This window comes from Plutella xylostella, chromosome 21, assembly GCF_932276165.1.
Source record: "Plutella xylostella chromosome 21, ilPluXylo3.1, whole genome shotgun sequence".
NCBI classification, from domain to species: domain Eukaryota; kingdom Metazoa; phylum Arthropoda; class Insecta; order Lepidoptera; family Plutellidae; genus Plutella; species Plutella xylostella.
Window position 1 is genome coordinate 769,871 of NC_064001.1, and position 72,089 is coordinate 841,959.

General features: G+C 39.3%; 2 protein-coding genes across 2 annotated transcripts; one reads left to right on the plus strand and one right to left on the minus strand.

Annotated features, from left to right (window-relative positions):
- The first annotated feature begins 1,504 nt into the window (after positions 1–1,504).
- On the plus strand, positions 1,505–50,384 carry LOC105387047 (limbic system-associated membrane protein). Its single transcript, XM_048628569.1, has 7 exons — positions 1,505–1,676; positions 9,014–9,222; positions 22,748–22,884; positions 38,508–38,718; positions 41,079–41,178; positions 47,537–47,694; positions 50,090–50,384. Exons 2-7 carry the CDS (start codon positions 9,183–9,185, stop codon positions 50,314–50,316), a joined length of 873 nt encoding a protein of 290 aa, XP_048484526.1. The 5' UTR covers positions 1,505–1,676; positions 9,014–9,182; the 3' UTR covers positions 50,317–50,384.
- Positions 50,385–67,670: 17,286 nt separating this feature from the next.
- On the minus strand, positions 67,671–70,283 carry LOC125490188. Its single transcript, XM_048628645.1, has one exon. It carries the CDS (start codon positions 70,281–70,283, stop codon positions 67,671–67,673), a length of 2,613 nt encoding a protein of 870 aa, XP_048484602.1.
- Positions 70,284–72,089: the final 1,806 nt, after the last annotated feature.

Sequence of the window (72,089 nt, forward strand, 5' to 3'; positions counted from 1 at the left end):
CTTTTTCTGAAGGCATATATTTATTTAACTAGTAGTACTGTAAAAACTTAGATATGGAAATGAGATAAATATAGGTACGTACGTAACGTTTCACAGCTAATTTAAAGTCAAAATTCAAACATAGATATTAAAGTTTCGATCTAAATTTAAAATAAGTCCCTTCAGAATTGCTTTAATTCAAACATAGGTAGTTAATTAACCTTTCGATAATACTAATTTAAAATTTTCGCGTTCATTACTTTAGAGCTTTGCTTTCAAAATTATAATTTACCCTCTAGCACCAAATTGTGCAATAATATTACTTAAACTTAAGTACTAACAAGACCACACATAAATGGCTGGACTAACTAACTTCACCCATCTAACTTATGTTAGCGACTGTCCTTTAACTTGAGAGTGCATACAGTCAAGACCTCATACACATAATCTGTAGGCTCCTTATGTCAATGCAGATATGGGCTAAAATCGTTCCGAAAAGCGACACTTATGGGAGAAGCAAAGTGTACTTATCTGGCACGAGTTAGAGTATAATTCGCATTGGTAACTGAAATTTCAGTTTCAATTCAGGTAGTCAACTTGGCGGCAATTTGCATGTTATTATTAGGTTCCAGGAACCTTTTGATGCAGTGTGGAGGTGACCTTTTAGCGACCCGTGTTTAACGTATACTGGCAGCCAATCATTTTAGAAGAACTCTCCCTATACAATACACTATTGTTTATTGCTAGTAAATACCTACAAAATTGTAAAAAAATGTTATTGTTTTATCGCTTGTTCTTTAAATTATTAACATATTCAACGTAATGTGTAATGTTATTTTATTAGTCCAATTCAGATTATGAAAACTCTTGCTGGAAGCTTATATTTTATTGCAAGTATTTGAATGATTAAAATTACGCTCCATTCGTAGAATGTAGGTACTTATTTTATGATAATTCGTCTGGAATCCAACAATGTCATAGGTATAAACGTCTCATCAAACTTTCATTACATTCGATAATTGGGAGTCCCACATTTTCAACAATTCGATGAATTAAGCGTTAATGATAAATTGCTGTTGATGTCGGAATGTCAATTACATTTCAGCTTGTTTTTTTTTTATTTCGTTCGCCGAGTAATTTACTTACGAAGAAAATTGGATTTCCACGAGAAATTCATTTTCTTTCCTGCGCGCTCTTTTATCGAAGTCACCGGATGTTAAAATTATAATGAAATTCATTTGAGTAATATTGCTGCTGCAGCAAAGTGTTTAATGAAACGTTGAGGAGTTCAGCAAGTGTGATAGCGTTTAAGTGTCACCTTTACAGTGGCATAAAATCCGAAGTTGGTTAATAATAGGGCAAGTACACACTTTGAGCGCAGTAAGCTTCGCCCAACTAGTGAGGAGAGAGTTCGGTCACATTCGGTCGCTTCAGGGGAGCGCGAGCTGTCAGTGGCCACTGCGCATGGCCGGGCCACAACGCGCAAAAGGCTAAGTAGAAAGTCACTTTAGTCTGCATGCATCCCGCATAGGACCGCGACGCGCGCGCCCGCCGCCGCCGCCGATATGTAAACATTCGAATTTCAAACCCACTGTGCTGGCCGTTGAGAAAAAAAGTGACAGTTTAAAAGTGTTCCAAGGTTTATTGTGTGCTTGTTAAAGAGGAAAACAAAAGTTTGGGTTTCGCAGTGAATTTAGGTGGGTACTTTGTTTAAACTTTTGTTCAACGTATGATTAATTATATTTGTAATACTCACTCAAAAGTCGAAGATTTTTATCGGAATAATTCAGGACAGATACTGAAGCAATTAAATTCAAATTTACAATGATTATTATTACCTATATTACTTTGAGTAATTGTTTTAAATGGTTTTCATCAATTACAAATGAAAATTGAAATAGATCGTTTCAAAAAACTTCAAATATATTGCCCTATATTCGGCAAACTTAAGTGTAGGTACGCTTACGAATAAATCATGTATTTCTGAGAGCTAAATAAGAAACCAATTAAAAGGTATAATTGGGTTCTAGGCACCGGGTTTTCTTCGAATCGTTAATCTTAATGCTTTCAGAAGTTTCGTAGAATAAATAGTACAAATTAATGGTATTCAGAACAGAATAACATTTAAATACTGCTGATACTGTGACTCTTGTTTCTTTTGTTATTTTGAAGCCGCTATTAGAGTTTATCATGCAGAAGATATTGTTGCTTTATGTTGGTTAAAATTGTTAGCTTATCCGTACTTTCAAAGTTTGTAACTTTAATTTCAATAGGTACAATTAGTTAAAAACATACGCACATTTATTATTCAAATTATTTTAATATCAGTCTAAGTTTTGAACATAGATTAGGCCTGATTCTGTTCTGCATTCTGAATAGTGGGTTCGTTTCACCGCTTTCCACATCTATACATTCGGAATTGACTTACGCAATTCCTATATATCTTGAAATCATTAAAATGTCTTCCAATAAGAGATTGCTGCTTCCTACACTTTCAGTAGCATTTGAACGGGATACGTAACGTTAAACGCCTTGATATGCAATACTAAAAGTCCCATAACTTATGAAGGGCTCAGCCGATTTCGATGAAGTATGGGTTCTTACCCATACCTTATAGAGACACATGGGTAACATTACCTATGACCCTAAAAAACTTAACAAAAATGGGCTCAGTATTTTGGGAGCCGCGCTACCACAGATAGATACACAGACACACACACACACTCACGCCTTGTACTAATGTACTCCCTTGCGGGGTAGGCAGAGGTGCATTGCTGCACCCACTTTTCGCCAGAGTGTTATGTTAGTCCCAATGTACTAGGGGGCGGGCCTATTGCCATTTTACGGGCACATCCAAGACCCGAGAACAAATATCTGTGTTTAAACAAATATCTGCCCCAGCCGGGAATCGAACCCGGGACCTTCGGCTCAGTAGTCAGGGTCACTAACCATTACGCCATTCGGTCGTCAAACATACACGTTTAACACAGACACGTTTAACTTATAACAACCCTCTTTTTCCTATGGGGGCTAAAAATAGTTTGAGGTTTTCAGGATACTTTAAGTACAATTACCGTATATCATCGACACATTAATACTCTAACAATACTTAAGTGGGTGATAGATGTACGAGTAAGTACGTTGTACGGTGGCCTGCGCCTTAAAGTATACAGGCGGAGTTTTTAAAATAGCGATCTCAAGCGCACATGCTGCTCAAGCACATCCACAAATCCACATAAACACCACTACTACACACATCACACACAACACGTCCCCGGATTTATAACAGATGTAGCTGGTCCCTTCATCATCAGGGATCGCTATTTTAAAAACTCCGCCTGTATACTTTTAGGCCCAGACCACCGTACGTTGGGCCCGACAACCTTTTTCGCTCGTATGTCACCTTTTGTACGCGATCTTCAGAAGAAAACAGTTTATAGAGCCTTCAAAATATACGTACGCGTACTTACTAGTACGGTTTTCTCACATTTTAAGGTGCAAATTGGCAGCGGACGACGTGAGGTTGCAGCAGTATACGTGTCGGCACGCCACTACCATACACACACACACACACACACACACTCACGCCTTGTACCAATGTACTCCTTTGCGGGGTAGGCAGAGGTGCATTGCTGCACCCACTTTTCGCCAGAGTGTTATGTTAGTCCCAATGTAATAGGGGGCGGGCCTATTGCCATTTTACGGGCACATCCAAGACCCGAGAACAAATATCTGTGTTTAAACAAATATCTGCCCCAGCCGGGAATCGAACCCGGGACCTTCGGCTCAGTAGTCAGGGTCACTAACCATTACGCCATTCGGTCGTCAAACATACACGTTTAACACAGACACGTTTAACTTATAACAACCCTCTTTTTCCTATGGGGGCTAAAAATAGTTTGAGGTTTTCAGGATACTTTAAGTACAATTACCGTATATCATCGACACATTAACACTAAACAATACTTAAGTGGGTGATAGACGTACGAGTAAGTACGTTGTACGTGGTAAAACAGTTTATAGAGCCTTCAATATATACTTACTAGTACGTTTTTCTCACATTTTAAGGTGCAAATTGGCAGCGGACGACGTGAGGTTGCAGCAGTATACGTGTCGGCACGCCACTACCACACACACACACACACACACACACACTCACGCCTTGTACCAATGTACTCCCTTGCGGGGTAGGCAGAGGTGCATTGCTGCACCCACTTTTCGCCAGAGTGTTATGTTAGTCGGTTAGTCCCAATGTAATAGGGGGCGGGCCTATTGCCATTTTACGAGCACATCCAAGACCCGAGAACAAATATATCTGTGTTTAAACAAATATCTGCCCCAGCCGGGAATCGAACCCGGGACCTTCGGCTCAGTAGTCAGGGTCACTAACCGCTACGCCACTACCAGTCTCTATAATATACAGGGTGTTGCAAAAGTGGGATACTAAGCCGAAAGGGGGACTTTCTGGACAACTTTTGTTCTATGACGTTCAGAAATCCGCGAAAAAAAAATTAGCTTCTTTCGAATTACAAACTTTGATGCTATATGACCAACCTTATGTCGATGTCACACCCGCAATTTTTTTACCATTCTCTCTTGCCCACACTACGAATTTGTGAGAAAAAGTAATTAGCACCACATAAAACTTCTGACAGAATGCGTGTAGTTGGCGTTTTAAGTTAAAATAGTCATGATATTAATTAAACTAAGTCTGCCGTGTAAAATTTCAATTTCACAAGAACTGCGCTGAATTATGTAAATGTTATAGGTAATAATTGGTTTTGGTCAGGACATTATTAGGCAAACGCTTTCCTATTATCGTACATGACTTGCTAAAATTGACTTGGCCAATTATTAGTAGGTATCGCGTGAAACGACATTAGACGGGGTGGTAGTGGCGGTATGAGGACGGTTGAGGACACAATAGGTACCATTCCGAAAAAAACTGACTCCAGACAGTTCATTTATAAAATTGTACCGCATTTGAAGCTAGGGCTTCTCGACTAATTTACCAACGTTCTACGAAATTTCATTTCTTCAAAACAAAAGTTTAGACTGTAGGTACTTAAAAGGAAATATTTTTCTTTTATGATTAGCATTTTCCTAATTACGCCTGTTTAGTACATTCAGGTTGCGGCGAACGGCCTGTAATCATGGAAATTGAACACGACTGGTTCAGTCGCCGCTTAGAAGCCCTGAAGGGATCACAACACTGTTACAACCTTTACAAGTTTACTTAGCGACGTTATTAGCAGTGGTGAACAGGAGTTGACAACCCTAGCAGATTACAGTCGTGAAATAAGCTTATTACATCTTAATGGCATAGTCTAACAACAAAAAACACATAAAAATAGTTCATTACATGAAAAATAGGCATATTGAGTGCACTTAAATAATTTAAAAAATATACACTTAAGGTACCTATATTTTTTTTAAATCGTGTAGGTATTATTCATGTAAAAACACGTAACAAACGTTTCGCCACCATCAACCCTGTAAACCAGTACCTAGCACATGACACTGCAGAGAAACCTGACCCCCTCTCGGTAACAATCTTACTCTAAAACTCAGGTTTCTCCGTAGGCCACTGTACACATAGACATATTCTAGGTTCGGTTTATTCTGCACAAATTTGGGTCAGGCCATCTGAACTAGTCTTAGCGAAGTGTATTGGTCGCGAGGAGCGAATTCCAATCATTGTTCAAATACGTAGGGCTTCGACTAAATATCAATATAATGTATTGTATGGGATAATTAGATATATATTAGTTTAATATACGGATTAATTTACCCGTGATGATTATCTTCAGATTGGATTGGTGTTGCTATTAAAGAAATAACATGAATCACACTTTTGTGTATAATTTATAATATTGTAAATCAAAAGTACCTCAGTATTTTTTTATAGATGAGGTTAATAATAACAATATTAAGTAAAAACAATTTAATAATTTTGAGCCTGACAGCTTTTAGCTTAGATTGTTCGTTTTCGCAACTCGCAGAAATATACCAACACATTATTATTTATATAAGACTTTTCTTACTCGTAATAAAATCTGCTCAAAGACAACACAAAGTAATATCTAGGCATCAAGGCCTAAGCCGTGCCTACCCCCACGGGATCTCAGTGTGGCTTCATGTACTAAAGTGCGGACTTACATACATTCAGACTTTACATAGGTAGGTACATGTAAAAGTTACGTCCCCTGGAGTGTAGTTTTATGAGTCTTCGGGTTAAAATCTTGAAACCAGAATGGTGTACATGCTGTTAAAAAAAGAGTGTACTTAAGTTGATGAGGGAATTCAAGTTATTATAAAAACGTGCGGTGTCTAAATTTGCTGGATCTAGACTGAGATGGCTCTGGAACACTGACTATAAGAGCATTGTCTTAGGGCCTAGTTTCGATTCCCGGCTGAGTTATACGCTTAAATGTTTTAATTGCTCTACTTTAATTCGTTCTTGGATGTGCCTAAAAGATGTGAATATATTACAACAAGCAACCTGCTTGGGACTGACATAGCATAAAAAGGGCCGGTATTGCACCCATCTATCGACTATAAAAATTCTACAATCAATGTTTATTCGAAATAAATTTTACTATAAGATAAAATAAGAAAAAAGATTTTTTCAGGACTGTGAGTTCCATACATCGTAATTTTTACAAACATTTAACTTTAATTATCATTATTACAACCCATCACGTTCCCACTGCTGGGGCACGGGTCTCCTTCCAATGAAAGAAGGGTTTTAGGACTTAGTCCAACACGCGAGCCTTGTGCGATTTGGCTGACTCCAATACAAGCAAGCTTTTGATGAGAGAGTTGTCGGACAAGAGGGCAACCCGACTGTCAGATGTTTTCAAGCATGCCGGTTGCACGGCTTAACGTGCTGTCCAAAGCACAGAAGCCCCAGAAAACAACCACTTCAAATCGGTCACCCATCCAATGACCGTGCCAACTTAAGCTTATATTTTTTCCAATTTGAATATTTTTTGCTGTCTGTTTTTACAAATTAATCAAATATACATTTTTGCACATTTAGGGCTGCCTCACCAAACTTTAAATTGAATTTCTCTCTTAAAAGTTCCAACTGCCATGCCAGTACTTTTAATAAAATTGCGTTAGTAGAGTTATTAAACAATAAACTAAAAGGTTTTGCATTTGAACATACAAATATCATATGTATTTTTTAAAGAAATGTTTTAAAAAATGAATTCACTTTTAAACTTTTGTATTTGAAAACATGAAAAATTGGTGATAATTTATACATAAAGCGTAATATTGTTATTCTTTATTTAAGCCATATACACACAATAAACTTGTGTAAGCTCCGTATATTCCCAAATCCCTAGACCCCAAGGTCGTAAGGTCTACAACAGTAATCCTCGCTTCGTTGAGAACCGCCCTTAGGTTGACATTTATTTTAACAACAATATAATCTTGTAGAATAGAAACCTATTGTTTTGCAAAGAAAAGATAAAAGGGCTGAAAACAATAGCAGTTTTTATCAAGAAAATGAAATATTGTGGCTGTAAAAAATATATGATTTACAACTTTTATAATACAAAATAATATCATCCATAATCTCTGGACAAGACGCTTTTAACTATACATCATTATACTTATAACAACCCTCTTGGTTGTTATAAGTATGAAATCTATTGGTGTAGCCGTAGGCCTACCGATTGGAATACACATTTTTAAGAGGTGACTTGATCATAAGGTTATAAATTAAAGTAGATTTTCACGAAACGTTGATTGCATTAAGTCGCCTGTCTAACGTCTGTCAGTAATTACAGTAAGTAAGAACACAATGTTTGAAAAATTTGATTTTAAAACAATTTCAAATACGCATCATCGCATACATACGTGATTATTTGCCCTGGTCAGGATTTGAACCCGCGGCCCCAAGTTTCACAAGCAGGTTCACTACCGCCTACGAGTAGCTACGGATCTGTTACTAAATAATGCGTCCCATTTCGCATGTAGACCGTCCCGGGCTGCAGTTGGCTCTCGAATCTTGACATGAAATCACCGCTTTTTACTCCTAAAACCTTAAACGGTGCAAAAAGGATGAGAAATGAAGGTTTTATTGTACCACAAAAAACTATAGGTAGGTATTAGGCCCCACTACTTACTCATGGCTGTTGTACTACATTACTAGTGAACGCATTAGTTTTTTATTGGCTCTCAGAATGCTTTCGTATGTATAAATTTAAAATGACGGTATAGAACTCTGAATTAAATGTCGAACATACTAGAATAAGACTTTTGTTTCTTCCGTTTTACTATCCAAGTATACATGCTTTGCAGTACAATATGATAACGAATTTGAATGCTCTAGCTAGAATAATGTTTCTCTCGTTTTCTATGAAAGTCTTTGAATGAGGTTTTTGTCGGAAAAAAGCGTCAACATTTCAATCGGCTTCTCACAATTTTCTATTAATAGAATGAAATTCACCTCAGTTTGTATTTAAAAAGAAAACCACAAGGTATTTTAGTTGACTCGGTGATTCTATAAATACTCACTGTTCACGCCACGTGAACACAAAAAAGCAAAATTCACACATAAGTACATCGGTTATAATAATAAAATCCCTCATTATTTTAATAATAGCAACGGTTTTGCGAAAAGTGGCTGGTAATGACTGGATGCGGAAATTTATAGATCGCATCCAGTTGCGTGCTTTGGGAGAAACCTACGTCCGGCAGTGGACTTCTACTATAGGCTGATTAATGGGCGGATAGACTACTAGACTGAAAAATAGTCCACATAGTTATCCTAGGTTCGTATTTTTACTGTTGAAGTACGGAACCCTAAAAATGAAAACCAAATATCACTATCCATTGAAAAATACACGAACAAAAGCCCTGACACCGATATTGAATAACTCTATCAAAACTTCATCAGAGGAATGAGTTCGTAACTGAAATTTTAAAAATACTGCGGTTCAAAATGTCCTGTATAATACGCCTCTGCGTATTCTATTTTCAAATATTTCAATGTTCGATAACGTTTTTTCTTCTGTTGCAGGAACCGCACAATCGGCTCGACATGGGATTCAAATTTAAAAATTGTTCGTGAGTGTTCCAATTTTGAAACTAGTCCTGTGAAGTAGAACCGTGAACTGTTTAGTGCACCGTGATGTTATTTCCGTGTTACGTACACTGAGGACACATGATGTGAATGACATAACCTCACAATGTGGACGGCGGAGCTAAGTTGCATTTTCATTCTTTTTGGTAAGTTTTTTGTCTACAAACTTATAACTTAATCAGATAATGATAAGCTATACTACTTCACATTTTTTTTCTTTTCATCACACATCACTTTTTATCTTTGTACAGAAACCTACCTTTGAATATTTTATTGTTCTTTCATCTCAACGTTGTCATCTAAACTCCATTATAACCTTTGCGTCAAACTTGTAGCATAAGCTTACTTCCTCTATATTTTATGTATTTTCGCATACAGTTAAACAGTGAATTTCTACTTACCCTTGCTGCATGAATTTACCCCACTAGAGAAGAAAATGATCCAATTTTCCCACACAACCCCTTGGCTTATAAGTCGTGGTAGAAGGGTTCAATTTTCCTTGAAATAACACAGTCTTATTTTATCGTAGCCTTTCAGGTTATTAGGTAATATTGCGACTTTGTCTGCGCTATTGTGTTTTTTATTGAGTAAATGTTTATCTAACTATACCTTTTATTATATAAAATTAGTTCATTTGCAGAAATAATAATTACGATCCATTGACCAATTCTTTGTCAGGTCACATATAATCGGTTGAGGAAGCATGAGGAAGGCCGAGGATAGGGCGTTAAGGTCCTTAAGAAACGAGACAATTTCGTGGGATGTATGTTATAGCATAAGTTGTTTTCTTTGAATAAAGATTTACTCTATTCTACGAGTATCCACTTTTAGCTGTAAATAAGTATCACAACACTATATCATATAGGTAAAAATCATGCAAAGACAGATTTAGTTAAACCGAAACTGACCCTTGAGTGAAATTTTATAAGTTATGTTTGTTTCTTGCAAGTTCACGCAATTTGCTGTGTTATGCGCGTCTAGTACCGCGAGAAAGTTTGCTTACTGGGAACGCAGCCTTCATAAAATGCACAACTGCACACGTTTGGATAAGATTTGAATCTGAAACCAATAATAGTCAAAAAGTCTGCAGTGTTTCTTAGAGATGAATAGTACCTAGTGATCCCGAAGAAACGAATTTCCACAGAAATACCGCTGAAAAGGTAAAACCGGGGGAAATCTTATTAGGAACGTGACGGCTCATTACAAGGAAAATTAGGAAAATATTCGTTCAGAATTCTCTTTTCACGAGTTAATGAACACAGCATGATTCTGATTCTGATGATAAATATTGGATTACGCAATTTCAGCAAATCTTTTGAAGACGAATCGTTTGTTGCAGACTGAAATATTAAAACTCGTTTACATGGAAAGTTCGTTTGAGGCGATATTTATATTTGAATTGGTTTTATGATGAATACCTGGTAATACACGTGATAAGAAAAACATACGCTTACACAGGTTTTGAAATTCTAAGTGATATTGTAAAGTTTCTGTTTTTTTTTTGGCAAATATGGTTTCTATGTAGTTTTGTCTATCACCCCCACATAAATAACCAAAAAATCCTCAAAACAGCTCAATCTGTGTCAAACATCTGTTAGATCCGTACAAGTTATGTCAGATACTAGGACTGCTTATACTGTTTGAATGTTGACGATTACTAAAGGCAAAAATATTCAAACTTCATAAATTCTAAATTCCTATTCTTCGTTTTAGAATGGCATACTGACTCATAATGAGACTCAAAACTAAACTACCCCCGATTCGGAAAAGGGCTATTAAGTATACTTATTTCAGACCTGAAACCGTCAAAAAGCAAATAGAGCAAACGTATTTTTGTAAACAAAGAATGAAATTCGGAAGGGCATTGTTCGCTACTGAAGCAAGCGGCCGCCGATAGCAGTATCAGAACAATGCTGGTGTTTCCAAAATTCTAACATCAAAACAAAACATCTCTTTGTAATTAACAATAACAAAAAATAACTCGTATCTTTTCAAATCTAAAATAATGAAACTCTTTTATCTTGCCCGACCGGATTCCGTTTTTAGGCTGATTCCTGTGTATTACAATTTCAAATTTTAATACATTTATAAAAGTCGTTATAATCTCACGTCGCCTCATGGATTTTGCCAGCAGTTTCTAAGATAATAATAAAACCGGCCATCGACAATCTTCGGCTGCCGTCGGCTGCTCTCGGAATTGCCAACTAGGTATGTGCCAGTTATAATTTTTCAATCTTTCTTCTTCCAATCAGTAGTATGAATCACTATTGTTAGGGAAACCCTCTTTTATGAAACGCGTATAATGAAACGTTTTTGCTGGGTGATTCTGCTGTAATTAGCTATTCTTCTTCAGGCTTCTGTGAGGGTTTCACAGAATTCATTTATGGATAAATTTTATTCACTATTGTATAAGTAAAATAGGGTTAACTTTCCTTTAAGCAATTTGTTCATGAGGTGAAGGTTATGTGACTGTAGATTGGAAAGAATATCATATTTTTACCCTTGATTATAATAATATACCTACTGCCAACTTAGGTGTAACCATAACTTATAGCATTCCTATCAAACACTCCTATAATTTTCGTCAGAGGTCAGCCATATTTCATCACTCAATTCCCTCCTCAAACATCGCTCTTCGCTTCCACTTTGGGTTTATTCCTGAAAGCTTCCTGAAAGCGATTGGAAACGTTGGAATTACAGATAAACATAAAATAACTTTGTCGTTAAAAAACCATCAGCTGAAACTTTCAGTATTTTCCCCCGAATTTGTCACGAAAGTCGGCCGTTTGGAGTTTGTCAAACTCTTCGCTAGTTATTGTTGGTACTTCGCTGTATTTTAGAAGATAAACGAGAAAACATTAGTAATTGACAATAATTGGAGAACAAAAGTCATGTTGCCAAATAAAAATGTTTTTTGATATTAGGTTTGTTAGAAAATAACAAGGTTGTTAGTGGAATTGACAGACTTATTAACGAGAAATGATGAAAATGATCAGGAAATTTGAGAATTACTTTTGAATGAAGCCAATTATTGTTTTTAAATACTAAACCAACAGGTTACCTATACAATTCAAGGACCAAATAAGGAAACTCGTATTAGAGTGACTACTTTTTTTCAGTTAGTCTCAAGCTTTTAAAAAGGCTATCATCAGCACGGATGTTTATTGGTTAAAGAATTGAACATGTATATTGTACACTGACTGTTAAGTCTTGTTCTTCTTGTGGTGTCGACGGCAACTATTACACTGCATCAGCACGCATGTCACTCACATGTATCATATTATTATTAGGTACTTAAAATAAAATTCCGTAAATATATAAAAAATGAAGATGTAAGACTCATCATTTTAAGCCAGTGAATTTCCAATCGTTTTTTTTATGTGGTAAGTATTTGTACTCATATACAAAATCCAACTGAATAAAACTTTCAAACTACCAAAATTTTTGTTTTTGGCTGCGGCTAAATGTTGACTCAAAAGTTCAAACAGTATAAAATTCCTGTATCACTTTAGCTTAACACGAGTGTTCTGCTAATACGAGTATCAGCCAAAATTGTGCTTAAATACCATCCAGGAGATACACACACACACACACACACTAGTGCGATTTTAAAACAATATCCCGCGCGCACTTATGCCCGTTTTAACTGAACACTCGGGCGGGCTTCAAGCGGTTATAAGCTTAGATTAACAATATACCAACAAGATAGTGTGTCACATACAAAAACAAAGAAAAACTGTCCGCATTTTGTTTACTTTCAACCATTGTACCAATGAATATGGTCACCAATCTTCAAACCGAACTAATTCAAAATAGGTAGTAGAAGTAGAGTGTGATTAAAGTCGAGACGTTCCTTTCGCACTGACACTCCATCTAATTTATATTAAAATATCGTTGGTTAAAAGTTTTAGTGCCAATTTCTCCATAACCGACAGGGATTGATTTATAAATTAAACGTCATCTCCATATAAAATTCATGACAGATGTGTCAACAGTTAACCACTACTCCCTGGTTATGCTCTAACCGACTATGGAGAAATTGGCACTTAAGGTAGGCCGGTCGGTTCCCCGATAGTACATGAGTTTCGCTTACCATTTCCCACTGGCAAGCGCCCTCATTAAAGTGAAATGCTGTTGTTAAGCACAGAATATACACAAGTGCTTTCATTGATTAATCGCTTCGCAGAAAGGAAATTTCCAGGTACAAAGTGTAATTTTCTAGCTACTGGTCTTTACGTATAATATAACTTCAAGGATAGTCCGATGATATTTATTTATAGGTGGAAATAGAATGTTGTAGGCTGGAAATTCTAGGATTCTCCTCGGATTCTACTTTTAACTGTTAACCTAACTATTAATATTAGGTATGATCGTTATCAAACTGAAAAAATATAAGTTTATAATAAACGGTTATTTGTGTAACAACGAAATACACGGCAAAAAGGGACCAACCCTCACCCGGAAATGTTAGCCCGTCGCAGGAGACTGCGCCGCAGCAGCGTGGTCCAGCCCTGCTCTAACCCTGTGCTAAGCCACCCTCCTACTCATTGTTTACCTAGTTGAACTTTACACAGTGTCTGATAGTTTACATTCCTAAAAGTTTTTAGCCTATTTTTAATGATATATTTACATTTTTCGTAAGTAACTACCCACTAGTTAGCTTAATCTAATTTCAATCTATTATTAACAACTGTGTAACTTCACTCCATGAATGTTTCTAGGGCTGTGTGCCCGCATTGCCCCGGCTCTTCAAGGTTATACGTGGTCCCGCGGGGCCTCAATGTGCACATTAGCCGTATTCACCGTGGTGGGCCTGCCCAGCAGCCGCAGCCGTTGGGGGACGGGCAAAGCGATTTAGATGATGATCCCCCAACGCTTTTCGACAGTTTGCCGTTGTTGAGGAGGAAAGTCCGCGTGTTAAAACACATCCCTAAAGGCGCGAGGTACTTGGCTGCAGGGAAGCTGTCCCAGATAATCGAGCGATGTGTACAGTCCAACGGAGTACAAGATTGGTATAATCTTATGACCTTTGCATACAGGTGCCTAAGGGTCCCCTCGAGTGTAAACAGATGCAGGTCCCTAACATCAAAGGTAAAGGACACCATTACCGCCGGTAGTATAGATAGTTCATCTTTTGCCGACACGCCGCCTTGCGGTTCGGCTCGTAACAATCGGGCTGTCTGTAAATTAGTGGAGGCGAAAGCCTATGACGGCGACTTGAATGGTGCGGTCCGAATTCTTCTGTCAGATTGCTCCGTGGCGGAGGACAATGACGCTACCTTGAGCGCTTTGCGGCTCAAACACCCTGTTCCGGGCCGCGGGTTAGACTGGCCGCCAGAGCCGAACCGCACGGACGAGTTTTTGATGGTGGACGTGGCGGATGTCACGCAGGCAATTGGAGGTTTCCATAACGGGCTTAGATGGCATCCGCCCTGAACTCCTCAAAGAGTTGACGTCGGCAGGGGCAGGGGACAACAGCGCCGTTCTATTGGGCTCAATATGTAGCCTGGCAAACTTCATGCTCAAAGGAATGGTGAACAGGGAGTTAACGCCATTCTTGTATGGTGCATCTCTGTGCGCATTGACGAAAAAGGACGGTGGCATTCGGCCTATCGCTGTGGGCAGCGCGCTCCGTCGTCTGGTAGCCAAGCTTGGTTGCAGTGCGGTAAGGGGCGTAATGTCCGCCCATTTACAACCGCGACAGCTGGGTTTTGGCGTGCCGCTGGGTTGCGAAGCCGCCATACATGCTACCCGGGCTTTTGCTTTAGACAGGGATGGATCTGAGAGTATCATTTTTAAGGTCGATCTCGAAAACGCGTTCAACATGGTTGAGAGAGATGTGATTTTACGAAAGGTCAAAGAGCAAGTGCCTACACTATACCCATTTCTACATCAATGCTACTCTATGCCCAGTAACCTCTTTTACAGGAGCAACCTTATAGATTCTCAGGTGGGAGTACAACAGGGGGACCCCTTGGGCCCTTTACTTTTCAGTTTGGCCATTCAGGATGTCGTGTCATCGCTGCACTCCCCTCTAAATACTTGGTATTTGGATGATGGCTGTCTGGGGGGGCGTGCCGAGGAGGTTCTGCAAGATATTGAGACCCTGATACGGAGTCTAAATGCATTGGGCCTAAGACTGAACCCGCGAAAGTGTGAGCTGTTCTCATGTTCTGGGCAGTTGTCGCAAAATGTGAGTGCACGCTGCGACGCCTTAGTGCCGGGTTTTGTGCAACTGGACAAGGCCCATTTTACCCTTTTGCGCACCCGTGTTCCCAGAGGGGTTGCCGAGTGTCTTGTTGTCCAAAATGAGGGCACTGGCGGACACTAAACCGCTCCTAGGTCAGCTCTCGGCGCATGTGGCTCTGACGATCCTGCGGTCGTGTTTGTCCATCCCACGGCTAACTTATACGCTTCGAACATCGCCTGTATGGCTATGTGGCGTGGAGTCGGCGATGTATGACGAGACACTAAAGGATTTCTTGGGGGGTATCATCAATACCAATATGACAGAGCTCCAGTGGTCTCAGGCAGCGCTACCAATTAGGCACGGTGGTCTGGGTATCCGTCGTCTGCAGGACACTGAGTTGCCGGCCTTTTTGGCCTCTTCGTCGGGAGTGTTACAGCTAGTCACTCGTATCCTACCATTTAATGGTGACGAGTTGTACATTCCCTACGCAGAAGAGGCCCTGGAATTGTGGCGGGCACGGTGTCCTAGCGGCATGGAGCCGGAGCAGCCGCAGCGTCAACGGGATTGGGATGAGGAGATGTGCCGGGTCGCGGTGGATGCGCTTCTGGCACAGACTACAGGCGCGGAGCTCGCACGCCTACGAGCGGTGTCACAACCGGAGTCGGGTCTTTGGCTGCACGCATTGCCATCGCCGCAAATGGGGACGTTGCTGGATGACGATTCTCTGCGTGTGGCGGTGGCGCTGCGCCTGGGCTGCAATATCCGTGAGCCACACTCGTGCGCCTGTAGAGCGACGGTGGACCGGCTAGGCCGGCACGGCCTCCACTGTGTTCGCAGCGCGGGGAGGCTCTCCCGGCATCAAGCCATCAACGACATCGTCCGTAGAGCCCTCGTCACAGCTGGCGTTCCAACGGTTTTAGAACCGCCGGGTTTATGCCGTAGTGACGGGAAGCGCCCGGACGGTCTCACTCTGATTCCGTGGGAGCAGGGCCGGTCCGTGCTATGGGATGCGACGTGCGTCTGCACATTTGCCCCATCCCACGTAGGCCTAACCGCAGTAACCGCTGGTGCCGCTGCAGAGGCGGCTGCAAGGCAGAAATGCAACAAGTACAGACAGTTGATGGCCACCTACATCTTTGTCCCGTTGGCGTTGGAGACCGCGGGGGTCTGGGGTGAACAGGGAAAGGCCTTCGTAAGGGCGATCGGTCACCGCTTGAGGAGTCGAGGCTACGACAACCGCTCTGGGGCATACCCGATGCAAAGAATATCCCTGGCTGTGCAGCGAGGAAATGCTGCGAGCATCATGGGCACATTTTCGTCAGTTATGTCTCGGGGCGGTTTATTCACTTAATATCTAAGCCTCGTTAGTTTTATTTTCTTTTATTGCTGTACCTAATTAGTTTATTATATCGATATCTTTCTATGTTCTTGTGTTTTTTGCAAATAATTTAAATGCGGTTTGAGCAGTTTTTAATTGAAAATATATGATCTAGGTACTTGTTTGGTAGTGTAACTTACGGTTAGATTGGGGTTTGTGGATCGACAAATATAACTCTCCGTATGATTGTATTTTCTAGCAGTTCATCCAAGTGCATGATAGGATTTCGAACTCAGTGCCTCGACTATGACACTGTAACTGCTTCAACATTCTCAACTACATCAGAATTGCAAACCAAGGTAGTTGATTTTCACACTAACGAAGTGTCCCAATGGCTGCTATCATTCGAATCCCGTAAGGGGGGTCAATATAGAAATCGAACGAACGACGAAAAGCTATTATGCAATCCGTACTCTTAATACAACGAGGTAGAGGCTTACGCTTAAAATTTTTGGGAAAGCTTAGTTTAGGAGTTAACCGCGACTCGCTGCATTACACCTGATAATTGTGTGACAACTCTCGTTCGTTCGTTTTTAGATTTTCATAGTGACCCCTCAGAACTGAGTGGGAGTCTTAGAGCCTTTGAGGTCGTAAAATGTCTTTGACACAGAAGGTCTGTGACTAGTGCTGTGGTCAGAATTAGACTCGATTCATGTTATAAAGGTCATCGGGCATTTAGTTTCAACCTTATGGACGGTACCTACGGAATTTGGATTTGCAAAATAAATATATTTTATACTTAGGTACATGGTTTAAATTGTATCCATACTGTTTGATAATAACATTATACAAATGCGTAAGGTGCATACTTAGCCAAAAGGGGATGACTCGAGGGGAAAAGTAAAAAATCACGAGATTAACAGTACCTACCTATCTTTTCGCTATTTTAATGTATTAGAACAAAACTTGTTGAATGACCTACACACTCATTCGACTAAGTATAAAACTTTTCATCAATCATCCAGTAAATGACTTAACATATCAAATACAACTATAATAAATAAATAAAAAAAATAAATGAAAAGGCAGCTTTACTTTATAAATAATAATAATAATAATAAATTCATTTATTTCAGGTAATTTTTCATAATTACAAAAATAACCCATAGTTGTTGTTAGTAACAATAGCCCTTATTTCTATGTTAGTAGACAGAATACACAACAACATAAATTAATAATTTATAAAAACTAGTCCTATGCGGGTGGCCTCTGCCAGGTGGGGACGCTAGCATGCAGCAGGGAACAGCGACCCACATAGGGACAGTCGAGCCTGGCCGCAATGGTGGTCAGGAGGGTGTTGGGGCTGGCCCGCACGCGTCGCACCAGCGAGGCGGCTCGCTTTCGCATAGTTGCATAGAAGCAATCTGTTCGCGCCTCCACAAACATGCCTGACGCACTGCAGCGTCGGGACAGCCCCAACAGACTCCGGAACGCATTGTTAAACTGCACCCGGAGGGCACTGTACGATTTTTGCGTGTAGAAGGCCCACAAGCTGCAGGTGTAGAATGTGGTGCAGTACGATTTAAAAAGCGTTATTTTGACTTGCCTGGAGCATCGAAAAAATCTGCGAGCAATCATATTTGCTCTAATCGACAATGCCCTCCGTTCCCTCTCCATGTCGTCATCGTCCTTGAGGCTGGATGTCAGTAGGTGGCCTAAATACTTAAATTCATCTACCTTTTCCAAGGTAGATTCATTTAGCCGAATTGGTGGAGTGTTGACCCTACGTAATTTCGATCCAGCCTCAAATACCGTGACTTGACTCTTTTTGGCGTTGTATATGAGTCCGTGAGAGCGGGCGTATTCCTCACAGATGCGCAGCATCTGTGAGATCCCGCAGGCCGATGCACTCAGCAGCACCATATCGTCCGCGTAGCTTATGTTGTTGAAGCTGACTCCGTCAATGTGGCATCCGATATGTTGGCTGCTGAGCGCTCTGACCAGAGAGTCCATGTAGAGGTTAAACAGTGCGGGTGAGGTTAACCCCCCTTGCCTCACACCACACTCCAATCTATACGGATCTGACACTGCATCTGCCCACTTAACGCAATTGATCTGGTTCCCATACCAGTACCTGAAGATACTAATGAACTCACTGGGCAAGCCAATATCCTTGAGTTTTCTCCATAGTATATCGTAGGAAACCAGATCAAAAGCTTTCGACAAATCTAAAAAGCAAGCGTATACAGGCGTATTTCTTCGCACATAGTAGTTGACGGTGTGCTTGACGCACAGAATAGCACACGCATAAAGCAATCTCCATCAGACATTTAAGTATCGGTAAAATTATAAGAATCAAAATAGAATGTTTATTTCTACTGTATTTTCCAAACCACCCGATTGTAGTGGGCCGAAGAACCGCAGTGTTATTTTAGATTACTTAATTAAGTTTTATATTGGCTTTATGTTATTACTGCGTAGGTGGGCAAACTAAGCAATAATATTATTAATATCGTTATCTAAGGTTAAGTTTATCTATAATTAAGGTTGTCTAATTTATTAGCCGACGACCGCTGGAGTAGAAAGGTTCTGGAGTGGAGACCCCGTGTCGGCAAACGGCGTGTCGGTCGCCCCCCAACCCGTTGGTCTGATGATCTGCGGAAGGTAGCGGGAAGCCGCTGGATGCAGATGGCGGGTGACCGTTTGGGGTGGCGATCGTTAGGAGAGGCCTATGTCCAACAGTGGACTACAGAAGGCTGAGAGAGAGAGAGAATTTATTAAAGGTTGTCTGGCAGAGATCGCTTTTAGTTATAAGACGGCCTTATTTGTACCCTAATTAAGTTGCAATTTGTTAATCTTATTATTATTTGTTGGTGTACAAATAAAGTGTATTCTATCTATCTATTAAAACGTCTCGAGGGGCATCACTAGTGATGACCCAATAAACTAGCTGGCTATCTCAACTCTAACAGGTGATCTAGAATCTAGACTCGAACTGACTATAAACTAGAACTCGCTCTATCGTGATTTTAAACTGCATTTGGCGGTGCGAATGCATTGAAGTGGATCGAATGGGAAATCACGATATTTTAGACTATGTTGTTTCAGTTATAGGACTATAACTTGATTTGAAGGAAGTTGGTGGAGAACATCGTGAGGAAACCTGCACATCTAGGTTATAGATGTGTATCCTAAGTGCATTGTACTTATTCCAAAACGGCTATATGGTTCGCAACCTATCACGTGAGTACAAATGTGCTGCGAAAAGTGGGTGGCTCGCTTGTGAGCCACCTCTGACTACCCCTTCGGGGATTACACTCGTGAGTGCATATGTATATTGAAGAAAGTTAAACATAAGTAATTCAATCTTAAACGGCACTAGACTTTCTTCACTACTATATCAGATCATGCCGTTCATACTACGTGATGTAACTATGTTTTGAAGTAGTTTGTTACTAGAACCTTGTCGATTATAATTACGTTCATAAATAGGTAAAGATGTAGATTATTATCTCGCTATTAAATTTGAATATACTTAGTTAGGTAAATCATACTAACAGTTGTAAATTGTTTAAAATTTTATCATTTATTTGACCCTGCCTTTTTGAAATTCACAGTTTATAAAGGGTGTTCGTTAAGACAGAAATAATCATCTCATATTAATCTCGCTTCCAAACAACACAGTCATCATAAACTATACATAATGTTTATATAAACACGGTTTAGTCATAAAACACTGCACAAAACACAATTTCTGAGCTCGCGTGCCGTCCAAATCCAACTCCTAAACATTCTTATACGCGGCTCGCCCCATTTTCGTTCAATGCATGTTACGTTCATATTTTTCACTTCAAAGACGCGAATAGCCGAGAATAATACACCTCCAGGTAACAAGTCTACACGTAGGCATTTTACGATATCGGAAACTAGAGGGAAAGGAACGGACGCCATTTGTCATCCCGCTCTAGCATTATCGGAAACACGAGACAAAAGATCCAGAGGGCCTTCGACCGGAATAAAATAGAGTAGACTGCTGCAGTGGAAACGTGACTGGTGCTAGGAATTTTTCATATTCGAGCTGGTATGAACCATAACATGTTTCTGCCTCACCACATGACTGAGTAATGTTTGGACAGAAAGCGACGGTTTAAAATTTGAAATTGGAACTTTTATTTTTTTCGGCAGCTTTTTAATAATTTCGAGTGTTGTGTGCCAGTGGCTCGGAACATCGGGTTCCGGGAATTTTTGTACCGAACGTATCTCATTTGGGTATGCATAATACAATTCTGAGAATTCTTAATTATTCATCCGGCACTTGACACCTCCACGATTATTTGTTTCAATCTTTTTTTGTAGAGTATTAAACTTTATAATTTAAGGTACAAAAATAAAATGTAATATAATACAGCGTATGGCTGTCATTTCCTTATGCGTATAGGAAGCATTAAAATAATCTTCATTATGGGGTGCACGAAAGGATCCTCTCCGAGTGACGTATACTTTTATATAAATACGTCGGACGCACTCTGGGGGCCTATTGCGAAGGCAAAACGAAGTAACATTTACGTAGTAATTAGTGTCAAATTCAATACAATTTGAATCCGAAAGTGGGACGCAATATACTTACTTAGGTAAATCAAGCTCTTCTGCTGCTACCCACTTATGAATACTGTTCCTTTTAAGACAAAAAAAGTTACATAAATATAGGTTTACTGACAAGAAGTTAAAATTTATATTTCATTGGCATTTTTCGTATTTTTTATTTTTTCCGTAATAAGTGGGTTAAAATATAATCTGTGGTCCATGATCCTATTCTATATAGGTTCAGTTGCTGGTTGGCTGGCGATTGAAATAGAGGTCACTTGGCCATTTACAGCAGGGTCCTCGAGCAAACAGGGTTCCGTACACACAATCAATAGCCGGAGCACACATGACGAACACCTTCTTAACTCAATGCAAACAAACACTCCTCAAAGAAACGACACTGTGCAAGCAAAACCCGACCTTGCTCATATAGCTATAGGGTTTGGGTTTCCGTGGGACGAAGGCTACAGAGAAAACAAGCTTATATAAACGCGCGGGTGTTTTTAAGCAGTTTGAAGAAATGGTGAAAGAAAAATAGCATTCTTTAGTAGTCTGAATAAAATAGTGCAGGGTTTTCCAGGGAAATATATTGGAGCTGAAATGATTTAGGTATGCAATGGATTTCACTAAAGAGACACATTTTAAATGTTTTACGTTGATTAACACTGACTTTACCTGGTATTTTAGTTGAAATTCTCATCGAGGCGTCTCGTATCGGCCCGTGTCCTAGTTTGTAGTGAGATATATAGATATCTCTCTCTTTCTCTCAGCCTTCTATAGACCACTGTTGGACATAGGCCTCTCCTAACGATCACCACCCCAAACGGTCACCCGTCATCTGCATCCAGCGGCTTCCGGCTACCTTCCGCAGATCATCAGTCCAACGGGTTGGGGGGCGACCGACACGCCGTTTGCCGACACGGGGTCTCCACTCCAGAACCTTTCTACTCCAGCGGTCGTCGATTCAGATAGATAGATATCAGGTGTAGTTATTGTATATAACCCTGAGACCAAAGTATATCTGAGAAGTGAACAATAGGTACTATTAATTCGGAGCAAAGTCAACTAATGAATCGCATTCAAATCCATTACCGTTGTTTGAAATGATCACCCCGTCATCCCCATATACACTGGCGAGCAATGAAAAAGTACCAATCACATCTGCCGTTCCATATGTCACTGGAACTTTTTCATTGCTCGTGAGAGTATTTACTGTAAGTTCTTTTAAGCCACAACTAAAAAAGTTCACCTTCTCTTGCACGGGTGTTAGCGGGTGGGATAGGGCTGACACAACACATTTTTTTTCAATACATGAAAACAATACATGATTGCATCGCTAGGACGGTTTTTTTCACCTATCACCTATCGCCCTCCTGCCCACTGGACTGACGACCTTAGGCGGGTAGCCTGTAGTGGTTGGATGAGAAAGGCCGAGGACCGAGTGTTGAGGCGCTCCTTGGGAGAGGCCTATGTCCAGCAGTGGATGATTATTGGCTGGTCCAACCCCCTGTATCTACTGTAAATTCACCTGCTCTCCCCCACAACATACAACAATAACAAATTTCCTCTTCGTTTCCAGGTGTGTCAGCGGGGGGCGGGGGCTGGGAGCCGCTGGGGCAGCCGTACTTCGACAACAGCACGCGGCGCGAGGCCACGGCGGCGGTGGGGCAGCCCGCCTACCTGCACTGCCGCGTGCGCAACCTCGCCGACAGAGCCGTGAGTATCAGTGACAACCCTAGCTTTGTATCAGTTGACAACCCTAGCTTTGCATCAGGCATCTGAATTTCCGGAATTGAAAAGTTCAGAGATGAATCACAGAACCCAAGATATACCATACCTACGTTTAAAGTCTCCCGTAACATATCTGCTTCAACTGTACAATTCAATGTCCACTCATAGAAAATTTGACGTTTGAAGTTTTAGTCAAGATCGGAAGAATAGTATTTTTCATGAAGAACTCCGTAACTCGGAAGTAGATTAAGTGTATTATATTTATAAGCCCGATCATAGCCTAATTCCCTTAGCCACGGGGCCCAAAATTCTGTCTAAGTATGAACTAGTTAGACAGGAGTTAATGAAATAATTAAAGGTTTATACAATAAACAAGCCTGTCCTTCCATATCAATTAGATTATTATCTAATTGATAAGGAAGGACAGGCAGACACACGGGCAATTCTAATCCTACAGCGATATTAATTGGTCTCGATTACAAAGCAGGAAGGAGTCGGGATATATATAATTATAGACTGATGAGCTATTGTGAGGTAATTTCATTTTTGCCTCGTGGAAGGGCCCCCTACACGTGTAGCCTCTAGTGGAGTTATTCAATAAGATATTCAAGCAGTCAATTTAATTGGAAAGAATTGTTAATTAAATACTTCACTTTATTTCCCGTAAGCGTTTCTTAATTACATTTTTTTCGACCTCGAACTTGGTTCTGAAAGTGAGTAAGTTATGAACTTCTTTGAACCCGCTACCCAGAATGTAAAAGTTAATGTCGTTTCAGTCAGAGCCTTTTGCGTTTTTTTTTACTTTAACTTCTACATTCTAGGTACTGGATATTTCTAGGAGGTACGTTCTAAACAATTGAATTACCATAAAGAAGATGCAGACGTGGCAGTTTTGTGAAAAACACTTTCAAACGGAAAACTTTGGCTCCTTACAATTCACCTAACGACTATTCTATGACGATCTTACGTAAATATGTGGGGACATCTCGGTCATCCGATCCCAAGCTAGGCAGAGCCTGTGTTTTGGGTATCTGACACCTGATATATCTACACAAAATACATAGATAGATACATATTAAATATCAACACGCAAGATCAGAGTACAAATATCTGTGTTTAAACAAATATCTGCCCCAGCCGGGAATCGAACCCGGGACCTGCTAAACCAGTTGGCCGTCTTAATAAATACCTATAAGGCCTTAAACAGAAACGTGACAACCAGCATTTGATGATTGGGTTCTTATTAGTACTAAACACCGGTATACTGAAACTGAAACATTCTTCCCCGTACATCGATACCGCTCATGATAAATAGGTTATGCAACGGCAGTTACCTTGGTCAGCGAAGGTGATAATTCAATCATGCGTTTAACTCAGACCATGCGTTTCATCTGTAGCAACCTGTATAACGAATCAATTACTAACCTATGTATGTTCTACATATTACATTCGTGTTAATATGTATTGGATTACATCTTTAGTGATAGTATTTACCGCAGTCGAAGATTGCATTTAACACAACCTATAGCTACCATACTCATGCATACAATTACATAATAGTAGACGCTTAGATTAACAATATATAAACAATATGGTGTTTTACATTCAATACACCAAATAAGACTTTAGTTACTCTTAACTTGTGTTTCAGTTAGAGTAGGTCCTAACCGTGGCCCGTTGCCGTCATCGTAAAATGGATGAAAATGAATCAATTTGTATAATGGCTATCTGAGTGACATATTCACATAGACCTAGCTCTAGATAGATGTACTAATTTGAATACGGTTTGTTTTTGTTTGATGGTTTAAAAATACATCCGGTCAAGATTTATACCAAAACACATTTGAATATTCGTGGTTAAAAATAAACGGCTCGTGAAATCACGCAAACCAAACAATTTTCACGCGTGCAAAAAAGAAATACTTTCGACCTAATTAGAACCTACATTTAGGCACTACAACATGAACAACGCAGTTTATGATGTTTGCACACTATAAACATTTCATAATATTATTATTATTACGCTCCATTACGCCAAGGCTATTCAAACAAACGGAAATTGGCCGTTTGTACCCGAGTATATGAATCACACCTTCATAGAGGTAATAATGATGTTAATTCTTTATGAAAAACATTTAAAAAATGATGGCTGTGACTGCTTCACTCATAGAACGCTCACGCGGACTCGGGTATGGCTTCACTAGCCCAATGCAGTCACTTTAGTATACGCAAAACGGGGTTTTGGGGTACTGCTATGCTAACCACGACATTCCCGTTGAAATAAAATGTACTGATTGCACGACAGTTATCCTTCGTTAGAGTAACATGTAACGATAGAGTGACTTTATAATTAAAAGTATAAATAATTTGATATAACAATCACGAATAAATTGTATTATCAAGAACCTAACCTGTATCCTTCTTCCAACCTGATGTATCGTCACTGTCTACTCTAGTTGCACTGGACGAACAATTTTGTTGATACACCAATTAACCTGTGAGCTCCAGAAAGTGGGAAATCGCGCGAGATTTTTATTGTGTCTGATTTCACGGCATTCATCCGGATAAATAGGCTTCTTTTTTGCACCCAACGTACTAAGCTATCTACGTTAGCCAAGTCATATTAATCTATAAGTCTCGCTATGTTGTTAGTTCCCGATCGAGAAGTTTGAAATATCCCTGCTGCCGCATATTTAGCATAAAGGTGGTAATTGGCCTCAGAGCCTCTATTAAGAGTATTTCAATTTACGAAAACGAAAACAGGTACCTATCGTTTTTTTCTGTCATCTGCACACATTATCTGTCATAAGTTTAATTCCAGTTTCTTCTAGAAGCGCTTCTTTGTATGCGAGAGTACGTAAACTTTTATAGTTTTTGACAATCTATCAAACCAGACTACAACCCATAGACTAACCCCCTTATTCATAGAAAAGTTACAAAACGTTTTAACTAATAAACTGTTTTGTCCCTCTCCGACAGGGAACAATTTGTTCTTTGACAGAGAGGGACAAAACAGTTTATTAGTTAAAACGTCTTGTAACTTCTCTATGAATAAGGGGGTTAGTATATACTAGCGTATAATAAGTCTATGCTACAACCAAACTAGACGTACTGTAGTGACGTTGCGACACATCTGCATGCTGGAACCACTTGACGACGGCCTCCAATTGACGCCTTAAAACATGGCCAGCACTGGGCTGTGCAACTGACTTGACTATTTGAGACTCGGTGTTGTAAACTTTGAGCGAGACTCGCGGGGCTGAAAGTTTTTTTTGGTGGATAGAATAATTCACGAGTTGTAAGATTGATTTCTGTATCTGTCGGTTTATCTACTATGCCATGGTGAAAATAACATCTAAGCCACGCTTATGTTTGCTTCAGCTAACTGCAGATATTAATAATTCCTTTCTACTACTTTATAATTATAATGTTACAAACAGGCTGCTTCCCAGCAACTTTACAAGGCATCAAAAGTTATCGATTCAATCCAAAAGAATTACACACTCGTTGGTATTTTTATTTGATAAAAATAAGAAAAACACTCTTCCTTTCTACTTATTACCATCGCAACTAGGGAAGAGCAATTATTATATTAGGTTAGCAAGTACTTAACTATGGGATGTTGTATTATCTCAGTCGCGGTGCGATCAAATTAACTATGAACATACTTACTGCGGCGAAATGCGGCTATGGAATATTCCTTTAAAAAAAATGTATGTTTGTTGCCAAAAATATTTGCGGAATATCTATAGAGTAATAGTACGGAACCCTTCGTGCGTGAAGCCGACTCGCACTTAACCGATTTTTATTAGAAAATACCTATGACTTTTACGTTTAATTTGTATTGCAGCCATAAACAAAAGTTCATGTTAATCATGCTATGAATCACTACTGATCAAAGTCAGTTTGTAAAAAATACGATAATTTGTGAGCCCTGTCCTTATATCCCGTTAATGGATTACTACCTCTATTCTGCCTTATTTCCCATCTTATTTCTCTTTAGTGGACTTTATAGCTGAATTTGCTTTCCTAGAACGAGCTAATGTCATAGTCTTTGTGATGAAAATAACGCAGTTGCTCTCGAGAAAATATTATCCTTGCTCTTTATATTGTTATCAGAGCTGAAAGCAAACACTCTTTGGTTGTTTTCATATCAAATTGTAGCTTATTTGAATATTGACACTGACACAGAGTACAGTCTACAATATACTCACCATGCTGTACAGATTTGAGTATATATGCTGTACTGCTGTACAGTCTTTTCACAGTTATTTAACATCATTTTTACGTGATCTATTCATCGTTATTTTAACTTCGATTTACATTCAAAATAATGTTTGATAGTTCAGAAGATATTATTAATATAATTGTGAACACAGTGTTAATTTATTTATCAATATAGTTCAATTTAAGCCTTTACAAAACTATAGGAACCACCACGATGTGTGCGTGGTGAAAGCTTTATTTTGGCAAACATAAATACAACACCGGTAGGTATAGAACCTACATTGAAAAATAAAAGGCTCCCTTTCTTCCTTTGAGGCACGGAATCCAAAACTAAACTACAGAGCCATCAGGTGAAATCAATAAGTGCTCCCGACATTTCCACCTTCCCATTGAACCGTCTGACGGAACCGCGGACACCCGGCCACTTAGATTTACAATAGACGAACTAGATGGAGTGTGAGTGCAAAAGAAAAGTCTCAACAAATGACACCACAATTCTACCACTTATTGTTGATAAGTTCGGTTTAAATATTTGTGACTTCATTCAATGGTACAATGGTTGTCATTAGGTTGAAATTGAAACCGTTAGACAGTAAATAAAATGCGGTAATTTATATTTTAGTTTTATTTCTGTATGTGGCACACTATCTTGTTCGTATATTGTTAATCTAATCTTTAGAAGCTGCCGACTAAAAGGTTTTTTTTTAAAGTAAGTGCCAATGCTTTCCCAGCCAGCACTATTTCACGTGCTGGCCATCTTTTATGTGGTTTCCGATTCGATCGCGAGTGAATCGGAGCCAAATTGCGAGTGAAGAGGCTGAGTCATTCGCTTTAGTGATTGCGTTGCTTCTGATTCACTTTAGTATTTGAAGCCGGATCTTAGTGCGGAACGAAGTGGGGGCGAAATGTCTTTTACGAGTTTCACAAGGAGTGTGAAATATGTCGTGTAGAATTGGCGACAGGGTTGGCTACTTATAGATAATGAATGCGTGTAAAATTACTTACACATTATTGCAGTTATTTATTGTTTTGCTATGTAACACCAATAGATAGATAACATTACAATAAATAAAATACAATATTTCCGAATAATCTTCACATTTTGGTACCTTCATTCAAATTATGAAAAATTAATAAGTACCTACCAACCTATACATGCAAACAAACTCAACTCAACAAATAATTAAAAACGACCTTAGACTGATGGCCATCAGGCGACGCATGAGAATTTTCATACTATTTCAATCCTGGACTAACTTTAAATAACCTACCGAACGTAGGTACAGGAAACCGCGGGCTAACTTTCTGCATGAACGTTTTGTTCATATTGTGTATGAAGACACCATTTGTCCCGGTTCGACCGCGCTCCGTATAATCTTGCAGCTGATCTGCGCTTGACCCACTAAACTTTGCCGCGGGCTGGCGCAGTTTTCGAACTATCACCACTGTCGCATCTAGCGCGGTTTTAAATCTTTGACGGAACTTTTATAAGCCTGGGTATTGTGGGGATACAAATATAGGGCTTTGGGGGAAAAACTGAGGAAAGTTTTACAGCGCTCGCCGTCCATTCTGCGAGCATGTTATGCCACTTAGAGGGGTTTAATGCAGACCTCTTGTTTGCGTTGGGAATACTGTTATATCTTCATTAGTTATAGCTTGTTCCGTATCATAAAGTTAGTTGTAAGCACATGGCTTCTAAAATTTTATGAGTTGGAAATCTGTGCGTTCACAAAATGCGACCTTAAATCAGTAACCGTAGGGTCAAGGATGGAGTATTATATCGCATGACAGAGGTCCAGGTATAGAAGTTAGTTTGTGGAGCGTAGTTATTGCATCACTGAGGGTTAGATAGTATCTACTTATCAGAAATCTAATTATAATGCGTGAGCAATGATCTCGTATCACTTAAAATCTCATTTGAGCAATGTTTTTATTAAATGCCGTGTAAGATAATATTAACATGATACACTACTGAGCTGGGTTTACCTATGTTTGATGAAATTTAACTTTTAGGAGAAGTTGTTTTTTTTTTCAAATATAGTGTTTGATAGGTTTTTATTGTGTTATTTGCACTTTTAGTAATTAAAACCACTGAGTATGTTGTACACGTTTAATGTCCGGGCGTCAACAACCTACCCACATGTATTTATATGTCGGAGATGACATGATACTAGTGGTCGATGTCATGGTACTGTCATGATACCTGGTTGTGGCGGATGTCGTGAAACTGTCATGATATCTAGTTGCTGCGAATGTCATTGTACTAGATGTTAGATTGTTCATGTCATGATACCTAGTAATCGTGGAAACGACCTGCTTTACCGACATCACACCGGAAGAGACGCGAAGTGTGCCGTTGGCGCGCTTTGTCAGAGTCCAACCGTTTACCTTATGAAGACCGGGACGGTGGGTCCCTCACTTTGTGCTGGAGGCAAGCTACCGAGTAGACGTGTTGGGAACTGATCGTGCGTTTCTTGGAAAGTGTGGTATTGGTGAAGTGCTGTACATGTGAAGTGTTAGTTTAGTTGATGTGTGCCGTTAAGTTGATTTCACTTTGATGTTTTGTTAATTGTGATTTTGATTAAATCTTAATTGTGAACTACCGCTGTGTTTTATGTGTCCACCTACTCGTATACCACGTGCCATGTCTGATGATGATGATAACGAACGCTCGGGACCCCTCCTGCTTCGTTATCAGAAGTGGGATACTAGCGAGTAAATGGGATACATAACGGTGGTGAAGACAACGCCTCAAGATGGCGGTTACTTTTCGTAATTCGAAATTGAGGTATGGCAGCCATGAACGAGACGAAGTCGCCTGCCTCTCGTGTTGGCGTAACCCTGCCGAGGTTCAACCCCGACGTGGTGGAGCTGGACGCGCGCCGAGCCGTGTGCCGCGGCCGAGCCGTGTGCCGTGCGCCGAGCCGTGTGCCGCGCGCCGCGCGCCGCGCCGAGCAGCCGCTGCAGGGCCTGCGTGGAGGAGAGCTCGTGGTCGCTCTTAGCCGAGCACTCAAGGCATTCACTTGGATTTTGCAAGTATCGTTTCATGATATTACTTGGCCCCAGTTTAAAGTGGTGTCAATGGTAGATTTGCTTGTGTGGAAATAACGGCAGCTTCCGTGACTAATTTGCTAATCAGTAAACCTGAGAAGAATGAATGCCTATCTAGCTATGCCAGTCAATTAATCAGTTCCCTAATCAGAAAATTAAATAACATCAGTGTGGAACAAAATTAAATAATGTAGCAGTTTCCATAGTGCTTGCCCACATAGTGCAATTTGACCCCAGGCTTCAACGCCTTGCTTTTACAAATGGAATGCAGTCACGTCATTAGCTTAGACTCGAAGGCTTTTCTTATTTAAAGCGGAAATCATACAGTGTACAAAATAACAGTGAATCCCCAGACCCGAAAAGTGTAAAACTATTCATTCAACATCCTTTAAAGTGTTACAGTTGCAGTGACTTGGGTCATAAGCCATAGGGCAGCCCCGCAAGCGATGAGCAGCGCGCCGGGACCGAGCAGCCAGCAGCCTGCGCACAAGCCTGTTGTGTGGTCCAAGCGTGGAACGTCGAGACACGTGGCTCGTCCAGGCCGCGCCGGCAGCCGACCCTGCACACTGGATGGATACACACGTGCAGCTTGCATCACACTGACCCCAGGACAGCACAATAACCGTGTGAGCATCGTTTTTGATTCTATGAATTTTGATTCAGATGATTAAATGGAAGTTTCATTGCTAGATCATATGAACGATGTAATTGCTACTGGCAGTTATGTTAACTCTAGTATAGTGGATTGGTTTCAGTTTCAGCGACTGAGTTCGATTCTCAGTTAATTGAGTAATAGCTAACTCAATTGAGTTTTATGGTGGGTAAATAAAACGCCACCGTTAAGTAGAATAATAGGGAGACTGTGTCATATTATAAGCTGCAGGAAAGAAATTGTCTAAAGTGTGCTAGTATGTATATTCTGAAGGATTCCAAATATTACAGATTTAACTAACGATATAGATTTCTGCTATTGATACCCTGGCTTTATTGTTTCTGTACCTCACTTCAATCGCTTTTGCATAACTTACATGGGTAGACAGATATGTCTGATGATAAGAGTGGTCACAGGGATGACAAGTGTAGTCACAGGGATGACTAATGACGATTGAATATCACAGGGATGATATTAATCGAAGAAGGGTCACAGGGATGACAAGTGTGGTCACAGGGATGACAAGTGTAGTCACAGGGATGACTAATGACGGTTGAATATCACAGGGATGATATTAATCGAAGAAGGGTCACAGGGATGACAAGTGTGGTCACAGGGATGACAAGTGGAGTCACTGGGATGACAAATGGAGTCACAGGGATGACTGATGACGGTTGAATATCACTGGGATGATATTAATCTTAGTAAAGTCACAGGGTTGACTGATGTTTATTTCATATCACAGGGATGATATTAAACTATGGGTCACAGAGATGATTCGTTATGATTTGTAAGTCACAGGGATGATTTTATTGTGAGCGAGGTGAGGTGCGACTGCATGAAGACAGGATTCAATTCAGATTTTTATTTTAATGGCTTTTAAATAACGTTGTAGTCATAGACTCATAGTACCGCATAGTACTGTCGATGTAAGTACCTTCTAGTTTTAACAGAGTTTTAGAAGTTGTTTGGTTAGAAATGCGATAATAGTTAGACCATGGAAGATTTGTAATGAGAAAAATATACTTTTTGGTCAGAATAGGCCGAGTTATAAAGAAAATACTGTGCTGCTTCTTTATTGTTACAGATAAAGTTATCACACGTGGATACAATGTGTGCATGCCAGAATGTCCGAGTCGACGACAGCACGTCATGTGGACAGAGAACAACTTGTAAAGTCATTTCTCTGCACGGAGTCATCGGGCGAGACATTGGAATACAAGGTTGTATTGTTTTGTTTATTGGTCGATGATTACCCGAATTAGTTTCTAATAAGTTACTACTTTTTACGATGACTGTGGCTAACTACCACCTATATTCATCATGATGGAGCAGAACATGGATTAATAGTAAACGATAAAATTATCTTGAAAACTTAGGAAATTGGAAGTACTTGTGGTAATTAATTGGTTACAATTACAATGGATTAACTATGTGTGATGAGTACGTTTGAGATTTTACAAGGGAAGTTATTTGACTATGCTGTTTCTAAAGTCTGTTTTGTGTTTACCCTCACACAAAATACATTGCAATGATAAAAGAGGTGACAGGCTAATAACTTAGTACATAGTAAATTTAATGGAGTGTAAAATTGCCACATGAGTGATATCAGATGGTTATTTTATTGGAATTAGGGTAAAACAGACTGAGCGGTTCAAATAAGATTACGATTTTAAAATTAATGAAACAGATGGTAGAGTTTTTAAAGATTTATTGCAGATTTGTTAGTACAAATACAATGAAGAGGTCAGTGGGTTATGTACCAGAGTTGATGTAAATTAATGATCAATGAATTAAGTTGGTGAAGCAGAAACATTGTTGAATTTTGAGTAATACTGTATGGGCCGTTCGGTAGGTCAAGTAAACCATGGTTACTGCAGTAGTAGCTATAGTACGTTGTCGCAGCCCGTAATCGTGGTTGGTTACCCAGATAATGGTTCTATACGGTGCGGGTGCGAAGCGTGTGGCGTTGACGGACGTCGTGGTGAGCGTGTAGTCGGTGCATGATGGCCGGTGGTCTAGTAGAGATCAGTGGTGGCTCCATGACTGATGCATAAGATGGTTAATGAGGAATCTTAGAGATATGAGCGATGTAAATCGCGGCAGATACTGTTGTAGACAGATGAATACTCAAAGCACTCAAGTCAGTCAAGACAGTCGCGAGATATTGTGGTTTTTGTTGAGATCAAAGGGGATAATTTGAGAGTAATGGTACATGGCTTTACTTGCTCCTTATTGTTGATGTTATTGATTTAATTGTTTTGTCGTATTCAGTAATCAGTAAAGTAATGGATGAATTATGAGATAGAGTTTGGTTACCCTACAGAGGTAGAAATTTAAGAGTGCCTTATAAAAATGATGGTCAGGATATGGCCGAGTCGGACCAAAACTGTTGGTGTATGTTTTGTTGCAGATTCAACACACGAGGACGTGTGCTAGCAGGATGGCCGTGTCGGAGATGACATGATACTAGTGGTCGATGTCATGGTACTGTCATGATACCTGGTTGTGGCGGATGTCGTGAAACTGTCATGATATCTAGTTGCTGCGAATGTCATTGTACTAGATGTTAGATTGTTCATGTCATGATACCTAGTAATCGTGGAAACGACCTGCTTTACCGACATCACACCGGAAGAGACGCGAAGTGTGCCGTTGGCGCGCTTTGTCAGAGTCCAACCGTTTACCTTATGAAGACCGGGACGGTGGGTCCCTCACTTTGTGCTGGAGGCAAGCTACCGAGTAGACGTGTTGGGAACTGATCGTGCGTTTCTTGGAAAGTGTGGTATTGGTGAAGTGCTGTACATGTGAAGTGTTAGTTTAGTTGATGTGTGCCGTTAAGTTGATTTCACTTTGATGTTTTGTTAATTGTGATTTTGATTAAATCTTAATTGTGAACTACCGCTGTGTTTTATGTGTCCACCTACTCGTATACCACGTGCCATGTCTGATGATGATGATAACGAACGCTCGGGACCCCTCCTGCTTCGTTATATACTTAACCTACCTACACTACAATCCCTCCACCAATAGTATAAAACTAATTAAATTATGAAACATAATCAAAACTTATATCTAGGATTAACATTTCTTGTGGCACGGACTGGATAACTATTTCCTACATTGCCTTGTGCCTGTTCGCCCTCAGTAACAGCACCATCATTATCGGAGGAGCAGTCCTCAAATGGCTCGTCATCAGGAGTAGCCTGGTCAGTTGGAATTGCAACATTCTCCTCCCCCTCTGCTACAGAGATACTGTCAGCACCTGATGATGATGATGATGATAATTCGTCGCGTGGTGACTCGGCACTCGGTACATTACTATCATAAAAAGTTAATGAGTCATAACTACAATCATCTGTTTGTTTACAACCTCTATACATTAACAGCTGATCAACATGTTTTTTTACCGTTACACCTAAATCATACCTGAATAAATACCATATAAACTGTGGTACCTATTTTACTTTTAATTGTACCGTTTTTCCACACACTTTTGTTTCCATTATTATAAACATGTTTTACCAGTACAGCGTCCCCTACACTGAATTGGATTAGACGTCGTCCACCATATTGTTTAGTTTGTAAGATCTGTTGACAAGAAACATTTTGTTTAGCCTGTGTGGACAGCGACATTGTGGAAGGCTCGCCAGTATTGTCACGCAACAAGTCGAAACGACATCGCAGCGGACGACCAATCATGAGCTGAGCCGGTGAAAATCCCGTAGTACAGTGTACCGAGTTTCTGTAATCGAACAAGTACTTGTTTATAATCTTTTGCGTCATGTTTTGGTTGTCCGTTGGTTTTACAATAATTTTTAATGCTTTCTTAACAGACTTAACAGTAATTTCCGCTTGACCATTTGAAGCCGGGTGGTAAGGGGCACTTGTTAAATGCTGAATGCCATTTTTATTACAAAAATCTTCAAATTCTATCGATACAAAATTTGAACCGTTGTCTGTAACCAAAGTTCGCACCAAGCCATACCTACAAAATATTTCAGATAATTTATCTAAAACGCTTTTACTATCCGTTTTTTCCATTAAATAACACTCGACCCACTTCGTATGTGCATCTATTGCAACCAAAAATTGTTTGTTGTACAATGTAAACATATCTAGATGCATTCGCTGCCACGGTTTGGCGGGGTAGGGCCAGGGCGCGAGCGGCGCGCGCGGCGGCGCGGGCCTCAGCGCTGCGCACGCGCCGCACGAGCCGACCTTCTCCTCGATGTGGCGGTCGATGTCGGGCCACCACATCCGGGACCTAGCTTCCGATTTAGTTTTTACAACTCCAAAGTGTGAGCTGTGTAGCTCATCTAACAATTGTTCTCGAAACTTTACAGGGATCACCAGTTTATGACCCCGTAATATGCATCCGTTTTCTAAGGACAACTGCAATCTACACAAAAAATAAGGTTTCATCGTTTCATCATTACTCTTTTTCGGCCAACCATTTTTTATGAATCCGATAACCTTTGTGAGTTCTGTGTCTTTCGCGGTTTCTAATTGAATGTCTCGCATTGTAACCGGTTTTAACATAGCATCTGTTATAAAATTTATATATAAAGTGCTATCCTTTGTGTTCGTGCTAGATTCCGAGTGATTGCTAATTGCTCGTGATAAGAAGTCGGCAACATTGTTTTCACTTTTCACATATTCTATTTTAAAATTGTATGCTGTTAAAAATAAGGCATATCTTTGAAGCCGGTTAGCTGCCAACTCTGGCACACCCTTTTTGCTGCCAAATATTGTCAAAAGAGGCTTATGGTCCGTTCTTAAAGTAAATGGTGTTGACCGGCCGTAAAGGTAATGATGAAACTTCTTTATAGCGAACACAATAGAAGTGGCCTCCTTTTGAATTTGTGCGTAATTACACTCCGCTTTGCCTAAGGAGCGCGATGCGTACGCGATGACTCGCTCGGAGCCGTCGGGCTGCCGCTGCGCCAGCACGGCACCCAGCCCCGACGGGCCCGCGTCTGACGTCACTATCGTCTCGTACGCCGGGTTGTAATGGGCTAATACCCGCTCCGAAGCCAATTCACTTTTTATTTTACAGAACGCTTTATTCTGCTCCTCCCCCCATTCCCATTTTACACCTTTTTGTAACAATAAATGAAGGGGACTTAATACACTCGATGTGTTCGGCACAAAGCACCTGTAATAATTCACCATACCGAGGAACGATTTTAGCTCACTTACATTGCTCGGGCATTTACACTGAATAATTGCTTCTACTTTCTTATCGGACTTATGCAACCCGTGTTTATCGATGACAAACCCTAAGTACTCAACCGAATCTTTAAATAACTCGCACTTATCTGGTTTTAGACGCAACCCTGCATCTTCTAGTCTTTTCAAAACCATTTCCAACCTCTCCGAATGTATTTTACGATTTTCTCCAGTGCACAGTATATCGTCTAAAAATATACAAATGCCATCTATGTCACCTAATAAATTTTCCATTGTTTTCTGAAAAATGAAGGGGGCATTTCGTAAACCAAATACCAATCTATTATAGCGATATAAACCCTTGTGTGTGTTTATACATGTCAAATGTTTAGATTCGTCTAAAACTAATTGGTTATATGCCCTGGATAAATCTAATTTTGAAAATTGCTCCCCTCCATGCAATTTTGAAAATAAGTCGTCGATTCGCGGTAAAGGGTAATCATCCATATATAACATTTTGTTTAATGTCACCGAGAAATCCCCACAAATGCGTACGTTACCGTCGGGACGTAATACCGGAACTATAGGCGTGGCTACTTCCGAATGTTCGACTTTTTCTAATATGCCTAGGTCGCCTAAACGCTTCAACTCATCTTCCACTTTCGCCTTAAGAGCTAAAGGTACGGGTCGTGGTTTGAAAAATTTGAACTGGGCGTCGGGTTTTACTTTTATTTGAATAGTATGCTTGTTAAACATCCCCAATTCATCGGAAAACAATTTTGAGTATTTCGTTTTTAAGAACGTAGCGTAGTCATCTTCTTGTTGTATATCGTTGCAATCTACATTACATAACTGTAAATCGAACACACTAATAAAGTCCCGTCCTAATAAAACCGGTTGTTTTGTTCGAGTTGAAATAACAAATACCGTAATTGGCTTAGTGCGATTGTCATAGGTTACTGGTAACTGTAAACAACCTACTGGTGTTATCTTAGATCCATTATAGCAATTTAACACTACCTGACAACTTTTTAACTTGTGATTATTTTTAAAATGTGATTGATAAATCGATTCAGGTAAAACGGAAACTGCACTCCCGCTATCAATCTCACACATAATATTTTGATCGACAATCGTTACGACTTGTCGCATAGGCTCGCCATTATTACATTTAATATGAAATAAATCGTATTCTACGTTACCTTCAACAATGTCGCCGTCTACAGTTTCCATGAAGTTGTTACTTTTAACTCGAAGTTTGCACATACGTTTTAGGTGTCCCCTTTTATGACAGTTTTTGCACGTTAAATTCACAAACCGGCACTGATCTTTAGAATGGCTCTTATAGCCACACACTTCACAACGAGCACTATCACTCTGAGATGCCCCGGCGGCGGCGGCGGCGGCGGCGCGCGGTGCCCCCGGGCGCAGCGCGTACAGCTGCGGCGCGGGCTCCTGCCGGGCGCCGCCCAGCGCCAGGCGCGCGCACCGCACGCTCGCCGCCAGCTCCAGCGCGCGGTCGAACGTCAGGCTGCTGATGCTCTCGGAGAACAGCTTCTCTTTCTCCTTCACGTTTTCGAGACCCAGCACGAACCGGTCCCGCAGCGCCGTCTGCAGCTCCGCCCCGAAGCCGCAGTGCTGCGCCAGACTGCGCACTCGCGCCGCCCACTCAGCCAACTCCTCGCCCGCCCGTTGTTCTGCTTTGTAAAAGTTGTACCTTTCGGCAAAACTGCTTTTCTTCAGAACAAAATGTTTTTCCAATAGCGTCAACAATGTGGTATACTCTTGATCTTCCAAGCTTGTAGGAGAGGCCAAGTCTCTTACGACGCGGTATGTTTCTTCTGCCATGGACGTTAGCAATAGGGCTCTTCGTTTTAATCCAGCCTTATCAGTATCTTCATTAATATCATTAGCCAAGCAAAACTGGTTAAATCTACTTTTAAAGATGCCCCATTCTTGTATCCGATGGTCAAAAGTGAGGTTACCCCCGAACATTCCATTTGCACTACTCGAACACATTATGGTTTTTTATTATATTTTACTTTTCACACACCAATTTATGCAGAAAATAGTAAACAGTTCACGTGAGTTCAGATTCGTCGCCAATTATTGTGTTATTTGCACTTTTAGTAATTAAAACCACTGAGTATGTTGTACACGTTTAATGTCCGGGCGTCAACAACCTACCCACATGTATTTATACTTAACCTACCTACACTACAGTTTTATAAAATGTAGTAGAGCGCATCGACCCTGAATGCTGTGACATACCGAATATGCTACATTATTCCATCAAACACACTCCCTACTCCCATCTTCATTGTCATTTAATTTGACATAGGTACTTACTGACATCTAAATTGTAAATAAACATTTATTTCTTACTGACTTTATACAACAGTAAAACAACATTTGGTTTTGTGGGATGTATGTACTTATCATAAGTTGTTTTTCTTGAATAAAGATTTATTCTATTCTATTCTAACAACCCACCCCTCTCCCCCAGGTATCCTGGATCCGCAAGCGCGACCTGCACATCCTGACAGTCGGGGTCCACACCTACAGCAGCGACGCTCGCTTCGCGGCGCTCCACGCTGACGGGTCGGACGAGTGGACCCTGAGGGTGTCCCCCGCCCAGCCCAGAGACTCTGGAGCCTACGAGTGTCAAGTGTCGACTGAGCCCAAGATCAGCCTGTCGTTTAGACTCACTGTTGTTGGTAAGTTTTAAGCTATACTGTACAACAAAAAAGGTTCAAAACTGTTTATTGAGTTTTTAAAATGACAATGGGCAGATTGGGACCACCCTCCAATAGCATTAAGACTAACATCGTTGGATAGGTCTTGTGAATAGGAATAACTTTTGCTATGACAGCTTTGTTGTCACAGTTGTCCGTTCAGAGATATATGACTTATAAGTTCCGATACTCGTCAGTTCATCTTACTGCTATTGGAGGCTGGACCACCCTCCAATAGCAGTAAGACTAACGTCGTTGGATAGGTCTTGTCAATAGGAATGACTTTTGCTTTGACAGCTTTGTTGTCACAGTTGTCCGTTCAGAGATATATGACTTATAAGTTCCGATACTCGTCAGTTCATCTTACTGCTATTGGAGGCTGGACTACCCTCCAATAGCAGTAAGACTAACGTCGTTGGATAGGTCTTGTCAATAGGAATGACTTTTGCTTTGACAGCTTTGTTGTCACAGTCGTCCGTTCAGAGATATATGACATATAAATTCCGATAGGGGGTTAATTAAATATTTTCTTGGGAAGAAAAATAATAGCACTGGTGATTCTTTAATTATTTATTATTATAATTACACTATCTACACTATCAGACGAGATCTGGGCATATTGGATAACAATAACTGACTCTTACTACTATTGGAGGGTGGTCCAGCCTCCAATAGCAGTAAGATGAACTGACGAGTATCGTAACTTATATAAGTCATATATCTCTGAACGGACAACTGTGACAACAAAGCTGTCAAAGCAAAAGTTATTCCTATTGACAAGACCTATCCAACGACGTTAGTCTTACTGCTATTGGAGGGTGGTCCAGCCTCCAATAGCAGTAAGATGAACTGACGAGTATCGGAACTTATAAGTCATATATCTCTAAACGGACAACTGTGACAACAAAGCTGTCAAAGCAAAAGTTATTCCTATTGACAAGACCTATCCAACGACGTTAGTCTTACTGCTATTGGAGGGTGGTCCAGCCTCCAATAGCAGTAAGATGAACTGACGAGTATCGGAACTTATAAGTCATATATCTCTAAACGGACAACTGTGACAACAAAGCTGTCAAAGTAAAAGTTATTCCTATTGACAAGACCTATCCAACGACGTTAGTCTTACTGCTATTGGAGGGTGGTCCCAGCTCCCATATATTGTTTGAAAGCGCTAAATACTGTCTAACTGCCAGTTTCTATAACTCTATCTATCTATAACTGGTAGTTACTTTCATACGATTTTGACATAATGAAAGGTTACAATCTGTCAAAATCGTATAAAAGTAACTACCAGTTATGGATAGATAGAGTTATAGAAACTGGCAGTAAGTGTCTGTAGTAAGGTCTTAATTAACAGGTTCCAGGTGTCTAACGAGCCCAAGATCAGCTTGTCGTTTAGACTCACTGTAGTTGGTAAGCGATTGGCAGCCATCATCATCGTCGTAACCCATCACGTCCTCACTGCTCAGCTGGGGCACGGGTCGAGTTTTTGTTGGAAGGTGGAAGCTTTACTTTTTTAAATATAGCGTGAGTCGTATGACATTGGATTGAAAGATGCTTTTGCCTTCTCTTGAAAAAAAGACAATTAAAATGTATAGATCATCAGTATCAGCTGCTCTATTTAGGACAAATTAGGTATTATAAAAATCTTTTTTGCTAGACATCTTTTTGTAATAACCTTTCTTTTTAAATGAACAACTACCTATGTTTATGGATGAAAAACTTTTGTTTTATAAAATTCGGCTTATTTTATATTATATTTTATCCGTCGTCTAGTGCTCATTCTTTTGAGATACCTTTTGTTGGTATGTAAAACCTGAAATACCTTCATTTTCCTCTGAAAATGTTTATACGTAAACATTTTTAGCATTCTGTAGTCTGTAAAAACAGTAATTTACTTTAAAAAGTGAGCGCGGAATAATTTGAACATAACAAAACCGTGTTTTAAAAATAAAATAAATATGGACTTATTTTTTTATTTTTATACATGTATGCTGCATACCACATCATTTTAATAAAAGTAATTGAAATGGCTTCATCATACTTATCAGAATGGATGAATGTATATGTTTTTCTTTCAAAAACTAAATTTATTATGATTGTTTTAGGACATTCAAATTATGGCACGTTTACATTTCTCACAATTATTGCCGTGCGGTTATTCATTTGTCAAATTGCCTTAACAAACACGGAATGGCTATTTAGACTTTCGATTTTAGAGACAAAAAATATGCTGCTCTTAGCACTATAGGAAGACGACCATATAAATCGCCAACAAAACTCTACTCTCAACCTCAACAATGATCTCTACACCTATCCTCACCTCGTGTTCTGTCCCGCAGTGTCGAAGGCGGAGATTCTGTCCGGGCCGGAGCTGTTCGTCCGCGCCGGGTCCGACATCAACCTGACCTGCCTCACCAAGCACGCGCCCGACCCGCCCAGGTGAGAGCTACATTACTGAACGGGGGCAATTGCGACTGCGGGGCAATTGCAACCGCGGGGCCAGTGCCTCTAACCTCTATTTAGACCACCACCGAACATTAGCAAGTAACAGTCTTTAAGTAGGATAGCTCGCTGGTCAAACCTGACGTACCTTGTGGATCTGACAGATGTTTGACTGGCGAGCGACGCTGCTCATGATTTTTTTATTGCTAATACAACCCGGCAGTGTTGCAGATTCTTGATCGACGGTTACGTACTTTAAAAGTGCTACGACACGACGTAGCATATTGCTACGAAAATCTCGTAGCGCGTAGCAAGGTGCTACGAAAAACGGAATGTGGCAACAATTAGGTACTAGTTGATTGTTTTTTATGTGTAAATAAAATTTTCCATACTTACGTATAATAAAATCATTACTTTTTTTATTAAAAAATTTAAACAGATTTATTTAGCTACAAAATAGATATGTGTATTAATAACGGATTACTAAGCGGTACTTATCGTGACTACTTGTTTATTGCTTCACGTAAATTTAGTATTTTACCTACGTACCTACCTTCTTTTGAGCTCTGTACTGTAACAATCGACAAGTTAACTCAGCTTTTGTATGTTGAATTTTTGTGTTGTACGAAATATCACACGACGCGTACTGCGAGATTATGACAAATCCTACCAGTCTATATGCCGAGCTCAAGTGTACGTCTATGCGTGTGATACTGTATTATCCTTGTGTGATACACTATTGCACATAAACAATAGTTTTATTTACCAATCAATGACACATGCAAAGGCAAATAGCCCATAGACAGTAAGTAGACTAGTCCACAAACGGAAAGTCACTCAGCGAGCTATGGAAAGAGCTATGCTTGGAGTCTCTCTGAAAGACCGCATCCGCAATGAAGTGATCCGACAGAGAACTAAAGTCACCGACATAGCTCACCGAGTTATTGTATCAGCAGGCTGGTCACATCTATCGAAGAACCGAGAACCGATGGGAAAAGTGTTCTGTAGTGGAGGTCGCGACTAGGCAAACATAGTTTAGGACGCTCTCCGGCTAGATGGGATGATGACTAGCGATAGGTAATGTTTAGATCCGGAAAACGATAGATCACATCCAGTAACGTTCATTGGGAGAGGCCTACGTCCCGCAATGGACTGCTACAGACTGATTAAAAAGAAGATACACAGAATACCAGTGAAAAAAGTTTCGAAATGATATTAAGATATGTCTCACCTACCAAGAAGCCAAGTTAGTAATCAATACGAAGGAATAAGAACATTTCCATCAGAGGCAAACATCAGGGCGCTACGTGAGAGAGTTACAAAAATGGACGAACAATTCACTCTTCTTATTCTTTATCGTTACGCTGTATTGTAAAGATATAAATTATATTAAAAGCTATAGTTTCTATGGTTAAATAAAGTTATTATTATAAAATTCATTTTGCAAGTTAACATCATGAACATAGTTTCACAGGTGTAATGTTAAGCCGCTGTTTCAAAAAGTAAGGCGGTTTATAAATATGAATAAGGTAACTGCTAGAAATAGGTTTTTAATGTTTTCTCATAGAAAATTGCAAAAAGCCATAGTGAAAATATGCTTATGTTTACCTATAATCCCCATATATCCCTAATAACTTTTTGAAACTGCGGCACATAATAGATAATATTCTCTTTAAAACTCAGTGCAACAATAAGTGCAATAAATAAACAAGCACTTAAACATCGACGGAGCAGTTCAGAAATAAAGTTCCTAACCCCAAACTGAACAACAGAACTAAAGGAGTGGATAAAAAGTGTTTTAGTGCCAAATGTGTTCTTGAGAGCGAAGTTGTGCACTCGGCAACATCTGGTCTCCTGGTAAAATATACTTTCTATTTACTTTTCTTTCGGACGCAGCCATCTGGCGATTGGGAGTTAAAAATGAGATTTTATTTTCATGAATGAAAGTAACTGGGCAAACTATCGAACCCTTTTTGGTTCCTTAAAAGGAGAAAAAGAAACATTATACAGGATGTTTGGAACACTGACCGACAAAATAAGAGCAAACAGCCTGTAGAGCTATTTTTTCCCGTCTGTCTGGCACTTTTCCCCCGGTTCCGAAACCTTTGACAAAAATTGCCTCAGGTAGGTACATTCTAAAGAAAGAACCTATTTGGATGCTGTGAAGTATATCTAAACATACAAATAAAATGAAAATAAAAAAATGTTAGGTAGGTACATTAGAAAACCTTTAATAGCTATAGGTATATAATAGTAGCTCTACTATAGCTAACTTACTAAAGATCTAAAAAATCATGGACAGAGAGTCGTTGTGACACTTTTTAAAAGACCTACCTATCTTCACCACTCATCATCTGATAATGATTGTACTACAAAATGGCTGGCTTTTAAATGATTCCCCGTAGCATGTCAGACATCGGCTGGGCCATGGCGGGCGGGACGAATGCCTCGTCGGGTTAATTCCCGTTTAATCATATTCCCACCGCGAGCCGCCGCCCGTCAGATGGAAATGTAAAAAAGATTTTTCACGTTTTCGTTATTAATTTCGAACCGCCTGGTTTTGCTCGCGTTGCCTGCAGCGATCTCGTTTTTTTATTTAAATGTTGCGGTTTTATAGGCTTGTGTGTGCAATGGCGCCTGCGTTGACTGGTCACATTTATTTGTTTTAAAGTTAATATTGACTTTTGACTTTACTTAAATACGAGTTAAATTTTACACTGATGCGTACAATTATGCGTATTGCGTTGCATTTAATTGGGCAATAAAGATAAATAACACATTTTACGGAACAAAGATGAATACAAATGTATTTAGTTAACAATATCAGTTCGACTTGCCGGCCTGAAACACTACTCGCTGAAAGAGAATTTTCATTTGAAACTCAATTAAAACAATGCGATACAAACAAAACAGGTTTCAGAATGCCCGCTACATACCAAAACCTGATTGGTTCCATCCAAATAATATGCATGAAATGACCAAATAGAAATATCTATTATTCGAAATTGGTAAGCTATTTCAAGTATTAAAATGATTCAGAATATTTAAATTTCACCAAAAAAGCTTGAAATAAGTTAAATTAATGTTTTTAAGATTAGTCCGACAAGACTAACAACTTGGCTACGGTTGTTTATTGTTTTATTTTCTTTATATGTTATGAAGAAGAGATTTTGGTGTTATTAGTCTGTATCAGACATTACAAAAAATAATTATTGGTGTTGCCATAATATTTTTTTTGGTTTTGGAACTTGTTGGACTCTATTATTATCCACTACTTACATTTAAAACAACTCAATACATTCTAAATATCCGCATAATAGTTAAACTGTAGTATACAGTAAGCTAATTCGCCCACGCAAACTTTTATGCCGTGAAACAGAAGTGTGTTAAAGCTCACAAATGGTGGTTCGTGGTTCGCTCAGCAGTAATATCTCAGCCGGTTCAACGGCAACGAAACACAAGTTTACGCGAACTCATTAAGGTTTAAACTTGTACATAAGGTTTAAACTCGTCTACGTTCCGCACGCAATTGCCTTTAACTCGGAAATCCTTTTAATCGCGACTCACTTTGTTTATAACTTTGAAAACGTCGGGTTTGAACACGGTTTGAATCATATTCTGTTTGAGGGTAATCGCGGAAATAATTTTGCGAGTTGTGTTTATCAGAGTTGAGAGGTCGAACTAGAATGGGATTTAATATTATCGTGATGTGTAGGTATGACTCATGTTAATCTAAAATAGAAAACACAGAAATACTCTAGTACATATTGAGCGTTCCATGCCTTTATTTGCATTCCACTCCTGGGTATATTATAATTATTAGATTTGTCATAATTGGATAAAATACCTGATGTGGCAACGAAAAAATATAATTTATTATGTCGATAAGAGATATATAGGTAAAAAACAAATATAAATAACTCTGAAACCATTCTAGCTTAATTCTACTGTAAATGAACGTAACATCTGTTGTCCACTGATGGTCGTTTTGCGTTTCACAAGAAAATAATGAGTGTTTGTGTTGAGTGATAAGTGATGATTGAAATGCGCGCTTGAATTCAATAACAATTCTCCTTTTACTCACAAATACAATTATTTCTGTTGATTTATTTACCAACTCAGTCCCATTGGTGTTTCACACAGTCACCCTATCAGCATACCGAAGCAAACTTTATTCACGGCAGTATCAATTTTGTACCTAAACACTGTGAGCGAAGTTTGTTAATGCCTTGAAGACTCTGGAAAGCTTTGTAAAGACAACCAGAATAAACAAACAGGCTCACCACATCTCTATGGTTCTCTTAATAAGGCTTACAATGTAAGCAAAGAGGCTCTTTCAATCTGCGACCACTGGTTAGCCGCAATTCCCCACAAGGTTGGAACTTTGTCTAAGCACGAAGTGTGTTCCCATGTTCTTATTCACACTATCCTGGGTAGGATTCTCTATGCTAATATGGTACCCTAGTATAAATTTCTGTTTGTTTGTAAGCCTTAAATGAGATTCGTAAAAACGTTCATAATCAAAGTTTTCATGCAAGCTTTCTATCATGTATGTATGTTATTTAGAAGAACATCAAATGTAATGAAAAAAGTAGTGGTCAGGTTAACTATTACAAAAGTAGTGACTCAGTCAGTCAAGTAACCTTTTCTTTATGAATATAATTACTGATGTAATAAGTGCTATTAAGTGGAAAATCATAACAAAGAAATATGGAAATTACGTTGATACTTGCACTTAAAACGTAGGTAACCTATACGTTTTAAGAATACCTCATACTACCCCTAACTTTTCAGAGTTCCGGACGTTGAATTTCGACATTACTTCGACATGTAGCGAACTTCAAAAACACATAGATCGATAAGTCATTGCTTCGACCGACAGTACCTACCTACTTCGACAGACGTTAGTTTGACAGACAATAAACTACATTTTAATTTAGTTTTTTCATTTTCAATTATCCTTATCAATATTACAAGCACTTTTTATTTCAAAGACATGTGGTTTGAACCAAAGACATGTGGTTTTCCAGTGTGAACAGAAGCGGCTTCCGTTGCCTACCTACATATTTAAGGATCTCACACATAAACATGATAAGCGTATTTTCAGATAAAAGGGTCGTGCGGCCCCTAAGTGGGGTATTCTTCGCCTATCACCGTTTAATGGGCCCTATGCCTGAGATCTTTCAACGAGGGACCTTCAATTTGAATATTGATAGCGAAGTATGAGCAGCGTTGATAAAGTCGTTTTTTATTTGGGTCGGCTCCTTAATAGGGTGTTTGGTGTATACGGCCCTTTGCACGTTCCATTCCTTATTTGAATTTGAATGAAGTTTTTAGATTGGGCGGTTCGGAATGTTAGGAGTAGGCGAGGGTATTGGGAATTGAGATTGAAATCATTGACATATAGCAAATGAATGGCTCACTCGTACCACATTTATTTGATAAGTTTAATAATCAATGTTGAGCAAAATAAACGGTAAGGAAATGTGTGGGTACATAGAGATTATTTGATTATTCATAGATGCATACTAATACGGTGGGTAGCTATAGTATTTCGTGTAAATTAGGTACATATATTTATAAAATAAGATACTAGGTTTTAGAAAAAATACCTACCTAATTTTAGTACAGTACTCATAATAAATATTTTAACAATAATAAAAGAATATACATTTCTTTTAGATGGCTATAAACAACCCAAAGAATTTACATTTTTTTTGGTAGGCTAAAACGCCCCTAAACTACTAACTATTACCTACAGTGAAAAAATACCTTACCACTACGAGTATAGCCCAAATCCATCAATCATTCTGAATACGAGTGTAGATGGCAGCACCGCCGCCACTGTCTAATTTTCTTTTCAACTTGAATTTTAAAAACCTGTAATTTTATCTAGAAGCACTGGCTAATGAACTTCATAAAACATTCAAAGACTAAAAATAGCCTTAAAAGGAACTTGACACCTGCCTAGCCCCAATCGAGTATCTCTTTACTTTACACCATTAAAATTAGCCTTCTTACAGTGTTTCCTCTTTCTACTGTGTTAGTGTCTAAATCTGAACTAGGGTTTGTTACCGTGGTGAGAAAATGTTTCCTAAAAAATAAATAGACGAACTTAATATATAAATAACTCTTTATTGCATACACATAGAAATTACAAACAATCAGTACCTGAAATATTGAGCATTAACATTCAAATATCGAGCGCTAATACATTTACCTTTACCTTTAAACCTACACCCAACTCACTACACTGTTCTCTACACCCATATCGCAACAGTTTTTCCTCTTTACCGCATATCAAGCGTTTTTCAATCTCTTTTTGCCGCTTAATAATCTACATTCTCTCTTCCAGCTTCATCTACTGGTACCGCGGGGACCAGGTGGTGAACTACGCTCAGCGCGGCGGCATCAGCGTGGAGACTGAGCAGAAGACTCGCACCAGCCGGCTGCTCATAGCCCGCGCCGCGCCGCATGACTCGGGGAATTATACCTGCGCGCCTAGTAGCTCAGGTGAGAGTTGTGCTGCTGACATTTATGGGTTCCTGGTAGTTGTAGGTGGCGTCGGCGTCAAGACAGAATATAGGACTAGCTACACCTACGCATATAGGTACGGTTATATATTGCTTTGCGCATTGCACAGAATATGCTTCTTTTGTTTCTTGCCGAATGCTCATACGCACCGCGCCGCACGATTCGGGAAACATAAGCTGATGAATTTTATAGTGTCCTGGGAATTCTAGGTATCATCGGCGTCAAAGCAACAAGGCGTCATGTATTGCTTTGCGCATTGCACAGAATATGCTTCTTTTGTTTCTTATATCCCGGTAATTCGAGACTGAACAGATGAGTCGCACCAGCCGGCTGCTCATAGCCCGCGCCGCGCCGCATGACTCGGGCAATTATACCTGCGCGCCTAGTAGCTCAGGTGAGATAGCTGCTGATTTTTATGGGATTTCTGGTATTTGTAGGTGGCGTCGGCATCAAGACAGCATGACTGGATCTATTACCTGCTCATCTAAAACGTAACTTGAAGAAGCTACTCATGTTCCTTATATCCTGGTAATTAGCTTAGTAGCTCAGCCCATGTAGCACAGGGCGCTATTAAGACGTGACAAAAGTTCTCCGTCGCGCTCGCTCTTGAGGCTGCTCGATGTGAGTGAGTGCGATGCAAAACTCTTGTCACGTCTTAAATGCGTCCCGTACTAGCCCTTCTGGTGAGACTTATGCTGCTGATTTTTTTTGGGTACTGGTAGTTCTAGATGGCATCCGCGTCATTGCAGAATATGGGACCAGCTACACCTACGCATATAAGGTTATGTACTACTTTGCGCATTGAACAGAATATGCTTCTTTTGTTTCTTATATCCTGGTAATTCATACGGAGCAGAAGACTCGCACCAGCCAGCTGCTCATAGCCCGCGCCGCGCCCCACGACTCGGGCAATTTTACATGTGCGTCTAGTAGCTCAGGTGAGTGTTGTGCTCCTGATTTTTATGGGGTCCTGGTAATTCTAGGTGACGTCGGCGTCATTGCTGAATATGGCACCAGCTACACCTACACATATAAGGTTATGTATTGCTTTGCGCATTGCACGGAATATGCTTATTTTGTTCCTTATATCCTAGTAATTCAAGACGGAGGAGAAGACTCTTAATTTAAAATGGCATAAAATAGGATTGGCCATTTAATACATATAATTAGATGCATTCTTTGTTTTATTGAAATCATTCAGCTTGAATATTCAAGCTAACATTTCCTTTGTTACCATGCTTGGATACGGTCAGCAGTATTACAACAAAGCGATAAAATCTATCTGTATCAATCTAGTCAATTACACAAATATCAAAATGAATGGAATACTAAATAACAGTTGTAATCACATAATTCTGGGCCATTAACAGATTTTATCAACACGACTATCGATTGTTATCCACATATGTACGGAATCGAATGAACAGCTATCGTATATTGTATTTTATTGTCGTTATTGTTTTCATGAAAATGAGATTCGGATGTAGCACCCACAAAACAAAATGATTCTGCAACTATAGAACTGTATTTATTAACACCAATCCAAATGCAAAAAATTGCGATTAAAATTAATTTACTTTAAATAGCCCTAACCAACCAAAATAATAACAATAACATGAAGGGACATCTCTCACACTCTGACGATATTATAGGTATACATTTAACATCCAAGACCCAAGTACAAATCTGTCTTTAAATAAATATCTCTGACCCGGCCGGGAATCAAACCCGGGACCTTCGACTATGTCAGGGTCACTACTATCATTAGTAACACAAATAGATTAACGTATTTTTGTATTAACTGTACGTTTTTTTTAGTGAGAGCAAGAAAACTTTTGTTTAACGAGAAAATAACTCGCAGTTAGTTTTTTTAAAAACAAAGTTATCTGAAACAAACTAAGTAATTGTTCTCATTTAGCATTACAAATGCGCCGGTGTCACTGAAGGCTACAGAGGCTACAGTAAATTCAATTTCATTAACATTTACATTTTAAGCTGGCAATTTACATTTTATTTTATTAAAGAATTCCATTTAATTGGTTTTCTTTCGTAAGTATCGTTTAATTTGTAAAGATTTGTGACTTTTAGGATTTGTTATTCATTTATTATTCATAGTTTCTGCAAATTAAAGTCTAATGAGATTCTTAGGTAGAAATGAAAATAGATTACGAATTTTCTATTCAAATGTGATAGGTACGAAATAATAAAATTAATATGAAATACTTTAATCCAATCTTTTTTCAACCAAATTTCTCTAGTTTTAGATCTAGGTCTTTTTTCGTTTGAATTAAACATTTATTTTACACTAAAAACCCTCTTGTTCTTTTGATGTAAAATAATAAATCAGACACCTTAACATGGCAATTCTTTACAGAGTCAGCGTCAGTGATCGTGCACGTTCTGAGCGGCGAGCGGCCAGCCGCCATGCAGAGCTCCGGGTCGAGCCCGCAGCGGGTCGACCGCGCGGCTTTTTACACGCTCGTCACCGCCACGACGGTCAAAAAACCGCTCAAACTCATCAACTACACTTTACTCACTTTTACAGCGTTAGTCAATAGTTTTAGCTATCTTACTGGTTATCTAGATGTAGTTCTAAGATGACCACGTGATGTAGTGGTGCAACGAGTATTGAATTAGTTTTTTTTTCAATTGTCGGTTTGGTCAATTTGTTTGTACAGTGCCACAAACTTATCTGTTCCGGTGACAGCTCACATAAATTTCTAATATTTCTTAATTCTATAAGATTTTAAGTTGGCGCGTATTGTTAATTCGCTCTTACGGTGTTAATAAACCCGTCTAATCTTTTACAATATACAATTCATAAGTAAGTAATGAGATATGGATCAATTCAGTTCGCTCTCACCGGAACAGATAAGTTTGTGGCACTGTAAGTTGCTTTGATTGCCAAATGTCATTTGATGACGTGAAATTGTCGGTTAGATACAGCTTTTAATTGTTTTAGTTAGTAAATTGGATAGTTTGAATATCATATCGATTTATATTGAAAGTTAAAAGGAACTTTGTGATTTTATAGGTGTTACTTTATTGTAAAACATAATATGAAATATTTTAAAATATTAGTTATGTAGTAGACAATTCTAACTATGCACATAATAATAATTTTAATGGATACGTTTTGTAAATAAATCATTCCCGGATTTATCTGACTCAATATTCCGTAATTTCAGAGATTACACCATTTTTTTCATTTACATTAAAAAAAACCTGAATAAGTGAAATATTTTTACCCATTTGTGAGTTTATTCTTACATAATATTTTATTAGTATAACCATAAATCAGTTTTGTAGCAAATGCCTACGCCGTTAGCGTAGCACTTTGCTACGGCGTAGACTTCGTTGCAACCAAAAAAACACAATCTTTAATTAACTTTTTCTGTACACCTTTTCCTTTGAGACAAAAGCCGCCTCTCTTCTCGTTGTTGCCTCATAATTGCCAATATTTTGCTCCGGGGAAAATAATCTTTGAACTATGACTTCATTTGTACCTTTAATGTTCATTGCTCGTGCTGAAACTTAAATGTAAACGTTTCTAGTATTCCGTTAACAAAGCATTATTAAAACATGGCTTGGTTTCAATGCAAGCAACTCAATTGGCACAAACCCCACATATCAGCTGGCTCAAGCGGCTGATAACTGAAACAGCGAACAATTAATTCACTGCAAGTATTTCCCGACCTAATAAATGAAAGTTTCTTGGCTTGGAGCCACCGCCCGCCCAGCAGTAGTTGTTAACCATTGAGCGAGCGGCGCCGCTGAGCAAGACTAGTCGTTTTTAATTCAATAAGAAAGCAATTGGATGTGCAGTGAATCGCTAAATGGATGTTCTGGGCCGTGGCGGAGTGCGGCTGCTAAATGCTCCACTACTTTAATGCTGACATTCGATAGCCACACAGTTATCCGTGTTAGTAGTGCTCACAAGAATATGATCGAAAGTTTACACTTATAATATTATATTGTAGAATGTTTTGTTAGTTTTGTAACAATTTTGCAAAAGTTTAGATTTAAAAATGGTTAATAATCAGATAATGTGTGTTGCGTGGACTGTTGATTTGCTGGCTGGTCTTCTTCATTAAAACCAAAGTTTCACAGTGAGACAGTATTTATTTTATCACAACAACAAGAGCACCGTACAGCAGTTTTATTGTTACAGAATAGGATACGGAAGTGACCATAAACAATAAATTAAAAATAAACTTGTTTTGCCATCAACAGATAAAATTGGATGAAAAAAACGCGAACGATAGAAAAAATATCACGATGGCTAGTTTATATTTCACTATAGCTAACTTATCAGCTAAACGACCTTCTCTCGAGAGTTGTCGATCGCTGGCTCTCCAAGCTGTTTGGCTTCGATCTTATGAACAAACAAAGCATTGGACGAGGAGGCCGGCGACAATACCTCCCGACGACCCTCGTAATCTGATTGAGACGGAGGTTGTGTTTTGTTTTCTGTCCATACTGTGTATACTGCATTCATTTATGCTTGGCACAAAAGGTAAACAATCTAAGGGCCACTTGCACAAACATTTAAATCTACATTAAGTGTCAAATCTCGATTTAAGAAACGTCAATCCATATAAAATTTGACGCTAAATATAGATTTAATATGTTGGTGCAAGTGGCCCTTAGTGTGTCTTTTTATTTAAACTTATTTTAAAACTAGGTCTTAAAATGAAACATTGAACACAGAAATGATTAATTTCGCAAGTAAACCATCTATTTTAGCGGTAGTTTATTTGTTTAATAATATTTTGATTAAATAGACACTCAAAGATTGTCTCTCTTATGCCAAGTATGGAAAAATACGGTATACATTATGTTCTCCTCTCAAAAGTGTATATTGCACTCATTACTACGTTATATACCTAGCTCATGATATATTTTGTGATTGGTCAATATTAATTTTAGGTTATGAAAGAATCTGCTACTCAGGAATTTTCATTACTGATGATCTATCATAAATCCAAACAGATCTTCAAAATTCCACACAATTCACTTAATTTGTTCCAATAGAAAAAAAGGCCTGCTTCGTCTGCAAACTTTTCAAAGTCAAGTGATTAAAACGTTTGAAGATTAAGTTTGAACACAATATTGGTTTTGCTAAGTGCAGTCATGCTAGAGATATGGTTTGTAATGGAGTTATTTTCCACACCCATTATACATATAAAAACAAATCGGCTGTCCCATTTCAAAACACAGTAACCGCCAACTTTAAAAAAAAACGGGTCTTTGATTTATACATTATTTTAGGCGATTCCGCACAAAACTGCATTGTCAGAATATCAAAAAACCGCTTAGAAACGAAAATAAAATTTCTAAAAACCTAGTAACTCCACCCTGCGAAATCAAAAATGCCACGAAAACCATTTCAAAACATAGTAAGAGCCACCAACCATTTTAAAACACAGTAAGTGAAAATGACTTACTAGGTTTTAAAATGGTCAATGGCGCTTACTAGGTTTTGAAATGGTCAGCAAAGGACAATTTTCGTCCGTTAATTTTAGTAAGTCACAAATGGCATACATTATTACTAACACTTTTTTCGTACAAAATATCAGACATTTCAGAACCTGTATCTTTGCACCAATGAAACCTAGAGAGTTGAATTAAAAGTAGAACATAAGTAAATTTTGTCTTCTTTATAAAAGCTATAGAGACCTTTCTCGTTAGAACCTTTCTACTAGCCCTATTTTGCATAAACAAAAAAAAACAAGTTATAAAACTGATTTTTAGATAGAAATTTAGGAAATATTGTCTAATTGAAGGCAGCCATAAATAATTTTCATGTTAGAGCCTTCTGAATATGGCTATTTAATTCATTTACATAAAACAAAAAAACAAACATAAAAATATGCCCGTATTTCAGCTATTACTTATAGTGCCGTCGTATAAAAGTGCTGCAAAATTGGATTTATAATATGTGAAGGATCCCAAACATATAAAAAATTAAATTATTACGCAATTATTGCAATTTCAATATACTTAACTTGTCTTAAATGACACAATAATGGCCCTTACTAGGTTATGAAATGGTCAGTGAGGGCGCTTTTAGGGTGAGAAAACCATATAAAACCTAGTAAGTGTTTTCTTTTGTGCATTACAGCAACAATTTTAGTCATATTTAAATGAAATAGTATTGTATATAAAGCCTAAGTTCTGCCGCTTCTTTTAAGCTTACATTTGTTCAGATATCTATCATAGTTTTACCAGGGCATTGAAATGAAGGTACAAAAACGTTTTTTGGCTCTCCTGAACATTTTGTCTCATGGCTGTTACTGTGTTTTAAAATGGGACAGCCGAAATGTGTGTGAGTAGGTTTGTAACTCATCACAAACAAACAGCAGAACAAGTTTTGTATTAACATAATAGGTAGGCTACTGTACTCATAGAGAGAAATACCGCCCGCGGACTTGAGTGCTAAATACGATGTATATTAACTGCGAAAGTAACTGTGTCTGTCTGTCTGTTACTCTTTCACGCTTAAACTACTGAACGGATTTGAATGAAATTTGGTATACATAGGCTACTTTTTATCCCGGAATTCCCACGTGAAAACTTTTTAAGGCGAAGCAAAGCTCGCGGGAACAGCTAGTGTTGTATAATTCGTCACAACCACCTGCCATGAGATTAGCCAAGACTTTGATGTATTTTTGGCCTTAGGCTAACAATTAGTTACCTATTTTTAACTTCTTTAGAATTTCTATAGGTTCCAGTCTGGTGGTTTTTAGCAAAGACTTGAGAATAATAACATTGCCTCAGTCGTTTTGAGAAGCCGAAATGTTGGCTTTGATAAATTTAATAATAGAACATAATACTTTACATAGAAAACGGTTTATGATTTTCTGTAATTACCATGTGTAGGTGACACGACTACAAAGCATGAACTAGGAGCCACTCATGAATACACTCATGAACTGAAAAGTTTCAGTGACCATAGCACTAAGTTACTCCTAGGCTAGCTTAATGACATACATAATACATATAACAGCACAATAGCACATCAGAATATTACCAACTAAAAAAGACAATCATTAGATCAATTCTAATAATTTTCTAAATTCAATCTTTCAAATTTTTCGTCATTTAGTGTAATTTGTAAGTAGAACTTTTTCATCACTCGTGAGTGTATTAGTTTCAGCATGTATGTACAGTTCTCCATGTTAATATTTTACGCAACCAAAAAGTTCACGTACGCAGTCCGCAACTTCACTTCTCCGCGGGGTCATAAATAATGGCCGACCGAGTCATTTGAGTAAAAGCGACGCTATAACTCATTCGGAGCCCAACTTGAGATTTCACAAATTCCACACTAAAACATGGCTAATATTACTTTCCGAGCACTTCCTGAAATGCTCCAATGTTTTCCCTTTCAGAAGGTGCTTAGCTGCTTTTACATCTCATTGTTTAAAGTATTCCTGCAGGTGCGAGCGCTGTGTTCATTTGTTTTTGTAAATCACAACGAATGTCGCGTCGTGTGGCTTCATTAAGGAAAATGGCGACTGTTTAAAATATAGTCGAGTTATTTAGTAGGGTAAAAACTTCCAATAAATAGTAAATACAAGGTGTTGCAAAATGTATATAGAAAGCCAAAGAGTGACGCCACTCGTCCATATTAACAACTTTTAAAAGACTTTTGGAAATTTATGAAAATAAATTATACCCCCCATGTGAAGTCACCAACATTGTCCCTAGCTCTATTTTTTTTAAATTTAAGTTTGTATGCGTATATTGTAAGTATATACCTGAGGCCTGAGATCAGGAAGAAATTTGAGGCATGCATTGACGCATATCTCCAGAAGTGAATGCACCAGCATAACCTACATGAAGTAAAACCGTATTTAAGGATCCGTTTGAGACAGCCAATCCGTTGAATTTTATTTGAAAAGATGCTGTTTTTTTATTTCTTGCTAAAACGTGTTTATAGAACACTGAAAGACTGAAGTTCCCACCTTATGTACATAGATATTTCAGTTGAAAAGGGACTGTCTCGAATAAGATACCTTACAAGTACATAATTAATGTGAAAGGTAAAAGGAATACATTTTGACGAAAAGCCAACGCTCCAAGTTCTTCGTATGTTTTTCATTAATATCCGGGGAAGACTCGTGAATATATAATTGAGATGCGTATCATTTAGCTGATTTTCTTTAACAAGCGCAGAAATATTTTTTTACCGTATTGGTGCCACCAAGGTAGTCACTTAACTTTTGTTGAAATATTTTATACTAGCTGTTCCCGCGAGCTTCACTTCACCTTAAAAGTTTTCCCGTGAGAATTCCGGGATAAAAAGTAGCATGTGTTCTTTCTCAGGATCGGATCTAGACTATATCTATACCAAATTTCATTCAAATCCGTTCAGTAGTTTTGGCGTGAAAGAGTAACAGACAGACACAGTTACTTTCGCATTTATAATATTAAATTAGGATGAATTTAAAAAGGATCATGCGCTTTGTAAGTATTTTATGTATGTGAGTATTTTAATTTCCTATTTCTTTTTGTTTTTCTTTCTATTCAAGATGTTCTTTACCTAATATTTGTAGCATTGCGTTGATTCATCATCAATTGCACAAAAGTATAATTGCAACCAACTTCAGGAACGATCAAGTTGTTTGGACCGAACTGTACCAACCAAGTTTGAGTCACAACTGAAACTGATGTTGGCGTAGGCTGCAATATCCATTTAGTTGGGTTGTGTACTAACTTATATTTATGATATTGAGCAATCTCATCTATGCATTTCATATCGCGAGTCAGATTTCATCCGGGAATGTAAGACATCTCCGGATTGCCAGTAAAAGTGCTGGAAGTTTTTCTTTTTATGCTCCCTTCGGCCTTCTCAGTAATATTTATGATGTTCCCAAGTACAAATACGTCGGGAACTAAACTGAGCCATAGACCTCGGCACAGTCTGTCATAGAATGGATTTTACCTATAAGTTCTCATTATGATGATAAAAGCTGAAATGTTATTGTCTATAAACTAACTATGTTTTTTTATATCATGGTAAAATTTATATTTACTTAAATTGTCCTTTATCGATTTTATCGTAAATTTTTTGGTTTGTAAAAAGTACTGGCTATTTTCGTAACATTAATTTATATTAGATCGTAGTTAATGTAAATATCGTAGCTTTAAGATATTGTAAATACTAGTTACTGTTAATAAAATCGTGTTAAATAACTGTAAATTTTACTTGTCAGCCATACCAAATTTTATATTTTCGCTTTAATTTAAAAAGTAGCGAAGGTTTTTGAAATTTTCGCTAAAATTTAGAGTAAGTAGATAAATAAATGGGTTGTGTATTAATATTATCAAATTGTAGTTGTGTTTAATTGTTATTTAAACGATTTATAAAAATACGAAAATAGGATTAAAGTACCTACAGATAAACATTACTGTTGTTTTATTTAATTTTCATAGCCCATATTTATCATGCAATTGAAAGTTAATAATAATATTCATTTAGATTAATGTTGTCAAACGGGCCTCTACATGTTGGCTTCGGCCCCATGCACGCCTTCCAAATGCCCGGGACCCCATGGTCCCGTGACGGTAACGACACAACATAATAATAACAATAATAGTTGTTGAAAGTATGCAAGATGCTCACAAGTCCAACTATTTATGTCTACAAGTTGGTTCAATCCGGCATTATGCACGAAACCAATAAATGTTGTACCAACCGAATCGCAATATTGCGCATGTCCATTTTATGTGGAACCATATTGAGTATTTTCTTAAATCAGCTTTGGCTTTTCAGTTCAGTGTAGAGTTATAGAGAGAGTTTAACAAACGGCTTCAGAATTGAACACTACTGGATACAATAGTTGTGGAATTGTGAAATACAGAAATAATAATAAATATTTATCAAGATCAATATTAAAAAGGTAAAAATCCACCTATCGGTATCGCACCTATCGGATCAAACGGATTTTCATGAATGTATGAAGAAACGGCGTCGGCAATGCCGATGAAGTGGACGCACTTGTTAGAATTTTTACACTAAGAATACTGAATGTGATGCGTCTGTAGCGGACGATGCCGTAAAGGTAAATCTTGCCTTTATACGCAAGTTAAGCAATCGTATATGAAAACAATGAGAGACACGACTGTAACCATACTCAAGTTGCTTTTGAGTGGCAGCCTGGCGGAAGAAGGAGACCAGGTAGACCCGTACAGAGCTGGAGAAGGTCCGTGGAGGCGGAAATGAAGAGAGCGAGTCTATCGTGGGCCCAAGTGAAGGAGGCGGCTCAAGATAGGGAAGCGTGGCGAAGAATGTCTGTAGCCCTAAGCTCCACAGGGGAGTAACAGGACTATAAATGAAATGAAATGAAAACATTTATTTGCCTATTTGGTTTAGAAATGGGTTCCTGGCTCCCAAACTAGGATACCCTGTGCTATGGGTAGCCAGACTATAAGTAAGTAAGTGAGTACATGTAAACAATTATTAGATAAGTTTATATCAATCTTCTTCTAAAGGTACCATGTTCTATTATTAGTGGTATTTGCGCCCGTTATGGCGCGCCCTATATCTATTTTGTGATCCAAATAATTTTCACTAAACTTGAGACAAACACCAGCAACTAGCTAAAAATATTCGTTAAACTTATAAGACCTTGTTCCATGCTTAAACATGCTATCCAGATATTCATCTGCAGACCAGTCTCCATAGCAAACTATAATATATTCATTCTAAATTGAGGAAGCAATTTTCTCCACTCGCTATAAAAGTTATACGCCGGAACAGGCATTTAAGCTCATATGAAATGGCGCGCTCGTCCGTGCTACAAATTTCGGACTCTGGCGGCTGCATGCGTCTTATTTCAACTATTGCTTTCACTGAGAATCTACACTCTGATTATACTGGATGTATTTTTATCACTACGTGCAGAGGTATGGCACATCAGCGGACCAACCAACGGTTAACATTAGAAATCATAAACCAGCGGTTGTCAAATTTCAAACGTATCCCATTATAAGGCCCTGTTTCACAATGTCTGGTTAGTGGCTACCTGTGAGATAAAACATATGCTAAGACTCTGTAATTATTTTTAGACAGTGACAGCATGTATTTTATCTCACAGGTAGCTACTAACCAGACATTGTGAAACAGGCCCCAAGTATTCCTGATTTCTGACTCACAACATTGATAAGATTTTCTGTGCTCATCAGGCATTACAAAGAATGGAATCAAATTAAGTTAGCCTAACTCTGTAAGCAAACAATGCGGAATTTATATTTATAGCCAACTTCTTGATTGCAAAATTTGATTTCGGAAAATTTAATTTAAAATTGGAATCGGATTCTGTGGCGTGACTACGTATATACTAGTATAATAATATTTTAATTTTTTAATAATAATTCTAAAATAAAAAGTTTATATATTGGAATTCAGAAATTTCACATTATTCATAACATACTAAACAAACTGACGACCGAATGGCGTAGTGGTTAGTGACCTGACTACTGAGCCGATGGTCCCGGGTTCGATTCCCGGCTGGGGCAGATATTTGTTTAAACACAGATATTTGGTCTCGGGTCTTGGATGTGCCCGTAAAATGGCAATAGGCCCGCCCCCTATTACATTGTGACTAACATAACACTCTGGCGAAAAGTGGGTGCAGCAATGCACCTCTGCCTACCCCGCAAGGGAGTACATTAGTACAAGGCGTGAGTGCGTGTTTTTTGTTTTTTTTTTTTTTCATACTAAACAAAACATAGTAATAATTTGATAACAAAAAACAGTAAAAAAAATCACAAAAACAGAAACTAATCCTTTCACTACTATGGCAATCTCTAACCAGCTCTAATAGTCAGTAGAGCTAGGTGACATAAAACTTTACATGAAAACTACCGTACCATACATATTTTGTACTATAGTAATCCAGCTTTAATCCTGAAGTGCCAATAATTGTAAGGATGACAAGAAAATATCAGATTACCCATATAAGCAATAAACTTACGTTAAACTTTTCCCTTATTATAAATTGAAGACTAATGATATTATTTCTTGCTTAAATCGGGTTTCAGACTACTTATTTTTATGAAACTCTGCACTATAACCGGTTCTACACCAAAACTGTATTTAGATAGATAAGTTAGTCTACGTTTTATTATGAGGTTACCCTACACAAACAATTTACGCAGTCTGCCCACCGGCCATGTTCAAGGGGTTTAGAAATGAATCGCTCCTGTCGATCTCGACTAACTCCAAAAAGTCAAATTGGAAGTTTTTGTTTAAAGAAGAAGATTAATGATGACAGAAAGAGCTCGCGGTTCGGGAAATATTCAGTACGAATATTAAAGGCCTAAAATAATTTATTACTGAACTCTCCACTCCTGAATTTACGTTAGTATTGAATTCTTAAATAATAATGATAATGTTGCTTTGGTACTTCAATAAGTTAATAATAAGTTACTCCGTCATGTAAATAAGTGTTAAAACTACGTATTTATTGTCTAATTTCCAAAACTTTCACCAGAACTTTCCTAGGAAAGGAACTTAGGAAAGTTCCTTTAACATAATAAGAATTTAAACAAGAAAGGAAACGCTCAATTCAGTTGAATGCCTCAGAATTCCTATTTTAAGCTGACAAGGTCCCAACGCGGCTATTTAGCTGGAGGATGCAGGGACCATTGTCATCTTAACGTTCAGTTGTAGCTGTGAGCATTCCCTGGTTGCCATAAAGGAGAAGCTAAGCAATTGTACACCTACGGGACCTAGGAACAAGGTTCAAGATAATTCGATTAAACTAAAGGCTTTTAGTTGTATGAATGAGTAAGATTCTAGATATTCCTGTTGGAAAATCCTAAGAATGTAGGTATGCATTTCGTTCGGTTTATTTTGTTCTTATCTTGTACCTTCACTATAATACAACAATATTCTAGAATTGTAGATAATTATTGGCTTGGCAGATGAGAGAATACAAAATAGTAAACCCCCGCCGATATAATGAAAAAGGTTTTTCATGCAATCAAATCGTATCGCATTGGAATCTAATACTTGAAATTACCTCTACTCCTCCCATTTCACAAGAATAAAAAGAAAAACGCCTGACATTGAATAACGATACATGTTCACATCGATATGGAAAACCTATTTTCCTCTTACCGTAGTATGAAAACGAGTGGTGTGGCTAAAAGCTCGCGCCTAGTGCCCGTCGCTCCGCGGTCCCGGGTTTGATCGATGTCGCCTCCACGCGGGGTGAAGTGCGGCTCTAGATGGATTGCTGGATATGGGATTACTGGTGCTGCTACGTGCAATGTAGGTTTTTTTTTGTTGCAATATTCTGGCGCGGTTTGCGCGGTGTGTCAATTTGAGGGCTCGCACTTTGTGTTATTGTAGGTCGTGCCGTTTGTACTTTGTACCGTTATCAGCGTAGTTGCAGTTTCTTACCTTACCAAGTATGATTCAGAAACAGACAGTTACTTCAACAGAATACTATGAAACTTTTATTTCGATAAGGTACAAAATACATTTTGATGATGCATTTTTAGACTACATTATTACATACATTACATATGTATTCATTATGACATATTTATGTTTTATTTGCCATGTACAAGCTACCTATGTATATGGGTGCGAGAATCAAATTGGGTTTCTAAATTCAGGTTTCCTAGGTTATTTAAAACATATTGATATCAGATTTCCGAGAAGCGACCTATAATCCTTGTTATCGAATAGTTATGTAAAATAGGTCCTGCTTCTAACCTTTCTCCTAAAGTGGCAAGTATCCAAAACCGTGGCAGCCTTGAGTACCATACACGCTTACGAAGTGCTAACATACAGCATGGTCACTAATAGCGTTTATAATGTGATGAAATGCCATGTAGGTTTGTGTACACATATTACCCTTCTGTACTCTACTGTAATTCACATAATTACAGTTACTCAGTACTGTTAGGTACCAGTACTGTAGGGAGTGAGACACATAAATATCGAGACTAAGAATTTATCGTCATAAAATAATATATATTAACTGTTGCTACGATCTTGTTAGTATAAATCAATTAAATTTCTAATCAATATCTACATCAGATTACTAACTAAATAATGTCCGATACCCATCAAAGGTATGATGCCAAGTGATCGAATTGTAGTGAGATAATTTCCCAATTACTTAGTCATTAGGGGCATTACCGGTCATCGCGAGGATCAGGGTAACTGACCCCAGCTCATCTTAATTATACTAATGAACCCTAAATTGGGGGACCCTTCACTTATCAACTGAAAATCTCTGTAAAGGAAAAGTTGATAAATCTAATTTCAACAATTTAGCTTAGCTCATTACTAATTACATTAGTGACTGAAAATATATTTGACAGTAAGGAACTACTTTATTGCTGGAGCAATGATGATGAAGAAAGACAATCCCTAATTATGCTTAAAATTCAAATGAAAACGCATTAGAGCAGGTCATTTTCATTGCTCGTGAGTGTATGAACTCATCGTAGCCATTCCACAGTTATACTTCATTTATTAAATAGGTACCTACCTATAGCATGTGAGTTTTCACAATGAAGTTAATTTTCGAAAGCACTCCACCGATACAATGTATCGAACTTGCGCTGTGTACGAACTCAATTGTAGCACATTAAAATTCCACGAGTGCAGCGTAATATAATAAGTCGATAAGCAAACTGCTTACTCGTGCTGAAACTATCGTGTGTCGATAAAGTACCGAGTGGTGCGAGCTGTGCTGATAAAACGAGAATAGTATGACCTACATATTTTCGTACGGAGAAAGTGTTATAATTTTGGAAAAAAAACAATCTTTCATGTTTACATTGACGAGCAATGAAAAAGCTCTAGTGATATACAGCACCGAATTACTACTAAACAGAAAAGGCTAAATGACGTCGTCTGCAATGTTATATAGCAGCGCATCAGAATATTTCCAACTAAGAACGTAAATATTTTTATCGAAATCTACATTAAATGATTTAAACAATTTGAGGTCATTTGGTTTCGACTGTCGACATTTTGTAAGTGGTACTTTTTCATTGATAGTGAGTGTATTTTGATAAGAGATATTATTATTATTTTGTTATTTATTTAATAGATTATGTGTAAGGCTGGAAGAGTTATTTTCAATCTGTTCTATATTGGTGTAATAGTTGTTCTTGAGTGTGACAAAAATAAGCAACAGGGCACAACTAAACATAGGACCAACAAAACAGCGGAGAGCAATATAAAGTGGTTTGTGGTATTCACATTTTTAATCCTGCCAACTAAACTCGCAATCCTCTTACTGCTAATGCACACCGAGATAATAATAAATACAGTCAGATCTGTTACAAAAAATACCTTAGTTGGTAGAAAAACTAAAAACAACTCAAAGTTTCTCGTATATCAAAATAAATTTCTGCGGATAAATCTTTAAAGGCGAAGAAAAGCTCGCGAGAAAAGAGAGTCTTTTGATTTCGAGATGTGTTAATATTATGTGTAAAAAACGGCTATACCAATAAAAAATGGTTAAGCCAGCCCATTACTCGTAAAAGAGTCACAAACATCGAACTATACTTTAAAAAATTTCACGTTTATAATATTAGCACTAAACAGGATGACCCATATTCTATTACAGCGACACCCGCACCGCACCCGTCGCACTAAAACGACATTAGAACCATTTCTTATGAAGGCATCAGTGGGACGCCCCCGAGCCCGCGTGGCGGACAACGTCGCATGAGTGATGGACGGGGCATGACGCGGCGGCAACAGATAAAGACGTACGGACGCAAAACCCTGTATGTGTATACCGCTTCAGGGTGTACAGGATGGGAGTCATTGTGAGAAAAAATTACCTGCAAGGAATGCTATTGAATTGATGACGAAAAAAAATTAGTGAAAAAGTCAAATGCTAATTCATTGTAGGTAAGTATATTTTTTTTCTGATGTGTGTTGATGTGGCTGTAGATAAAATAGCCTGCGAGAAGCGAGCATCTTAAAATTCAATCATTCAATCAAAACAGGAAACCCTAAAAAGTTGAGAAAAATTTGCACACCAAAAAAATTATATACTTTTGTATATTAGGTGTGTATTTTTTTTAAATAAATGTTTTTTTGCTTCTAAGACCTTTTTTCTCAAACAACGGTAACGTTGCCGACCCTGCCCCATTTATCTTTTCCACCCTGTAGGTGTGTCGCAGGTTGTATGATACGTGAGGTTTGTCGAGATGGAGACTTGGGGTATCTTGTGAATATTAAATGCATAAAAAATTATGGTATGGTCTGTTTGTAAGTAATTTGACTCGCGTTGGGTGAAGCCCTAAGAAGCTAAGGTACATAACCATATCCAAAATTAAATCTAATAACATTTTGTTAAAATAAAATCATTATTATTACAAATTTATTTCTAACCGTATTCCTATTAATTCAAATTTTAGAGAAATTTGCACAACATATTCGATATTAACGGAACCTAAATTTCATAGCTATTTAATAATAAATATCTAGCTTTACTGGTAGGTACCAACATAACTGCACGTTTACCCTTACATTCCGAAGCTAAGTACCTTTACCAGGGACATCATAGTTAAAACGACGATTAAAAACCAACGCCAAACAAATAATTTCGTAGTCCTAAGTTTCAATCCCTCCCTATACGTTTTTTGTTTGTCACGTTGTATTATACTGTACTACACTTAGATTATGACGCCGACGGTCGGATGGCGTAGTGGTTAGTGGCCCTGACTGCTATGCCGAAGGTCCCGGGTTCGATTCCCGGCTGGGGCAGATATTTGTTTAAAGACAGATATTTGTACTCGGGTCTTGGGTGTTGATATTTATATTTAGTATCTATCTATCTATGTATTTGTGTATCAGCTGTCCGACACCCATAACACAGGTTCTGCCTAGCTTGGGGTCGGATGGCCGTGTGTGAGATGTCCCCACATATTTATTATTATTTATTTATTAACAATATACGACCAATATGATTCTGATTACTGTTGAAACCGTTTTAAGTCCAACCTAATGACAACCATTGTACCAATGAATAATGTCAGAACTCTACTAACAGAACTCATTCAAAATAAGAGCTCAGTGGTAGAAGTGGGGTGTTATATTTGTCGACGCGTTTCCTAGACGACCGAATGGCGTAGTGGTTAGTGACCCGACTACTGAGCCGAAGGTCCCGGGTTCGATTCCCGGCCGGGGCAGATATTTGTTTAAACACAGATATTTGTTCCCGGGTCTTGGATGTGCCCGTAAATGGCAATAGGCCCGCCCCCTATTACATTGGGACTAACAAAACACTCTGGCGAAAAGTGGGTGCAGCAATGCATCTCTGCCTACCCCGCAAGGGAGTACATTAGTACAAGGCGTGAGTGTGTGTGTGTGTTTCCTTTACACTGACACTCCATCTAGTTCGAATGAAAATATAATTGGTTCTATTCCAACTAACGTTTCATATTACAATCGGATGTCAAACGTTAAGTTCATATTCACAGTTGGAATCCACATAAGCAGTAACACGACTAATGAAATTCTGGGAACCAAATCTGTTTACTGAACCGGTTCAATCAAATTAAACTCACCATGATGATACTGCTGACAGCTTGGAATGTATAACTATGCAGCATTCCGAAAGCTGTTTCATACTAGGGAATGTTTTTTAACCCACGGCTAAAACGTGGGGGGTTATAAGTTTAACGTATCTGTGTATCTGTCTGTGGAAGCGTAGCTCCTAAACCGATTTTCGATTTGTTTCTGGTCATAGGTAAATATTACCCCGATTTTTTTTGTAATATTTTTATCAAAATAGGTTTAACTTTTCAAAAGTCCAATGTCACGGGTTTTCTGATGTTGGTAAGGTTATCAGAAATAAACACGGCTCACATAAAATATCTGAATTCGAAAAAAAAGATACAAGTTAAGGTCGTCTTTTTTGTACAGGTGATGTATTACGATTTTTACAACATTCCCAGGAGAGTCGAGTACTTATTAATATTGCTGACCGTCTACAAAGTTTTCTTTACAATATTATAGGTAAGCATGTTTATTACTGTCGCCTTCTGTTCAAAATTGGTCTATCAAGTATCATCAAAATGTACGGTTCGCTCGATTTGTAAATTCATTCTCTTTGTAAATTCATTCTGTTTTCGTATATTTGTTGAAAGTTTTGTATGAAACGGTGAACGTGAACATCGACTTAAGTTGACACCAGTGGCGGCCCTAATTAGGTCAAGCACGAGTCGCGAGTCTTAATGAATGCTGATAACGAACGCTGTCGTCGACATTGCACGGTGAATGCGGCACAAATAACTTCATCTTATAAAATGCATACGGTTACAAACACTAGCCCCTGAATTCATGCAACGGACTGTCAGTTTACATGAGGACTAGCATTTTGACAAAAACAGTACAATGCTGACGAATTGAAAGAAAGAAAGAAAGATAAAACTTTATTTGACACTGACAGCAATCATACTTACTATACATTATAATTGAGAACTCTTCTTTTTTTCGAAGTCGGTCAAAAATAGGTTTCAGTATTTAATATTCTTCAGTATTCTGTGTATAGAAATTCACACAATTGCCTCTTTTCCATCGGCATTGCCGACACCGTTTCTCCATACATTTATAACAATCCGTTAAATGCGTTACGTACGATACCGATAGATGGCTTGCCTTAAGACGAGGGTGGTATGCGTAAAAGTTGTAGCTTTTATAGTAGTTCTAGTTTAAAGTTGTTATTTTTGTGATTGTTTACATACCTTAATTTATCATTGTACATTTTAAGAGCTACATACTACATACATACGACCGATAGCGGTTGGCTGGTAGAAATTGCTTTTTAGCAATAAGTCCGCCTTTTATTATTTTTAACTATGTTTTAAAATTAACTATGCTATAACTATAATATACTATATATTTTATTATTAACTATGTTTTAAAATGTTTCAGGGTAAAATTTGTTTTTTGTGTGCGATATTTATATAAATAAATATCTCCTAGGGCGTTTGGTTAATTATATTTTGTGTTCAGTGACTTTGGCATCGCAAATAAAACACAGTGTTGTGTTTCCCTACAAGCAAGCGCAGTAACTGCTGTGGCCGGAGACAAATGATGTTCGTTAGATGCGGGACTGTGTCGGATGTAAGTAACTACTAGTTGCAGACACCCACCTGTGGGGTTACCACCACCGAACATAAGCAACTAACAATCCTTAATCAGCGTTGTTCGCTTGTCAAATCTGATGTAGCTAGGATGGATCTGATAGATATTTGACAGGCGAGCGACGCTGATTATGGATATTTTTAATTGCTAATGGCTGTTTTTGGTGGTGGTACGTGTGCGGATCACCTCTACCGTTGGGAAACTATAACTGTACGGTTCGAAGGAAGTGGCGGTGCACCTGTTGGTTCTTGAAGAAGATGAGGAAATGCCACTGTTGAGGTAGCTGTTAGCCTGTAGAGTCTTCCAAAGAAAACACCGGTATTGCTGTTCACTGTTAACTTCGAGTGTCTCTGGAGATCTTCACTGTAGGCTATTACTAGTGGACTGTATGTTGTTTACTGTTTTGCTGTTACTATTAGACTGACTATGATAGTCGCCGGACCCATCCCTTTATATAGTCCGGCGAGCGATCTTCCCGATAGTTCCAGAGATACCCGAGGTCACACTATTTATTATTATTATTATTACCAAAGCAAAGTAGGTACAAACGTAAACAATACAACGAACAACTATAAGTACCTATGTAACTTAGCGACTAGAAGGTTCGCGGACGTTATGGAAAATTCCCTGGCCATTGTTCTAGAACCTTCTGGACTATTGTCGAACTATTTATTCTTTACTTATTAATCTAGAACATTATGGTAACTTCACGAAAACTATGGAATGTTCCAGAACCTTCGCAAGTGTGATCGGGCTAACTATTCTATCTGGTAATTTCTATGAACTATTTACAAAGAAGACTAACTATAAACTATAACGTCTTCAGTCGTTCTGTACATCTCTCCCGCCGGTCATCGCCTGCAGGGCGTTGAAGTCTTCGGTAGGAACGACTGGAGCTGGCAGGATCACCAGCTGCTTGGTCGGTCTTCTGAGGATCCCTCCTCTGGTCTGGACGTCGACTGCTCGTACGATGTCGTCTTCTCTGAGGTGGACAGCCGTTATCACGTTCAGCTACGTGTTTCGTGGTAGGTTGCCGTCTGCAACCACGACGACGTGGTCGGCGACCACCGTGCCAGTTAGTAGGGTCCTGGAGTCTTCGCTGTTCTGTGTCGGAGTTTAGTTTCTTCGGTGTCATCATCAGTGTGTCGAGCGCGAAGTGTCTCTTCAGCTGCTCGTCCATGCTGTCTTCGACGCTGACGATGTTGTTCACATAGTGCACACGCTGTCCCAGTGTGCGTGTGTGTGCACCGTGTAACACCCAGCCCAGTGGTGTGCGTGACGCCACTGGTTGGTGTCGCTGTCCCACTCGCACTTCCGCCGCCATCAGCAGGTGCCAGTTGTCTTGCCCGATGAGCAGGCCTGGCTTCGTGTCTGCGTGCTTCAGCTCGTGCTGGATGTCTTCCAGGTGAGGGCAGCCGGCGAGGTCTTGCTCGGTGACGCGCTGGGCGGCGAGGTGCAGCTTCTGTACTGTGCGTGCGTTGACTATATGCGTCTCACTCGCACCCGTGAGTGTCAGTGCGACGCGACGCGATGCGGACTCGTCGACGCTTGTGTCGGAGACACCTTCTATGTAGAGAGGGTCTATGGGTCCCCTGGCTCCGATCTTCTGTACGATTTCACTGTCGACGAGCGTTACTGTAGATCCGTCGTCTAGGAGCGCGCATGTGTCGACCACTCCCGCCGGTCCTGAGACTTGGACCTTTACTATTTTGCGATACGCTTTCGTTCGCATCGGTGTCCACGTAGAGGCGACTGCGTCTGTTTTCTTGGCTTCGGGCTTGTCAGCTCGCACGAAGTGTAGCAGTCGGTGATGTAATCTCTCGCAGCCGTCGACACCACATTTCTTCTTTCTGCATCGGTGCGTCTTGCTGCGGTAGCGTAGACAGCTAAAGCAGAGCCTATTCTGCTTCGCTAGGTGCCAGCGTGAGTCGACGTCACTCTCGACGAACTTGCGGCATTCTGTTGGGTCGTGGCCCCTGTTGCAGCACACTGGACACGTAGGTTTCTGTTCTGTTGTTGCGTATGTCCATTGTGCGCGGTGCGGCGGCTGCTGTTTCTTCGATTCGTAGGCAACCGTCTTCTCGTGTGCGTGCGGCATGCAGATGGAAGCTTCCCGAATGAGGAATCGGCTGAGCTTCAGCAGGTCTGGTTCCTCAGGTGAATGTGCGGCGGAGAAGTCGTACCAGCGAAGCTTGTGAGCGGAGGTGAGCTTCTCGACTGTGAGCTGCGTGATCTCAGGGTTGTTGAGGTAGCGGTCGCGGTGCAGCTCTTGCAGTACCGTCACGATGTTGCTTACTTCATTTGCAAAGAAGCAGAACTCTGTAGCGTTGTCCGCAGGCCGGCGTAGTGCCCGCAGACGTTCCAACTCGGCGAGCGCGATGCTGTCCGGGCGCCCGAAGCACAATTCGAGTGACTTCATCACGTTCTCGGGCGTCGTGCTGGTGATGAGCAGGCGGTTGACAGCTTCCTTCGCTCTTCCTTTCAGGCATCGTCGTAGACGCCCCATGTTGTCGCAGGGCGCGAGTGATGCTGCGGACTCGTAGTAGGCGGTCTTGAATTGTAGCCACTCGTGCGGCGCGCCGCTAAAGTACGGTAGCTCGCTGATAAGACGCGGAGGTAGTGGCGGCGGCGCCCCGGCTCTTGCAGCCAGAGCGATAGCTTCAGAGAGGGCGGTGAGGCTCACAGAGTCCCGCGGCTGAGCGACAGGGACGGCAGTAGATGCAGGGTCGACGGCGGCTGGTGGCTGTAGAACGTAGTCTCCCGGCTGTCTGGCGTCGTCAGCAGCTTCTGTTGGCGGTGGTGGTGCTGCTGACGCGGAGTTAGGCTCGTTGGCCAGTACGCACTGCTGTGTTTCGAGCCACGTGTCAACCCCGAGTGTACTCTCCATCTCGGAGCTGATGCTGCCGTCGTCGTCGTCGGTGTCGGAGTCAGCTTCAATAACAGCGAGCCGGGCGGCGGCGAGTTCAGCTTTCGCTTCGGCAATTTCAACATTACGGCGTGCTAATTCTTCTTTTGCTTCGGCGATGCGGCGTGCCTTCAATGACTTGGCCTTCGATCTTGCTGTAGACGCTGGCGGGGTAGCCCGGATACATGACGGTGGGAAGGGCGTTCCGGCGGCAGCTGTTACCACCCTCGCGGCAGTGGAGGGCGGCGGCGTTACTCCCCCGAACACAGGGAGCCGTGCCCCCCCTGTTATGGGGGGCGAGACGCTATCCACCCTCGCGGCAGACGAGGGCAGCGTCGATACTCCGGCGGACACACCCGTCGATATCGATGCTGTCACGGTGGTTGACGGCGTGTGCATGTCGGAGTCTGTAGCGGTGGCGGTGGAGGCGGTGACGCCGGCGGCTGAAGATTCTTCTGTAGGCTTCTGTTCTAGGCCGCTGCGCTGTAGCCTCCCTGTCGTGGACCTCGTTACAGGCATTCCTGTGTCTTCAATCCGGCTCCGATGGACCAAATGTGCGGATCACCTCGACCGTTTACTATACTATCACTGTACGGTTCGAAGGAAGTGGCGGTGCACCTGTTGGTTCTTGAAGAAGATGAGGAAATGCCACTGTTGAGGTAGCTGTTAGCCTGTAGAGTCTTCCAAAGAAAACACCGGTATTGCTGTTCACTGTTAACTTCGAGTGTCTCTGGAGATCTTCACTGTAGGCTATTACTAGTGGACTGTATGTTGTTTACTGTTTTGCTGTTACTATTAGACTGACTATGATAGTCGCCGGACCCATCCCTTTATATAGTCCGGCGAGCGATCTTCCCGATAGTTCCAGAGATACCCGAGGTCACACTATTTATTATTATTATTACCAAAGCAAAGTAGGTACAAACGTAAACAATACAACGAACAACTATAAGTACCTATGTAACTTAGCGACTAGAAGGTTCGCGGACGTTATGGAAAATTCCCTGGCCATTGTTCTAGAACCTTCTGGACTATTGTCGAACTATTTATTCTTTACTTATTAATCTAGAACATTATGGTAACTTCACGAAAACTATGGAATGTTCCAGAACCTTCGCAAGTGTGATCGGGCTAACTATTCTATCTGGTAATTTCTATGAACTATTTACAAAGAAGACTAACTATAAACTATAACGTCTTCAGTCGTTCTGTACAGTACGGTTGATGTGGGTTAAATAATACATAAACTTCTGCTACTGGTAATACAATAACGGAACTAATGTTAAAAACCTTTGATATTCAATCGTATAAGTCACATACGTTTTTAACGGCTAAGCCGGTTCTGAATATTTGGAGAACGCTCGGGGAACATTAGCTATGACTCAAAATAAGAGGTACGCTACCACTCGTAACACTTTCCACACAAAGATAATACAATACAATACAATACAATACAATAATCTTTATTTGCACACCATAAAAAACTTAAATCTAACTTAAATAACAGAGATGCACAAATGGCGGTCTTATCGCTAAAAGCGATCTCTTCCAGACAACCGTTGTAAGAAAAGAACTAAACATAGAAAAGGGCATTTACAAGGTGTATTTACAAATAATATTTTAAAAAGAAAAATACATATCCAAATAACATTGATACTTACTAACTATTATTAATTAAATACTTCTATAAATACATACAATAAATACATAAATAAATAAATATATAATATATATATATATATATATTATATACATATATAGTATGGATAAATATACAATATACCTATATCAGCTCAAAGTACGCTTAATACAACAAAAAATATATTAGATAAATAGAATTTAACATAGATTAATAAAATAATATATTTATTCTTGAAGATAATGGTTTTTTACCATGCGTTTGAAAGATTCAGGTGATGGGGCTTGCCTTATGTTCAAGGGGAGAGCGTTCCAAAGATGGATGGCTTGGACAGTAAAAGAGTTTGAGTAAAAACTGGTTGTATGGGACGGAATATTTATTCGCAGGTTTTCATTGGAACGCAGATTTCTATTGTGAGTCGTGAAACGAAACTCAAAACGTTCCTTAAGATATGCAGGTGAAGATGGGTTAAACAGTATCGAATAAAGCAGAGAGAGAATATGGGTATTCCGGCGAAGGCGAATAGGGAGCCACTTGAGTTTGCGACGAAATTCAGAAACATGGTCATATTTGCGCAAACCATATATGAACCGAATGCAGAAGTTTTGTAGTCTCTCAAGTTTATTGAGTTGCTCCTCGGTTAAATCAATATAGCAACTGTCGGCATAATCAAGAATAGGGAGAAG

What these genes read in the sequence shown, in the direction of transcription:
- LOC105387047 (XM_048628569.1), top strand. Translation starts at nt 9,183, where the DNA reads ATGTGGACGGCGGAGCTAAGTTGCATTTTCATTCTTTTTG. An exon ending in TTGCATTTTCATTCTTTTTG is followed by an intron (nt 9,223 to 22,747) that starts GTAAGTTTTTTG and finishes CTTCGTTTCCAG; the next exon opens with GTGTGTCAGCGGGGGGCGGG. An exon ending in GCAACCTCGCCGACAGAGCC is followed by an intron (nt 22,885 to 38,507) that starts GTGAGTATCAGT and finishes CCTCTCCCCCAG; the next exon opens with GTATCCTGGATCCGCAAGCG.
- LOC125490188 (XM_048628645.1), bottom strand. Translation starts at nt 70,283, where the DNA reads ATGCCTGTAACGAGGTCCACGACAGGGAGGCTACAGCGCAGCGGCCTA.